This window comes from Fukomys damarensis, unplaced genomic scaffold (genome assembly GCF_012274545.1).
Source record: "Fukomys damarensis isolate Sample0158 unplaced genomic scaffold, DMR_v1.0_HiC HiC_scaffold_14, whole genome shotgun sequence".
Classification (NCBI taxonomy): domain Eukaryota; kingdom Metazoa; phylum Chordata; class Mammalia; order Rodentia; family Bathyergidae; genus Fukomys; species Fukomys damarensis.
Genome location: NW_022900926.1, coordinates 12,850,780 through 12,922,449, shown reverse-complemented (window position 1 = coordinate 12,922,449; position 71,670 = coordinate 12,850,780). Strand labels below are relative to the sequence as shown.

General features: G+C 39.7%; 3 protein-coding genes across 12 annotated transcripts; all 3 read left to right on the top strand.

The window, feature by feature from the left end:
- The first annotated feature begins 10,946 nt into the window (after positions 1-10,946).
- On the top strand, positions 10,947-18,356 carry LOC104863983 (vascular non-inflammatory molecule 3-like). The gene is given in 6 exon segments (XM_033763238.1): positions 10,947-11,161; positions 11,163-11,202; positions 11,315-11,445; positions 14,694-14,803; positions 14,806-14,885; positions 17,759-18,356. Coding segments are annotated over 6 exon segments (783 nt in total). The 5' UTR covers positions 10,947-10,997; the 3' UTR covers positions 18,017-18,356.
- A 6,834-nt stretch (positions 18,357-25,190) lies between these two features.
- On the top strand, positions 25,191-53,353 carry Vnn1 (vanin 1). Of its 2 annotated transcripts, XM_010626653.2 has the most exons (7): positions 25,191-25,455; positions 26,914-27,044; positions 32,718-32,910; positions 33,427-33,718; positions 35,012-35,370; positions 50,808-50,978; positions 52,003-53,353. In XM_010626653.2, the coding sequence occupies exons 1-7, from the start codon at positions 25,210-25,212 to the stop codon at positions 52,180-52,182; spliced, it is 1,572 nt and encodes a 523-aa protein (XP_010624955.1). In that variant the 5' UTR covers positions 25,191-25,209; the 3' UTR covers positions 52,183-53,353. The 2 variants fall into 2 exon arrangements, with proteins under 2 accessions (XP_010624955.1, XP_033619128.1); XM_033763237.1 differs by lacking the exons at positions 25,191-25,455; positions 32,718-32,910; positions 33,427-33,718 and adding an exon at positions 26,697-26,814.
- An 833-nt stretch (positions 53,354-54,186) lies between these two features.
- LOC104863955 (trace amine-associated receptor 1) lies at positions 54,187-65,221 on the top strand. Of its 9 annotated transcripts, XM_019207811.2 has the most exons (6): positions 54,187-56,349; positions 57,521-57,667; positions 58,122-58,288; positions 60,569-60,723; positions 61,301-61,473; positions 63,869-65,221. In XM_019207811.2, the coding sequence occupies exon 6, from the start codon at positions 63,996-63,998 to the stop codon at positions 65,013-65,015; it is 1,020 nt and encodes a 339-aa protein (XP_019063356.1). In that variant the 5' UTR covers positions 54,187-56,349; positions 57,521-57,667; positions 58,122-58,288; positions 60,569-60,723; positions 61,301-61,473; positions 63,869-63,995; the 3' UTR covers positions 65,016-65,221. The 9 variants fall into 9 exon arrangements, with proteins under 9 accessions (XP_019063356.1, XP_010624961.1, XP_010624958.1 ...); XM_010626659.3 differs by lacking the exon at positions 57,521-57,667; XM_010626656.3 differs by having other exon boundaries at positions 57,521-58,288; positions 60,569-60,670.
- The last annotated feature ends 6,449 nt before the right edge of the window (positions 65,222-71,670 follow it).

Genomic DNA, 71,670 nt, shown 5'->3' with positions numbered 1-71,670 from the left:
AGGAAAGAGGGTAAATGTTTGTACCAATTCCCAATATGCCTTTGTTACTTTACATATACATGGCATTATTTACAAAGGGTATGGTCTCACAGTGGAGGGCAAACAGACTGAAAATAAAAAATGATACAGTTATTAAAGGCACTGTGAAAACCTGATAAAGTAGCAATAATGCATTGTTCTAAACACCAAAAAAAATAAATAAATAAATAAATAAAGACACAATAACAAAAGGCAATGCTAAAGCAGACATAAAAGCCAAAAGGGCTGCTAAACAGAAACTTCAGATGGCTGTACTTGCCCGTGCACAAAAGCAAAAGAGATACAAAAGCCCTTAACTGCTATAAAATATTCAGATAAAGAAGATAAAAAACAATTGGCTAAAAAACAGACTTGTTTAGATTCTGCCTGACAACAGAATAATGATACCAGAGATGCTATTTTATTATTAGCTCAAAAGATATCATGTATTAACCCATTCAGGAAAGACGCCTCTTTAAACACTGCTAAAAAATATTTCTACATACCCCAGATTTCTGCTGTGTTTGGACAAATCTCAAAAAGGTGTCAAATTTGTCAAAAAATAAACCTGACTTCAGGGCCCAGAGCATCATCTAAAATACAACGGAAGGGCACAACCCCTTTTGAGGACATACAAATAGACTTTACAAAAGTCTTCCCTTGCAAACCTTATAAATATTTGTTGATATGTTGTTATACTTATTCTAGGTGGTCTGAGGCCTTCTCTACAAAAACAGAGAAGGCTTCAGAGGTATGCAAGAGTTCATTAAAAGAGATAATTCCAAGGTTTGGTCTTCCTCTCTGTAAGTAGTGACAAAGGGCCAACATTTGTGGCAGAGATTGTACAAGATCTAGCTAAATTATTACATATAAAATGGTACGTACATACTGCTTATTGGCCCCAGAGTTCCAGCAAGGTTTAAAAAAAAATCATACTATTAGGAGTATATTAACTAAACATTGTCAGACAGTGCTGAGTTCATGGGTCATTTTACTCCCTTTAGCTCTCCTTAAAATTAAAAATACCCCAAGTTATACTGGATTCTCCCCATATGAGGTCTTATTTGAAAGGCCACCATGTATCTTGAGACTTTACAAAAAATTTATTTCAGTTAGGTTTATCCAGCATAAAATTACAGCTGTTAAAATGAAAAAAAGTGTTCCAAAATATCCAGAGACAAATTAGAGATAAAAAAAAGACCTTCCTGTGCCAACCCCTGCCCATTTGATAAAATTGGGGGACCAACTTTATGCTAAAAAATTTAAAAAGACCCCTTTACAACCTATATAAAAAGGGCCATATGAGGCACTTATGGTTACTCCCACAGCTGTCCAGGTAGCTGAAGTCCAGCCATATATTAACCACTCTAAGAGTAAAGCGAACCTATCCAGAGAACTCCACGGACTGCGACTCCAGGAGGCAGTGCACTCAAAGCCCTGTTCTCACCACACCAGAAGCTGATGATTCCACACATGGTTAAAAAATAAAGACTACAATCAAGGTATTATAGGCTCCTTTATTATGTCAAATGGTTATGAGTTATTTTGTTTTTAAATTAAGAGTTTATAAGCCTAAAGATGATAAGTTTGATAACAATATGACCTTTAAAACTGTTAAATAAAAAACCAGAGGGACATCCCTCATACTTCTTTTTTGATGCATGTCCAAAAAATCATTATAAAAACCCTGGTACCATACTCAACTGTGAGAGATATACACAAAAAAGAGATATTGTGCAGATAAAGTTCAAATATTGTTAAACAGTTCTGCTGTGACCCAAAGTACTGGCAATTGTGATAACTATAAACAGGGACAATGTAACCCTTTAAAAATGTATATAGCTTGGCCTTAAAAAGCAAGCTGGCTACAAAGAATAGTTTTTCATGCTTATACTAGATATCAGTCAACTGCTAGGCATGGGCCTCAGAACTTAAAGATAGATTCTATAGATTAAAATGATCTAAAAGAGCCCACCTCCAAAAATAAAAATAAATGCCTGTTCTACAAAAAAATACAAAAGTATCTTAAAAGGGTATCCAAAATTATACAAAAATTGATATAGATATAATAGCTTTAATTAATAATATGCATTGCTGCTACAGGCAGACCAAAAATTAGACTGATTGCTAGATTTGTGCATCACTCACCATGATGACTTATCAGACAATTGGCATCATGTGTGACCTGCCCTTAGAGCCAGTAAAGCTTACTACAAACCCCTTGCTCAGCTACCCATTAGATATAATTGATAATGAGATTTGCTTTTTTGGTATTTAAAAGTCACACAGTGTCACAAGTGTTGTCTTCAACCATTAAAAATTATTCTGCCACAAGTAGATACCATACTTCAGAAAATAGCTACTGCGCAACATTTTTAGATGTTAATTATGCAAAATAATAAAAATTGGTATAAACATAATGAGGGGTTAATAAAGGGTTACCTCCAAAAAACAAAGGGAGGAATGATAATAAAAAACTTTTATAAACAGCAAAAACCTAAAAAAATGCCACAATGTAAAATGTAAAACTTCTGCTGTCCCTAACAGCAGTTTGCTTTGTTCATTGTTCATTAGTTCAGAATTAACAGACACTGGAGGCATTGACCACTGAGTGAAAAATCTGGTCTCATCCTGAGATAACAGGGCACATGAAGCCCCCCACCCCAGCTCCAAAGTTTTGTAAACCACATGTTTATAAAGATCAAGATTTTAAAAAAGCATTGTTAATTTCGCTTTCCCGACCCAAAATACCCGCTTCCCCTGGACTAAAATAGATAGGTAGATCAATCTTAAAGGTAAATTCCCTTAATGACAAAAAAGTGCTATATCTGGGTTAAAATGTATCTGTCTTGTGACCATGACTTGTATATCAACAATGTAAACTAAAAATAAAATATAACCACCTAAATGAGATCAAGGCTGTAAAACCCTATTAAAAAAGAGTTATAACCCAGTGCATTGTTGATCCTGGCACTGCTTTTAAGTGCAACTGATCCTCATTGACAGAATGAACTTTTCATTATTTTACTTCCATTCAGCTTGTCTCTATGTGCGTGTCACTTACCAATTCCTTCATGACAATATGCATATATATCTTTTCATTAAGAAGGGAAAAATGTATTTGGAACATAGTAATTCTGAGGCTCCTACAAAACAAAATGGACATTGTTCACCACCAAGATCATACTTCTAATATGACCATGTATGAATTCATACTTAAGGGTTTTAGTGGTAAGCAGGGCATCATCAGTGAGTTAGTAGGTATCGTCATTTAGAGATGACGTGCAAGAAATCGCCTGTAATCACTCCGGCTGGGAGACGTCTGATATGAACAGACTCTTGACCATATGAAAATGGATGTACGAAGAGTGTAGTTAGAGAGCAGATGCAAGTCTAACTCTCAAGTCCTAGTTTATATACCATGGTTAGGAACCGGTTCATTTGATAAACGTGTCACTGATTTGAAAGGAATCTATATCAGAAAATATGACAATGTGAGAGTACCAGCACTGAAGTAGACTAACGGACTAAGAAGGAATGAAAAAAGTACAGGTGGGATAGGTGTTAACACAAATTATCTTCAGAACTGCAGGTTTTTCTGCTTTCACTGTGCTGATTTGTCTGGAAAGAGAACAAAATGATCAAGGGAGTCAGGGATTATACGAAAACCATCTACAGCTTCATGTCGTGAATGTCTAAGATTCTCTCTGCCAGGCTTCCCTCGTCCCTTCTTTCTTGTCTTGTGCCAGGTCTCACTATGTTGTCCAGGCTGCCTTAAGCCTGATTTTTCTGCCGCTCATGTGCTGGGGTAACAGGTGTCGCCACCACACCCTACCCTTCTTCCTTCTTTTTTTCAGGGACCAGATCACTGTGTTGGTATTTGTATCATCTCTCTTGGGTTCAGGTGGTCTGGAAGACCTGTCAGACCTGGCCAATCACAGACCAAACCCACTGGGCTCAGAGATTCACACGAAGCTGAGCACGCATGTGAAGCAAGGACAATGAGAATCCGCCCTAGGGTTTTTTATTTAACCGTTGGAGAAGAGGAACAATTGAATCTAGAGACCCCAGAAGCCATCTTCACTGCAAATTGGGAAAAGCCCATGCCCAAGGATGATAACAAAGGGGAGGAGAGAGAGAGAGAGAGAGGACACCAGAACACCAGCTTGGGATACACATTGAGTTTCAAGGTAATCTGAACTACATAGTGAGACCCTGTCTCAAAAAACCCAAAGGCATTTTATGCTTTTATAAGACCTTTTATCACTCGGGTCAGTTTTGGGCACAACAATTTCAGAAACAAACAACAAACAAACACCAGAAGGGCCAGCAAAAGCTCCATGAGGGATGGAGTACCGCCTTTGTCATGTGGAGGAAAAGAGAGCACCTGGGCTACACTGCACTTACAGAAATCAGCCTGGGGCTTAGAATCACCAAAGCCCTGTGCAGCCTCCGTATGAAAAGTTATTTCTTAAACAAACAAAGATAGATTCCAAATTATTTTAACTTTTTTATGAAAATGTTTCTTACTCATAGAAATGTACATATAATTATAATACAATATATAACAATTACCCAATAACCCCGGCCCAGCTTTTGGCCAAAATAAATTGGGAATAGAGGAGAAGCCTTTTGTATCCCTCTCATTCCATTTTCCTCCTGTTCTTCTCCTCTTCCCCTGGAGGAGAACACTGCCTTAACATTTTCATAGATCATTTTGACTTCTTGGTAGTTTCTGCTAATATGTGCACATCTCTAGTACAATTATTGCATGTTTTTTGACATTTGTATATACTGTAAACTACACATATCTTGCGCATTTCATTTTGCATCCAACGCAGTGGACAGAGTCCGTGTGACTAAGTATTACATGATTTCACCCACTGTCCCTGTTCCGTAGTGTACAGTCACGTGGACAAGCTGATGATTAAGCTGCTGTCTCTGGATCCCTAAATTCTGCCAAAAGGGCATGCTAGCGGAAGGCCCAGAGTTAGAGGGGGACTAGATCCTGCTCGCTCTGTTGTCACTGTCTTTCCACGGGTAATTGGTACCGCACTTGACAATGACAGCGCTCTACTTCTGTAGCGTTTTCCCTACCCTCTCAGAACCAGCACAACCTCCCACCCGCCCTTCTCCAAGGCAGCCAGCCCAGGCCGGGGCCCCTGAGCCAGTCTCAGCGAGCAGACCCAGCTCGGCCCAGGACTCCTAGCCCCTCCTTCGCAGGGCAGGACACCCCACCCCCACCCCAAGGTTCTGGCTTCTGACGACCTTCGTCCTGGCAATTTAAGGAAATTGCTGTGTCTGGGTTACTAAGTGTCTCTCATTTGTCCTTCACTCACCAAATACTTGTTTAGCCAAATCTATATATTACATTTTCTTAAAATAACTGGCGTGGATTCTGTTTGCCTGCTTGCATCGTGCCTGATACAAAGAGTAAAATTTTAGAGTTGGGACTCAGAGAACAACATCCTCCCAGTACAGAAATTTGTAGCACACTGAGAGATTTGATCTAAAGGAAATTAAAGGCCTTAAAAGCTTGTACAGAATCATAGACCCCTAAGACTGCATCAATCTTTCCCTTTCAAGTACAGGAGACGCTCTTCCTGGAACTCCTTCATCTGCATTGTCTGGACTGCAAAAGGGAATTCTGTTGCTTTCCACCCTCACCCCGAAATCTCATTTTCTTCATGTCGAAAAAGAAACCTGAAGGATGTCACCATGTCTGGATGGACATCAGCTACAATGTCCCTCCTCCCTTAAACTCATTCGGATCCCAAGAGCTGAGTTCCAGGGAACACCAGTAAGAAGAAGTGAGGAAAGATGATAAACAGAAAAAAATCCCACGGAAATAAATCAAATACAAAAATGCAAAAAGAAAGAAAGAGGAAAACTTGAAGACTGTGGGGGAGAAAAGTGCAGCAAGAACAGGGATAGTGGCAGCTCTGTCAAACGCTACCGAGAAGTCATGTGACCCGGGGCCGAGCACTGATGACCTGTGTCAGTAATGTGGAAATCAATGGTGACCGTGACAAGGCAGTGAAGTCGTGGGCTACAGCCCTGCTGGGAGGAAAGGAATTGAGACAGGGAGTAGATGGTACTCTGTGAAGGACTTTTGTTATAAACTGAGAAATGGGACAGAGATTTTTGTTGTTGCTGTTGTTTTGAGATAGGATCTCACTCTGTGGTGCAGACTGGCCTTGAACTCACTATGTACCCAGGCTAGCCCCAAACTTGCAGCAATCCGTCTGCCTCAGCCTTCTGAGGGCTGGGATTACAGGCATGCGCCACCATGCCTGGCAGTTTTTTACTTTTAAGTTAGGAGGATTAGCAGAATACTTGTAGGAGATACAACAGTATATTTGTAGTTTCTCTGTTGTATCTAATAGAGGAAGAAAAGTGAAAGGTAGGTAACAAGAGTGAACTTTCTTTTTCTTTCTTTCTTTTTTTTTTTTGTACCAGAGATGGAACTCAGGACCTTTCACTTTTGTGGCAGGTGGCAGCACCATTGAGCTAAATCCCCAGCCCAATAAGAGAGAACTTTGAGAACAGTGTCCTTGGGGTGCAGTGTGAAGGAATGGGGACAGAACTACATGGGTACATGAGCAGCCTTTATCTTGTGAAAAGGAGAGGCTGGCAGGTGGGTTGGGAGCTCTTGGAGGGTCTCTCTCCAGTTCAAAGGACAGGCCTACAGTTCAGAACAGAATCTTGAGCAAAAGATAGAGACAGTAGCTACTAATTAGTAGAAGATAGGTGAAGATAGGAAGTAGAGTTGGACTTGCTGATGAGGAAGAGAGTGAAGAATAGGATTTAAGAGACACAACAACAATGTCACTACTGACTGTAGCACATTAAGAGTTGAGAGAAAGGAGTGGCAGCATGGACTGGAGAGCTAGAAAGGCAGGATTTGGTGAAGAATCATTCTAGCATCAGAGCAGTGTTGTTTCTGTTAGCTTTCTGTTACTATAACAAAGTACCTGAGACAATCAGGTTACAGGAAGAAAAGGTTTGTTTTAACTCAGTTTTGGTGGTGTCAGTCCATGGTTGGCCACACTGCTTTTGGGCCAGTAGTGAGGCAGCACATCATGATGGGAATAAGCTGTGTTTCAAGCTTCTCACCTCATGGAAGCTGGGGAGCAGAGGAGAATAGGAGGAGCTGGAACCCCAATATTCCCTACTCAAGAACATGGCCCCAGTGACCTACGACTGGCTACTATTCACTATCTTTTCAAGGTTCCACCACCTCCCAAGGCTGCTACTCTGAGGACCAAGTCTTCAGACTCTAAATTTACTAATCCCACAAGAATTCCCAATTGTCACTTAGATTATATGCAAAGTATTACTTCAAATAACCTGTCTCTGCAATCTGATTCATTAATTTTGTGTGTAGGAAGTGAAAGGGTTACTAACCACACTTGTTCACAAAATATTTGTTTCTAGCTCCTATTGATTTTAATGTAATAAAAAGTGAGTTCATTTCCTGGAACTAAGGACTGGCAGAATGAAGGGAAATTCCCACCTTTTTCCTTTCGATGCTTTTATGAAAGTCAGGTGAACCAAGAAAAGTCAGAATGTCAACCTGAAATAGAAAATAATTTTTTTCTTAGCATAAAGCAATCCATATCCCGTAGAAAGTTTCTTTTTCCCCAGATACTCTTTTCTGGGGTGAATTTATGCCAGACAGTTGCTTTTTCAGAGACAAGGACACAGGAAACACTGTGGAGACCCTGGAAGAAGGTGTATCCTTCCAGGAAAATTCGGGGGAAGTTTATTAGAAACAAGGCATTCGTCAGGGGTGGTGGTGCATGCCTGTCATCCCAGTACTCTGGGAATCCAAAGCAGGACAATTGCAAGTTGGAGTCCAGCCTGAACAACTTAGTGAGAGCCTGTCTCAAAATAGAAAACAAAAGAAGGGCTGGAGTCAGACCTTAGTGTGAAGACCCAGGTTTCTCCTAGTACTGCAGGTGGAAAACAGCAAGCAAATAATCAAGCAAGCAAGCACCACAAAACTCCAAACCTGAAGGTTCCCTAGACCAGAGGTAGATTTAAAAGAATCCCAAGAAAAAGAACCAATACTAATGACAAGAATTAGAGATGTAAACCTTGGAAGAGACTTTACATGTTCCATCAACTCAATCAAACAAGGGGATTCCATCTCAAACTAGGTGAGGAAATTGAGTTTAATAAAGCAGAAAATATAGAGAGCTGTGTATGGTATTAAATTGCATAAGAATAGCACAGGATTGTAATGTAGCCTCTGCCCTTCCTGAACTTATAAAGGTGATATGGCTAAACATAGTTAAAAATAAGGGATAATTAAGAACACTTTGAATTACCTAAAAGTCTGTTTTGTGGAAAATTGACTGAGGAATTTGATTAGATTATATGAAGTAAATTACAGCTGAACACAGAAAGACTGTCCTAAAATTTTGCTACACAGAACAGACCAGTGTGTCAGACTGTGGACTCCTTGGTCCAGCATTCATTCATGTCCCAGGCTCTGGCCATGGCTGGACAAGGCCAGCAGCAAGTGGGACATGTCCACTACCCCTGTGGTCATGGCCTTGCTGCTCCTAAAATTAGCCTCTCTGGATGGTTAATGGACAAGGATGTTTTGTCTTGGCGAGGGATAGAGGTCTAGGTTCACTCTTCTGCATGTGGATGTTTAATCTCCCCAGAACCTTCATTTCTTTATTATTTTATTTGATTTTACCCCATTCCCTCCCTCAAGCCTCTTTTCATTTCTTTGATAATATAATTATGTGTCGGTATAAGATTTAAATTTAAGGCCAGCACAATAGCAAGCAGAGACATTCAATAGCATAGAAGAGAATGTGCTGTAAGAGTTTGCAAATATGACTCAGAGAGAGTTGAGTTTGGGGGTGCTGTGTGAGGAATTGGAGCTTAGGCAGAAGGCCACAAAGAACCTTCAGGAAGAAATGGATCTGCAGTCACCTTAGTAGAGCAGCATAGAAAGTATTTGTTGGACAGGGAATTATTTCAACTGAACAGAGTGTACAAAAGCAAGTTGTAGAAATCAATCCAGAGCACTATGCGCGTAGGTTGTAAAAAAAACTTGAACATAAACTGTAATAGTACATAAGATCCTAATGATATAATGGACAATGTGAAATAGGAAGAAAGGGGCTAAAGGTGTAGGGAAAGTGGGAAGGGTAGGGGAAAGGTAATAAGGGGAAAAATATGAGAAAATGAAAAAATGGAAATGAAGTGTTTGTAAAGGGGGAGGGGAGGAGGGGTGAAGGGAGGGCAGGGGTAAAAGGAAAAAATTGAGAACCAAGACCTGTCATGTAAAGGTACAAGATCCCAATAGTGAATGTAACTGTACTGTATCCCTAAAATGTACCAGTAAACTCAATGAGGACAAAAAATAAACCCTTGAACAAGTATTTCTCACATTTTAATTAATCCTGTCACTATCTCATTATCTCCATGGTATTTGCATTAACTATGCATACTTTATGACTTCCTTGTTATTTTCGTGAAGATCGATGGGTATGTTTTATGTGGCCTCATCCTGAACTCTGCTGTCCATAGTTTTGAGGAGTTGTGTGAATTTTTCTCAGAAAACACCTGAGCTGTAACTTTCACAGCAAGAAGCCTTTCTCTGGATATCTTACAGCAGCAGTTTGCTCGTGGAGCATTAACGGAGTGGAAGGGCTGTTCATGCTGGTTTAAATTCTCATGTTGAAAACCACTCTTCCATAGGAGGGTGGGGCTGCTGGGAGGGGATTTGGTTGTGAGAACAGAGCCTTCATGAATGGGATTAGCACTTTTATAAGAGATCTCAAAGATTTCCCTTATTCCTTCCACCAAGCGAGGACACAGCAGGAAGATGGTCATCTGTGAACCAGGACACAGGCCCTCACCTGCAACTGATTCTGCCAGCACTTTAATACTGGACACCTCAGCCTCCAGAATGGTGAGAAATAAGCTTCTGTGAATGATAACCTTCCCAGCCTCTGACATTTTGTTATAGCAGTCTGAATGGATTAAAACACATATCTGGAGCCCAGCGTGTTGGCGCATGCCTGTAATCCCAGCACTCAGGAGACTGAGGCAAGGGGATCAAGACCAGCCTGGGCAACATAGTGAATTCCAGGTCAGACTCAACTATATAGTGAGACCCTGTCTCAAAAAACAAACAAACAAAAACAAACAAACAACAACAACAAAACACATCCTGGAGACCCCATCCAGGGCACTTGCCACCAATGACCTCGCTATAATGTGTATTTTATGAAGTTTTCAGCCAAACTTTCCAACATTTCAGACCAGTGGACACTCTCTCCCATATAAAACAGGAACCATTGCTTTTGCTGATATCATCTAATGATGCAAAAACTGAGCTGATTCTTAGCACGTGTATGTCCGACCTCTCTGGCCATTTTGTGAACTCGGTTAAAACTAGGTCTTAGCTTACACTCTGTGTTTTGTGCCCATCACAGTTATATAAGTAAATTCTCAACAGGGGGCCAGGGATTTAGCTCAGTGGCACCACGCCTGCCTCAGGAACACAAGGTCCTGAGTTTGATCCCCTGTACCGGGGGAAAAATAAAGCGAAGAATAAATTCTCAACAAATTGCTGTTGTGGTAGCTGTTGGCCCTATTGTGGAAATACTGGTTTACTGGAAAGATATATTGCGTTATATTAAAAGGTCAGAGTTCACCTGCAGTGTGTTTTGAGTTGAGGTGGACTGTCTGGTGGTGTATTAGCTCCACTTTTAGGGATGGGCTGACTCTCAGCAATGTCTACACAGCACTGCACACTTGACTCTGTCTGATTGTTACTTCTGCATGTCAATTTTCTTGCACAACATCCTTTCTCGGTTCTGTATTGCATAATATATTCATGAGAAAATAAAAGCAGCTGGCTACCAGCAGAGATTTAACTTACCTGTTTTTCTATTGTTACTAAGTATGTGAATCTCAGCTTGTTTTGGAAAGATCACTACCTTTTAGTTATGATTACACTATATTTTCCAAAACAAGCAGTGATTTCTGCCCTCTTCATCCTGAACGTCAGGGCACTGGACACTTTTGTTGCTGCAGTATGTGAGCATCCTGTCACAGTGCAAAACAGAACAGAAAGGCCTGCTTCGAATGAAGAAGCTTTGCTCCCGATGAACAGATGTTTTGGAAGAAGCTGTCAAGCTAGCAGCCCAGCAGGTATTGCCTGTTCTCTCCTGGCTGGGACATTGTGAAGGAGATTTGCAACTTGGCAAGAGTGTGGGTATATGAAATTTATAAGAAACTCTTTTGCCCCCCTTGTTTGGAGCAGGGTGCACGTATCACTGTGGCCCCAGAACAAGGAATCTGTGGTCGTTTCTTCACCAGGGAGACCATTTATCCCTATCTGGAAGATATACCAGCCCCGGAAGTGAACTGGATTACCTGTAGAGACCCCAAGAGGTAAATCAAAGTTATTACCCTTTGATTTTGGGGAAAACAAGTTGTGACAGTGGAGAATGCCAACACTAAATTCACTGTTTGTCTAATAATTTTTCTGGCAAATAGCCAGTCCATGACAACACATTTCTACTGTTTCATAGTGTGTACCATCTGGCATGTCTCTTGTTTGGAACTAACTTAAGATAATGATATTTGATTAGTCTTTGGAGTTTTATTTAAATAATTTAAATAACAGTACGAATACATACACAATTTTTGTAATATATGTGTTTAATTGGGTTTCAACAAAGTGAAAATATGGTAATATCTAGGATCTATGTTCTCAAGTACAGTCAAGGGTTCATCCATGAACACCTACTCCATTCATACAAATGGGAAAATGTGAATGAGTCTATGTTTCCAAAGAGTTTTGTTTCACCATGATTTACAGTGTGAATGAAAATAAAACAGGAAGCACTACTGAGAACATCTCTTACTGCCCCCTACCCAAGTGATACGGGGACATAGCAACCTAGATGCTCGGCATTTCGGTTCCTTTATCTGTAAAACAGGGATAATAAAGCTTCTTCTGTACTTTCCTGTGCAGTGGATTAGAGTGTCAGATGAAATGGTAGACATGGAAACAGTGTACTTCACTGCTCTTTTCTATGGTTAGCTGTTACTATCTCTTTTTTTTCTTTTCTTTTCTTTGTTTGTACTGGGGATCAAGCTTGGGTCCTTGCGCTTTCAAAGCAGGGGCCGGAACCACTGAGCTAAATCCCTGGCCCACTATCACTTATTTTTAACAGAAAGAATTCAATCCAACTTCTGTTTGCATTCTTGTCCTTAGATTTTAGTAATTATTAATAGCTGTGCCTTGGCATAACTTTCTTGAAGAAAATATGTACAACAAATTAGTTTACCAAGTAGGTTTCTTTAGGTATATTTCCTTTAAAATAATTTGTATCTAATTCCTTTAAATAGCAAATTTTAACAAGTAGTTAGTTTACTAATTTTATATTTACTTCTACCTGGTCAGAGTTACAGCTATTACACAAGAGAGGAACTTCCTTAATAATTGCGATGTCAAGCAAAGAGCTTGGCAATGTCAAACTCAGAGCTAGAATAGTAAAGTTCTGCTCTGTGAGTCAAGTCTCTCCCTGAGATTTTCACCTTTGGAAAAATATTCTCTCAATGTTACATGGTCAGCGAATCAATGTTGCTATGACTCAATACTTATGAGGCTCTCCCAGGACAGAAAGCAATCATTATTTTCTGTAATTCACAAGGCAAACATTACAATAAGTTACTCTATTTGACTAGACTGGTAAAAGTGACTTTCCTAAGGAAAAGACGGTTCATAAAGTATAATTAGACTAGGATGAATCCCATTAGGTTGAGAAGGTAAATCACAAATAAAATTTCTAACATTATGGAATCCTGTAGACATTTATCCTAAGGGAAAACTTTTAGTTCTGTGTTACAAAAGGAGAGATTCAGTTATTTAATATAATCACAGTTGTTGAAAATGAAATCCAGGGTTTCTTTCCTACTTATGTTTGTCTCTGAAAGGGATCATAGAGAGCCACATGACCATCTCTCTGTATCAAAACACTACTACTTGGAAAGCTGACTTGTCAAACAATTCCTTGAGAGTTTTTGTTTCTCCCACAAGGAACTAATACTTAGCTAAGAGAAAATTACACAAAATACATGACTGACTTGTTACACATCTTCATGAATATTGATAATATCACCTCATTTATTCTGAAGGAAAAGCAATCTAAAGAAATGGGCTACTACTTTTTCCTTTTTATCCAAAGATTAGCTCACCACCAGTTGCAGAGAGATTGGGAAGGGATCTCAAGCAGCTGCCAAAAGCAATGAAGCCATCACTGGTGTAGGTACCCACTTGACACCCTCTACTTAGTTACTGAGCACTTTCTTGGTCCCAGGGACTCTTTCTGTTGTGCACGTTCAGTTTATCATTAGTGATAGCAAATATCACTATTTGCATTTTAACTACGACAAGAAATGGAGGTGTATGTCCTCCTAACTGGTAATTAGATTAGGTGCAGTTAAAACAGCTCTTTGCATTAAGCCTAAATACCTGAGTGGGGTCTGAGTGGATTATATTACACGGACATTTTCAGTAACTAGAGAATCCACTTTCTCACTAAGAGGGACGTGGCTGCTGAGCCTTGCTGTCCTATTTTCTGCCAAAATCTACCTCCTTCTAGCTTCCCTTGGTCTTTGTTCTGCCTTCTGTAGCGCATCTGTAAACACAGCCCGCATCTCCCAAATGGGAGCCCTTCAAATATTGGAAGCCAGCTGCCACCTCGCTACACCCCCTTCTTCTTTCTAGGGTAAATGTCCCCGAATGTGGATGGGCTTTAACGTTATTCTGAAAAGCAGTTCACGGCCTATATTTTCCTCGGGATTTCTCATGGGGGCCCTAACTAAAATAGAGAGAAATGTGCATGTTGCCTGTAAGGGAAGTGAAGAAAGCCAGCAGTGTGAGTGTCCATTTACATTTTCATTGTCCACTGCTGCAGTTGTCCGTACAGGATGAGCTGCACGGGACTCGTGCTGTCTGCTGCCTGGTAATTGTGCTTCCCGCAGCACCACATATCAGCAGAAGTGCAGGACTATGGCTTGGGTGATAAAGTAGGTCTTTCTCATAGAAGAATTGGCTAAATTTCAAGGCCTGCATTGACTTTGCAGGGAACACTTCGTAAGAAAAAATGGTAGCCAGGTGTGCATGCCTATAATCCTAGCACTTCAGGAGGCTGAGGCAGGAGGATTGTGAGTTAGAGCCCAGCCTAGTAAACTTAGCAACTCTGCAAGATCCTATCTCAAAACAGCAGCAGCAACAGCAACCAAACATAAATAAATGAATGAATAAATAAGTAAATAAAACAGAAGGGCCAGGGGTGGAGCTCACTGTGAAGGAAGGCCTATATTCAATCCTCAATACTGCAAAAAAGGAAAAGACAGACGGAAAAAGTGTTGCTCTTTCTCTTTCTCCTCCTCCATCCCTGCTTCCTATTTCCCGTGTATCACTCTCTCACTACAGCCTGAAGTCTGGCACTTTCCGAGAGGTTCACTTTCACGGAAACGAAGACCATGGTGCATGTGACGTGTTAAATCTTTTCTCCTGATTCTTGTGCCTGGGCTCTAGTGTTACGGGAAACCAGCAAATAAAGCGACACTGGCGTTTTGGAAATCACTAAAGTATAGTCAGTTTTCTGGCAATATCCATTGAACAGATTTGGCAACACCCCAGGGCAAGAGCGACTCAGCTGCCTGGCTAAGGACAACCCCATCTACGTCCTGGCAAATATTGGGGACAAGAAGCCACGCGATGCCAGCGACCCTCACCACCCCCTGGTGGCCGTCACCAGTACAACACCAGCATGGAGTCCGATTCTGAGGGTAGGCTGGTGGCCCGCTTCCGTAAGGTGAGAGTATGAGAGTACCTCTGCCTTAGCTCTGCTTGGCTTCTTTTGTCTGTGATGTGTGCGTCTGCTTGTCTGTTGAATGCTGGGGAGGTACCTGCTGCAGATACACCTCATAATTCTTTCTAATTCAAATTGAAAAGGAGATTTAATTTACTTCAATTACTTCAATAAAATAGTATATGGCAGGATATTAAAACAGATATGATAATAGCCTCACAAAGATTTTGATATTCTCTAAGATAGAAAAATCTCCTTCTCTTCCACAATATCAGAGGGTTTTTTTTCCCAACTAACAATATTTTATACTAAGCTACTATTTGTTTCACTAGAGTTTCTTTGATCACAATGAAATATTATCTCAAATAGAAATTGGCCTTTTAATTAAAAAATGAAAATTTTCTTCCATATGCAATTGGAGAATGTATATCAGAAAGGGCAGGTCTGAAAAGAGGGGAATATTCCTCCTTATATACCGGGAAAAGGGTGTCCATAGAAAGGGTAGGTCTTGTTTTGGGTGCACTGTGTCCCTCAGAGTCAAACCATACTTTGCGTTCCTCTAACCCTCTTAGTTCTTGTTGACAGCTTCTTCCCACAGTAAATTTCCTTTCAGCACCACATGTGTGCAGTAACACAGAGTTTACATCTTTATGAAGAAAAAAATGCGGGAAGAGTTTATTTATCTCTCATAGCAATATTGCAAAGGCCAAATCAGGCCCTTCGGAGCTGTTTGCCTCAGGACTCAGGATGCCCTCCCACGCTGCAGGGGAGTGGAGGAGCACAGACCCCTCGGAGAACAGCAGGGGTGGGGAAGACTAATGCTAGATGGTGCCTTATTTGGCACATATTGAGCCATAAAGAGCCTGAGCCAAGCATGTGCCATACTCCTGAGCCCAGGGCCTCATGGGCTTTGGGAGCAGAAGTCAGGTTGAAAAATAAAATTCCTAGTAGCTTATGAGTTAATGAGACTTGGTTATTATTTATTTATTTATTTTGGTACTGGGGCTCGAACTCAGGGCCTCGCACTTGCCAGGCAGGCACTGTGCTGCTGAGCTACATCCCCAGCTCTAAGACTTGGTTATTGCTTTGTGTAAATTAATTTTAAATTTGCATCTTTGATTTATGTAAAGTTAGTTTCTTTTTTTAGCGGTTAGATTTCACCCCAGAAATGCTGTGGATATCTACAGTACAGTGGAAACACTGAAAATTTTAAGATTTAAGATTTTAGCCAGGGATTTAGCTCAGCGGTTCGGTGGCCTGCCTTGTAAGAGCAAGGACCCGAGTTCAATTCCCGGTACAAAAAAAGAGTAAGATTTGCTCCTGTAATGTTTAAGGCAGAAATATTCACATCGTTAATATCGTCAACGGCTGTGGCTTTATTTGCTGGTTGAGGAGAAATAAAGTCTCAGCAGGGTGAGTGCACAGCTCCTCTGTAGTTGTGTGGCAGGCACGGCTGCTGCACATGCATGGAACTTTAGGGATGTCCATCGACACTCGTGCCGGGAAAGACAATGCAGCTCTTGGCCACATCCACTGGTAATCTGTTCTGTTATTAATTTCCTCCTCCTTTGTTGTTAACAGTGCCATCTTGTTGCACCGGAAATTCAGTTTGATTTCCCCAAGGACTCTGAACTTGTGACTTTCAACACTCCCCTTGGGAAATCTGGTGCTTTTACTTGCTTCGATATTTTTTTCTCATGACCTGGCTGTGGTGGTGGTGGATGAGTTTCAAGCAGAGGATGTTCTCTACCCCGAGGCGTGGTAAACACGCTGGCCCTGCTCTTGGCTGCCCCCTTCTATTCGGCATGGGCCAGGGCCACACAAGTCAACCTGCTCCTCACAAACACTCACAACGCCAACATACACGTGGCAGGTAACTCAGTCTTCCGGCACCGAGGGTAGTGACAGTCTTGGAAAGTCTTCATCGATTTTCCAGCCACACTTCTCTTTAATGATTCACTTATTAACTCCAACACCACAAAACGAGTAATAGCGTGGGTTCCTGCTTAAGAAATGGTAAGATTTGGGGGGTAAGTAGTTATGATACATAATAATTACATTCAACTTGGGGAATTGGTACACACATATATCACATAATTAAATTCATCAGGAATTGGCACATAGATACATTGCATCTTAATTTGACTAACTCCATTGGAAAGGAGCTTTATTCTTGTGAGTAAAGCGGGGAAACATGATCTCAGTTTTACATGAAGGGAGATTTACATTAAAGAGAATGCAAGTCATAAAAATTCAAAGCCAGCTCTATAAAGCATCCTAGCCACTATTACTAGTAATATTGAAATAAGTCATCTTGTTGAGAAGACAAAACCATTTGAGACTTAGTTTAGAGTTCATCTTTTATAATATCCATGTTCAAGGTAATTCACACTCCCCTCTGGACCGCTTTGCTCTTCACTGATATAAATAAAGAATTCAAAAGGCAAATAAATTAACTAGGTCAGTAGAGAGCTGAAATCATTCTTCACATTTGGGGAGATTTCCTAGTTTCTTAGTAACTTGGCTAAAAAAAAAAAAAAAAAGCAAAGCCCAGGAAGTAAAAAGGTCACCTCCACATTCAATGACTATTTCAGTAACAGTGGGGCCTTATGGTAGACAGAGTCGAAATAGGATTTAGGCCAAGGTAACTGCTGTCTTCTTAACTGTCTTGAAAATGCTGAAGCTTTAATAACTTTAATGCAATATGCAAATTTTCCATTCATTTGTCATCACAAAGGACGTAAGGGCTGGGATGGGTGTTGCTCAGCTGTAGGGAACCTGAATAGCACAAGCAAGAACCTGGCTCCATCCTCCACACCCAGAGAAGAAGGGGAAAAATTGAAACTGGTATTTGTGCACCTTTCTGTTGAGCACAGGGAGTGGAATCTGTGTTCTCAAAGCAGTCAATGTGCATCACCGTCATGGAGACCAACAGCGGCCAGCTGGTGCTTGCAGAACTGAAGTCCCAGCCTTGCCTGGCACACCCGCTACCCTGCAGTTCCGGCCTGGAGTGCTTACACCAGAAGCATCCAGCTGAACCCACTGGGGAGTCACACTTTCCAGGGATGATTTGCTTTAATGAGTTCACCTTCACTGAACTTAAGGGGGACGCAGGGCCTGAAAGACCACTGTGAGCACAGAACATACAAGATGTCTGAGAAGCGAGTAGATGAGTTCTCCACCCTGGTTGCTGCTGACAGGCTGCACACAGGTGAAGGCTAATATTACCTTCTGGTAGAAGTGTCGGCATGTGTTGGAGTGGTCTTAGTGCTACTGCGCCTTCATAGCCTTTCTTTAAAAATTATGCTGGATCTAGTTAATTGGTCAATGTTCTATTCATCATGGTTATTCCCCCAAAATCTTTACTTTATTTAGTCTAACAAAAACAGAATCAGTTAGTATGGGATTTAGCTCAGTGGTGTCTCCGCCTGCCTAGCAAGTGCAAAGTTCTGAGTTCTATCCCCAGTACAAGACAACAACAACAACAACAACAACAAAAACAGAATCAGTTTTCTTGGTTACAAGGTAAAAACATAAAGCAAATTGGTTAGTTTTCAGGAGGCCAAGTTGAAGTTTAAAAAGCTGCAACTTTGGTGTGTTCTATTTTTCCATTAGGTAGGTGACTCTAGGGCAGTGTTTTCCAAACTATCTGCAACTGGGGTCCAACATTTTAAACTCTGACTCAGTGTAGCCATGTGGATGTGTGACTGGCTTAAAGAAGATACTGAATTCAATCCATTTATGAAATAATCCATACTAGGTTAGTAATAGCTAAAATTAATACATAATACACTCTGATTTTTAAAATCCTGGTCTACTCTATTTGGCTTCATTTAAAAAGAAAAAGAAGAAAACAATGAAAACCTTAACCACTAAATCGGAGTTAGGATTCACTAAGAAGTTGTGACCTGTAGTTTAAAAAACATGGCTTGTGAGGCAGCTTAAATATTCTGCCATTCTTCGAAATTGTGCTCTTTAGCTGAGGAATATGTCTGTGCTTCTGACTGCTTCTCTTTGCTTTCCCTGCACAGATGTGCATCCTCCTGAAATGCCAGACCACTGACCTGAGGGCCTGCAGGGAGCCCGTGGGCTCATCTTTCACCAGGATTGAATAATTCTCCCTCAGTGGCACATTTGGAATGAGTTACATCTCCCCCCAGGTTGTCCTGCGTGGGAGTCAGCTGGCCCCCCAAGAGGCACTAGGAGGTAGGAGGTTTTCAAGATGACAAATTTCTTAGAGCAGATGGTTTAGAAAATCTTCCAAATAATGGGATGCTGTTGAAATGTTATTGCTCAGCCAGGCTTGGGGGCACACATCTGTAATCCCAGCACTTGGAGGCTGAGGCAGGAGGATCGCTGTGAGTTCAAGACCAGCCTGGGCTACATGGTGAGTTCCAGGTCAGTCTTGACTACATAGTGAGACCCTGTCTCAAAAAACCAAAAAAAAAAAATGTTATTGTTCATATTCTACGAAGGGCATTTTAAAGATAAGTGGAAACAGTGATCTGAAACACAATTTGTGGTTTCAGACAGTCCTTAGGCTGTGATGGAGAAGTTGGGAATCCCTTTTCTACATAAATGTGATGTAGAGATCAAGGTAACAATTATTGAAGCCATAGAGAAATTAAAATGAAGATATTGATTGCTGACCATGGCTTCTAGCTGCTGTTCTGTTGTGCTGCATGGTGTAGAAGGTTCGAGTTAAATATGACGCATGAAAAAGTTCATTTTTAACTTGCTTTGTGGATGGGTTATTGTGAGAGTTGTTATAATGAGAATGATCATTAATAATTTGTGTAGTATTCCATTAGTTCAACAAAACAATTTTTATGGTTGTACTAGGGCTCGAACCTATAATCTTCTCAGTGATCTTCATCTCCAGCCCATTTTTTAATGCTTTATTGTGAGACAGGGTCTCATTAATTTGCTCATGCTGGGCTCAATATTAAGGGTGCTCTTGCCTCAGCCTTCCAGAGCGCTTGGATTACAGGCATGTGCCATTGTGCTGAATTTAAAGGGCACCGTTTAATACATTATTGGATTCGACCATCTCTGAAGACTTATTTGCTGCTCTGATACCCAAACCTCTTTTCTGTTAGACCCAAAGCATGAACCCAAGTCTTGGGTGCTTTGTAGTACTCTGGGCTGCTTGAGGAGTGATCTTGCCTGAGAAGGCCTCTGGGCTGGAAAGGAAGCTCTGCTCTGGAGTTAACCCTTTGATTTCTTTAATTAGGTTGCAAGGGAGGGACACGTAAGGAGCCTTCGCCTGTCTTAGTGTTGGTGCTGTATGGAGGAGTGTCTGAGAAGGACCTTCCACACTTCGGGCAGTGGCCTGGGAAATTGCAATGATCCCCAGCACCAGAGCCTTTTGGGGCTAACCTGGCAAAGCATCAGGTGTGGGTGCTGGAAGAGGGAGAGAGAAGGAGGGCCTTTAGTGTCTGCCTGGAAAAGATGCCAGAAACTTGCTGTGACAACAAATACACTTCAGATTTAAAAAGCAAGGAGTGCCCTGTGGTTTGAACATGATTTGTCCTGTCACTTTGCCATGTCCAGCACCACCTTGGGACTGTGCCAGCCATTGTGGGATGTGGTCCATGTGCCTTGGACTAGAACCATGAGCCCCAGTAACGCCCAAATACATCTTCTTTTCTTTATAGTTGACCCAACCGGAGGTATTCCGTCATGAGCAACAGATGGGAAGGGTCTGAGAATAGGGTGAGACCAGAGGGCAGAGAAGGGAAGGAGAAATAAAAACGACCACAGTCCAATATGTCTACACACCAGTTCCTGAAGATGAATGTAATTAGTATGCATTACAGGCATATGATAAGGATGTCTTTCAATTAAAAAAATTAAAAAAGACAGGTTGTGTGTGCATATGTGGTGTAGCTCATGTACGGGTGCTGCGTTCGCCTCCCACACGTGTGTGTAGTGTGTAAGTGTGGATCTGTAGAGTGGAACATACATAGAAGTGGGAGGCGAACCTGGAAAGACCCTCGCAGCAGCGTCTGCTCCTGTGTGTGTGTGTGCGCGCGCGCGAATGTCGCTTCCCCCAAGCGATGGCTGATGTTCCAGCCCGGCCGTGGGTGTCCAGTCAGCTGGGTGAGGGTTCTTTCTGTGAGTGTCTGTGAAGGCTTTAGAACTGGGGGACTGAATGCTGCCCTCCAGATACGGGCGGGCGTCATCCAGTCCCCCGAAGGCTTGAAGAGCGCAAAAATGCGGAGGAAGGTTGTGTGCACTTCCTGCTTGTCTGAGTTGGGACCGGGGTTGTCTGCTGCCTTTGATGCTTGGGCCTTCAGGTGTGGACGGAACTGACACCCGGAGCTCACCTGTCAGCCCCTCACACTGCACCCTGGCCATGTTGGGGCTCCAGCTCGCAGACGCAGTGCAGAGCACAGGACTCCTTAAGTCTCCGCACCTCGGAGACTCTGCACCTGATAGTAAATGTGTTGCATCAGTGCATGTCCTGTCAGTTCTGTTGCTCTGGAGAATCCTGATGAGTGCACATCATTTGTGAATTCACAGGCTGAACTTTGAACATGCAGAGTTTATTTGATCACAGTGAAGTGAAAGACAGACATTTGTGGACAGGGGCATCTTTTCAAGTAACTGTGAATGACTTTGTAGCTAATTAAAATAGTTCCATTATCTTTTCACCATAATCTACTTGATTTGTAGGTTCAATCAGTATGGAAATTGGATACTCTGAATGGAAATAATAAAGAAATAAATAACTTTCTTCAGATCTCATTGTTCCCATCTGAATTAACTCCATCTTAAATGCTGTCCCATTCTGGTTAAGGCCCCCCACGCAGCTTGCAGGCATCGGTTGTAACCTGTGTTGGACTGGGAGCTTCCTTACAAAGAGCCTGGTCACCTTACCCCTAGCACCTCTGGCCCACTTTCCCTGGCTCTTGGAGTGCGTCTGTTGGTCACTGATTAACTCTCGGAAGAGACTTGCTGGAGAGCAGTTGCATTTTCTGGGGAGGCTGAGGATCACCGAGTTCAGAGTTCAGAGTGCACTTGTCCCCACAGAAAGCGATGAATGTGTTCCTAGGCTTTTTCAAGGGGTTTATTCCCTTCCAATATAATTGAATCCAGTATAGCAAAGCCACAGGCCTTCTGGGCAGCAGAAAATGCCTTTGGTCTCCCCACTCCCATCTCGCTTAGATTCTGTTTTCAAGAACTGCAGCCCTCAGATGCTAGGGAGGTAATGGAGCATGGCCTGGGTGTTCTGGCCATGCATGACATGGGTGGCTTCCCTCTTTATGGTCCAACATCTGCCCCTCTGAGGCTTCTTCCTTCTTCTTCCTTCTCTTGGTGTGCACATTGGCCTTGATTTCCTTATCTCCCTTCACTGTACACAATCTTATCTAATCAGACTTCTTCCCTCTTTTCAAAATCAGATCTCATGATCATTCCTCAGCTGTCAGTCTCCAAGATGGAATGTCTGTACTGTCCCCAATGAAGTTTTACCTTGTTTGTTTGTTTGTGTTTTAGAGATAGGGTCTCACTATGTAGTGCAGCCCAGCCCTTCTCTGTCTATAGAAAAACTATTGTAACACTTACTTTGTTCTATATTTCCTTGCCCAATTCTAGAATCAAAAACAAAGCCAATGAAATTAAATTTCAATTTTGTTCTTTGGAAATGGTCATGGGACAATGTTTAGAGGTTACGCTAAAAGTGTAAAAATCCTTTTATTAAATCTTATGGCCAAAATATGTACTTACAACATGAACAACTTTATCAACTAGATTAAGGTCCAGGAGAGTGGTGACACTGAGTCCTGACCACTGAATATGAGTCCTCAGCTCATGTATCTAGAGCTGATACAGAGCTGCCCTCTTATAGTTCATTGCACGCACAGGTGCACACACACACACTACTGGCTCTTCAGAGTCCACCAGGGAAGGGCAGGAGATGACGTGAAAGCACTCAGTCCTGTTTCTTGGCTTCATTTCTCCAGTTTCAGATTCTCCTTGCTTGAATGGGACAAGATTTACTCCTGAGTTTCTTTTTGGAGCTTGCTTCCTGGGCTGGAGTCATCACTGCTCTGGCAGCAGGGACAGACTGTGGGTCAGGCTAGTGTGGGCCTCGTTCCGCCTCTTGGCAGTGAAGATGTCCCTTTTCTGCTCCAGAAGCAGCCCCTCCATCCATGCAGATTTGGCTGGAAGAGCCTGGTGGGCTCATGAAAGATTTTCTCCACATCCAAAGCAGCTTCTTTAGTGGCGCCTACCCTGTGTGAGCAGAGCAGGTGGGCAGCGTGGGGCTGTAAGTCTCATACCCAGAGCATGAGGGGTGAGGACACCAGCTCAGGAGCAGCCACAGAGACTGTCGGGCCCAGCCAAGGACCTTCTACTGCAAGCAGTGCAATGTTTCAGTGCAAGTTGCCCTTGCCTGGTGCACACTAGGGGGTCTGGAAACTCAGCATGGATGTGAGGGTAGTGCACAGGGAGGAGGAAGTGTCCCCTAGTCCTGTGACAAAGTACCAGTGTCCTACTGATCCTGCACAGGTCTAAGACCCACCTTCCGGAGTTCCTCCAGGCAAAGTTTCTTCTGTCTTTAGGGCGGAGACAAGGCAGAGAGAGTTGGAGCTGAGGTTTACCCTCCCCTTTGTCAAAAGTTAGAGGAATTGGCATTGAAGTTTCCCTTGCTCCTGTTGAACAGGCTCAGGTAAAATGCCCTCCCTCAAGGGCAGGCTCTGCTTTGGGCACTGTTCAAGATGAGCTCATTTCCCCTCTGCCTGCAAGAAACATAAGGCAATTTGTGGACTGATTTAAGTCCATTTGCCCCGAGAACTTGGTGGCACACCAGGAGAGAAAACTCAGGAGAGTGTGAGGGTGGCTTTACCTTAGCCACACTTACTTGTCTGAGGTTTCAGTGTCACGATTCTTTACACCGGGCTTCCAGTAATTAACTAAGCACAAGTCAGGTGATCCTTACCAGCGCCCTGGTTTCAGTGTGAGACGGTTCCTGCGAGCTTTTATCCTCTGTATTTGCCTGTCTTCTCTTCTGAGAATGGCAGCTTCTGTGACTTCAAATTGACATAGAGGAAATATAACTCCCAACCTGTTAGATGTCAAATGCGCTGAGGTTGTGGTCGCAAACCATCGAGGAATGAAATCGGGAACCGAAAGAATTTGGGAGAGTTTTACTGAACACAAAAAGAGAAGAATAGCTCCTGGATTTCCAGGAGGGATCGGGAATGGGATGGACCCCAAGGCCCTTTGTCAAGGGAAATTTAAAGCAAAGTCACAACATGGGTACAGCACGGGTCAAGCTACAGCAAACCTATAGGAGATGACTAGCTAATATTGATCCAATAGGGAAACGAGTCACATAGCAAAGTTATATAGAAAAACAAAGACATTACTGGGAAGGGATGGATCTGGATGCTCTGGTCACCCACCCGGTCGACTGATGTCTATCTGGACTTACTAATTACAGAATTTCAGGTTATTGTTTTTCCTTGGGGGAGGCATGGAGGCCTAGCCATGGCATCTTTATCTTGAGGCCTGACTTTCAGCAGATGAGCTTCTGGCCATGATTCTGTCTTTATTTTTTTTTTCTGCTGACTTCCTTGAGAGTCCCTCTCTGAGCATATATTTATTTCTCTCTAATTTAGCTGCCTATACTAAATCACATGTATTATGTTGCCAGTCTCAGACACCTGAGTTACAAAAGTTCATACATTGAAATCCCGTACCTTGGAATGTGGTGTTCATTGCAGTGTTGTTTGAGATTTAATTAGTTAAGATGAGGTTGTGCTGGAGCTGGGTGGGCACTAAATCTAATGACTGTTTTCCTGATAAAAAGCGGGAACTTGGACACAAATACATACAGGGAAAACACCTCCTGAAGAAAAATAAGATAGCCATGTGGGAGTCCTGGAGACAGGCCCAGACCATTTCCTTGCCTCATACCCTAAAGAGGAATCAACCCTGGTGACACTTTCCAACTTTGACATTTCGGAACAATACATTTTTGTTGCTCAGACCACTCGGTTTCTGGAACTTTGCCAAGTGGCTCCACACATTTCCTGAGTTCCACCCCCAGATTATCTTTGCAAGGAAAGAGGGTCTTGTGTTGTTTCACAGTCTGAAGACATGAAGTTTTCTGAAAGCTGGCTTTATTTCGTTTGGTTTGGTTTTCTCACTATGTAGTTCAAACTCACAGTGACCCTCCTACCTCAGCCTCTCAACTGTTGGGATTACAGGGATGTGCCACCACGCCTGGCTGAAGATAAGCTTTTGTAATTTGTCTTTAAGATCCTAAGTTCTGAAAGTCATGTGACTCACTCTGCTGTATTTGTATAAATGGCAAGACATGTCCTGGTTTTTAGAGTCTTTGGATTTCAGCATGATTCCTTCTCAGTTGTTCGTTTCTGCAGCATTTTCAGTTTTCTGTGTCGCAAAAGTCATCTCCCTGGATACTTTTATCGCAGCTGTTTATGAACATGCAGTGATATTGCCTAATGCTATCCCAACACCAGTGTCTCCTGAAGAGGCGTTGGCATTGATGAATAGGAACCTGGATCTTCTGGAAGGAGCAATCACAGCAGCGGCCAAGCAGGTACCATCTCCCTTCTCTTGCCAGTGCCAAGTCTATGGGAAAGGTGGCGAGTCGAGAGGATAGGGTCCTTGTGAGGGTCGGTAACGTTTCTGGGTAGTATTTGTGTCTCAGGACAGCCAAGAGCTTTGGTTCCAATTAGAATCCAACTTTCTACTCACACTGTTAGAGCAAGGACACTGATCTGCTGCCCTAGCAATAAGAACAAGGTTAAGAGAATAACATTCTGGTCAACACTGAGAAGCAGCAGAACTTCAAGGAGCTGGCTGTCAATTCAGCATTGCTGTAATGATGGAGGATCAATGGGGCAGGGACCCGGTGCTGTTCTTGGGGTTTTAGTGCTCTGCTGTACTCTGGGGGGTCTCTAAAGAGTTTGTAGGTTTTCAGGTGGATTTACAGGTTGAGAAGTATTACATCCAAGGTGCAAATTACTTATTAGTGTGTGTTGTATACTTCATATTTGAATCTAATTACAAGGTAAGAGTGTGTATGTTGATTTATGTTAAGCCCTTGAGTTGAGTGATTAAGTTAAAAGCAAGTCATGCGTATAAGTGTGTGGACAGCTATTGTTTAATTAAGAATTGTACATTAGGTATAAAACAGGGATGTGGAAAGTGAGACAAAACTCATAGGTATGTAGGTCTGTGTATATACATGTGTATGTGTATATTTATTTATTTGTGGTACGGAGGCTTGCAGAATTGAAACCAGGAAGCATGGAGCTAGATCCTAGCCTTTTTCAAAAATTTGTTTTGAGACAAAGTCTCATCTAACTTGCAATCCTCATGCCTCAGCTTCCTCAGTAGCTGGAATTACAAGAGTGCACAACCACACACAATGAATATTCAATATATTGTCATACATATTACAATTTAAAAGGTTACCAGGCGATTTGAAGTTCTCTTTCATGTTTTGTCCAACTATTTGCTTAAAGGCTATAGCAGCTTTTCAAGGTGACTCTCAAATCCAAAGGTGTCAGATTAGCTCCAGAAGTACTTCTAGGCTGCTGCAGGTAAGGCAGCCCATGAGTCCCCGCTCCCTGTGAGGAGCAGGAATCCTGTTTTCAGGGCACAGTGGCAGGGAAGCTGGAGTAAAAGAGGAACAGAGCGTTTGAGTTATAAATCGATCCTGACACAGACTGGCACAGTGACTGGTCAAAGTACAAGAGTAGGGACATATCTGGGGAAGAGCTGGGCACGTGGTTAATGATTGCAATAGCAGTGGGTGCCAGAGCCGTGAGTGTCCTGGAAAACTGTTCGTGCCTAAGAAAGAGTGAAAGAGTCATATAGAAACTGCAATGGCAGGATTAGAAGCTCAAAGTGTTTTGGAAAGGACAGGAAGTTATAAAAATTCAGAAAATAGGTGATTAAAGTTACTGGTCTCCCACTTCTTCCTGGAGCACCCACCTCCTTCGGTTTTTGTGTATTTGAGAAAAGTTCTCATGAGCTGTGTTTCTGACAGGGTGCACATATTATTGTGACTCCAGAAGATGGTATTTACGGCGTCAATTTCACCAGGGATTCTATCTACCCCTACTTGGAGGATATTCCAGGCCCTCAAGTGAATTGGATCCCCTGTGATAATCCTAACAGGTAAAGAAACAAAATGTGAAAATTTCTTTTTTTTTCTCATTAAGTTTATTGGTGCATTTTAGGTACACAAAACAGTCACATCCATCATTGGGATCTTGTAGCTTTGCATGATGTATCTTGGTTCTTGTTTTTCGCCACTCTCCTGCCTTCCCTTCACCCCCTCTCCCCTCCCTATTTACAAAGACTTTGTTTCCACGTTTTTCCTTTTCTCACATTTTTTTCTTTTCCCTTCTTTCTTTTCCACTAGCCCACCTATTTCCCCTACTCCTTTAGACATTTTCATCCTACTTCACAATATCAGTTATACATTTTGATCTTTATTTATACTTTTAGTTTTTCACACTAGAGATACTATTTGGTATCGACACAGTGTCCTATTTATTTTAGAGTAGGGCCTCAGTGTGCATCCACTTAGCTATAAATGTCTCTAGTTTCTCATTATTTGTGGCTGAGTAGTACTCCATTTTAGGAAAAAAAACACATTTTCTTTATTGAAAATTTGTATCATAATCATCACTTCGTTTTATCTGGGAAAATGTGTTGCTGGCCATTGGGTAGGTCCCGTGTTAGCTTTCTATCACTGAAATTTGAAGACAAGGAGGGCCTTCCCTGTGTCATTTTACCATTGGCTTTCTGAGGGCCTTGTACCTTTTGGTCTCTCATTCTGTGTGTTACTATCTTCTTTTGTATTGAGTTGATTGTTTTTTTGTAGTGAGACATTTGGATTTCCCTTCTCATTTGCTTTTCTGTATATTCTTTTTTTAATTTTATGAATGCAGTAACCTTGCTTTTTCTGTCCATTAATTAGATTTTTAAATTTTATGTTTTGCAGAATTCTTAACATATTTTAAATTTATCAGTACATTTTAGATATACATAATGATCACATTTATCAGAGGGAATTTGTACCTGTACAGGAAATATCTTGCTTCTTCTTTTTTTTTCATTCTGTTCTCCTCCCCTCAACCCCTTTCACCTTATTTACAAAATATTTGTTTTCAGTTTTTCCTTCTATACTCTCTTTTTGTTGTCCTTTTGTCTTGTTTTTCGTTTTGTTTTGTTTTGTTTTGTTTTTTGGTACCGGGGATTGAACTCTGGAACTTGCACTTGCAAGGCAAGTGGTGGAACCACTGAGCCAAATCCCCAGCCCTGTTGTCCTTTTTCCTATTCCTTTTTTTCCCTCGTCATCCTTCTCCCCGCCCTTTGTACCCCATTTTATTTGACATTTTGCTCACATTTCCCAATATCTTACACATTTTGGACTTCATTTGCACTTTCAGTTTCTTGCACCAGAGAGAAAATGTATTATTAAATACATATGTATGATTTATTTCACTTAAGAGTATGGTCTTAAGGAGCATACATTTAGCTAGAAATGTCCCAAGCTTATTCTTCTTTATGCCAGAATAGTACTTCATTGTATAAAAAAAAAAAAAACCCACATCTTCTTTATCCATTCATCATTGGTTGATGGGCATTTGGGCTGTTTCCAAAATTTAGCTATTACTGACTGTGCCTCTATAAACATGGGTGAGCATATATTGCTGTGGTATAATGCTTTTAATGCTTTAGGCAAGATACTAGAAAGAGAACAGCTGGATCAAATCAAACCTCTAGTTTTAGTTTTTAGAGGACTTTCCACCTTGATTTTCACAGTAGTTGCACTGATTTATACTCTCACCAAGAGTGAAGAAGTGTTCCTTTTCCCCCACAGCCCCTCTAGCATCTGTTATTGGTTGATTTCTTAATAACAGCCATACTTTCTGGAGTAAGATGGAATCTCAGCATTGTTTTAATTTGCATTTCTAGAATGACTAGTGATGTTGAACATTTTTTCCTATGTTATTTCTCATTTCTACTTCTTCATCTGAGAAATGTCTATTCATTTCAGAAGCCCATTTTTGGACTGAGTCTTTAAATTTGGGAGTTCTGATATTTTGAGTTTTATATATTCTAGATATTAGTCCTTTGTCTGAGGAACGGCTGGCAAAAACTTTTTTTTCTACAATGTGGGTCATCTCTTCACTCAGTGTTTTCTTTTGCAGTGAAAAACTTTTTTAATAAGATGAGATATCAGTTGTTGATTTTTTGTGATACTTCCTCTGTAATCAGGGTTTTGTTCATAAGCCTTTGCTGATGCCAATGTCATTAAGAGTTCTGCCTGACCTCTCTTCCAGCCAGCCTAGGGTTTCTATTTTAATATTTAGATCTTTGATTCATTTTGATTTCAGTTTAGTGCATGGTGAAATATATGGGTCTAATTTTAATATTCAGCATGTGGCAAGACTGTTTTTCCAGCACCATTTATTAAAGATGCTGTCTTTCCTCCAGTGAAGGTGGTTGGCTCCTTTGTCAAAGATGAGGTGGTTGAGTATGTCTGGAGTTGTTTCTGCACCCTCTAGTCTGTTCCATTGATCCTTAGGTCTGTTTTGTTTCGTTTTTTGCTGTTTTTATCACAGTAGCTTTGTAGTATTGCAGAAGGAATTGGTGTAAGTGACACACACACAGAGATGCAGAATGGAAGTAAAATAATAAAAGGTTTACTTTGCCAGCAAAAGGCTGACTGCAATAAGAGCAGTGCCAGGGATCAACCCCATACTGGGTTGCAGCTTCTTCTTTGTAGGTTTTACAGCCAGGATCTCATTCAGGTGTTTACATTTCATTTCCTCAGTTCACATTACCCATGTACAAGCAAGAAAGTTCACTTTAACCCATAAGTAAGGATTCCTTGTAGTTGGAGAGTTTACCTCAAGATTATTCTAGTGCACAGGAAGTGGGTGTGCAAGGTCGGGATGAGGCCAGATGTCCCATTTCATGGTCGATGCCTCTGGTGTCTGTTAATTTTGAACTGAACAAAGCATATTGTTGTTAGAGACAGCAAAAGTCATTTTACATTTCCTAGCATTTTGTGGGTTTTTAGATAATTTACAAAAGTTCTCTCTATCAGTAGTATAATTTAAAGTCAGGGATTATGATGTCCCACACCTTGCCTTTGTTGCCAGAATTGTCTTTGTTATTCTAGGTCTCTTCTGATTCCAAATGAATTTTAGGATTGTTTTTTCTAATTCTGTGATATATGCTGTTGGTATTTTGAATGGCATTGCATTAGATCTATATGACAATTTTGGCGGTATGGCCATTTTCGCTGCACTGGTTTTTCCTACCCAAGAACAAATGATCTTTCCATTTTCAGAGATCTTCTTAGATGTCCTTTTTCAGAATACTATATCTTTCAATGTAGAGATCTTTTACTTCCTTCATTAGACTGATTCCTAAGTATTTCATTCTTTTGGATGGTATTGTAAGAGGTGTTGTTTACCTAATTTCTCTCTCAGTGAGTTTGTTATTTATATACAATAATGCTATTGAATTTTGAGTGCTGACTTTGTATCCAGATTTGCTGCTGTATTTGGTTATTAAAACTAGCAGACTTTTGGTGGAGTTTTTTTGGGTCTTCTATGTAGAGTATCATGTCATCTGCAAATAATGATAATTTAACTTCTTTTCTTATCTTTATTCCTTTGTATTTCTTTCCTTATCTTGTCTAATTGCTCTGTCTAATGTTTGCATAACTACACTGAATAAGAGTGGTGACAGTGGATATCCTTGTCTTGTTTCTGATTTTAGAGTGAAAGCCTTCAGTTTTTGTCCATTTAGTATGACGTTGGCTGTTGGTTGTCATAGGTGGTTTTTATCAAATTGAGATAAAGACCACCTCTTCTAGAAGCTTGAGCTTCAATATTTGGTTGTTTATTTGAGCTTGCTCTGTTTTTCCAATATGGTAATTCACTGCTATGAATTTCCCTTGTAAGGCTGCTTTTTTTTTTCTTTTTAAGGCTGCTTTTATTTTATCCCCTAAATTCCAGAAGGTCATATTGACATTATCATTTAATTGTCAAACCTGTCTTTAATTTCATTTGTGATTCATGTCATGTTTATTCCATAGCTATTTCCACCATAGTTCCTGTGACAATTAAAGTGGACTAAAGGATTAGTAAGACAGTTCTGGGTGAGTGTAGGTAGATCATTGAAGTGTTCTTACAGAACAGATTTAGTGGTGACAAATTCCCTCAGTTTATATTTATCTGGAAATGTGTTAATGCTTACCTTGCTTTTAAAAGACAGTTGTTCTGAGCTGGGCTTGGTGGCTCATGCCTGTGATCCCAGCACTCGGGAGGCTGAGTGACTGAGCCTGAGGAGGATTGCGTGAGTAGTCTGGGCTACACAGTGAGTTCCAGGTCAGTTTCAACTACAAAGTGAGACCCTATCTCAAGGCAAAAAAAGGAGACAGTTTTTCTGGATATAGAATTCTTAGTTGAACCTTAATTTTTTCCTTCAGTACATTATGTATAACTTTATTAAAAAAAATTGCGTGTTCTCCAAAAGTTTCCAAAGTTTCTGATGAGAAATCTCCAGTAATGGTATTGGGGATCATGAGCATGTTAGGAGTATATATATATTTTTTTTGCTGTTTTTTATATCCTCATTGTGTCTTTGGCTTTAAGTTGAGTGTGATATATTTCAGTGCGGGTCCTTTGAGCTCATCCTGCTTGGAGTGTCTTCAGCTTCTTAGATTATTCATGTCCTCTTCAACTTTGGGAATTTTTTGGCCATTATCTTTTCAAACAATTACTTTCATTTCTAGCACTCCTACAATGGATAGTTTGGGTCCATTTGGTGTTGCACAGGTCCCTAAGGCTCTATTTCCTGTTCCTCAATTTTTGTTGTTTCTCAATTATTTTACTTATTCTGTCTTCATGATAATTGATTCTTCTGTCTGACAAATCTTTGCATTCCTCATTTTTTACTTCAGTGGTAGTGATTTTCAGCTCCAAAATTTCCTTTTGGTTTAGGCTTTACTTTATAGATAGTTCTTTTTATTCATGCATCATTTTCTTGACTTTGTCGACATATTCCTTGAGCATTTTTAGGATTGTTATTTTAATGTCATTCTTGTAGACCTACATCTGGTCTTTATTAGGAATAATTTCTGCTTTTTCTGTGTTCATCCTTCATTCTCCTTTTCCTCCCCTTTCCCTCCCCTTCCTCATTTTTCTTCTTCCTCTCCTCCTCTTCATCATTCTCTTCCTCCTCCTCCTCTTCCTCTTCCTCCACCTAGGAATTGAACCCAGGGTCTTCACAATGAACTACATTCCCAGCTCTGTTTTAAAATTTTTAATTTTGAGACAGAATCTCTACATTACTAAGTTGCCCTGGCTGGGCTGAAACTTGTGATCTGCCTGCCTCAGCCTCCCACAACAGTTGCTTTATAAACCTGTGCCACTCTGCCCAGATTCCTTCTTGTCTTAATCCTTCTCTTCTACCTATTGTTTTTTTTTTGGTTTTTTTTTTGCAGGGGGAGGTACTGGGGATTGAACTCAGGACCTTGTGCTTCCCAGTCAGGCGCCGAAACCACTAAGCTATATCCCCGGCCCTACCTCTTGTTATTTAGAAAATTTTTTTGTAGTTTTTTTTTTCTTTTTTGGTACCAGGAATAGAATTCAGAGCCCTGCACTTGCCAGGCAGTTGCTGCACCCTGAACTACATTCACTGGCCTATTATTTAGAATTTATTTTTTTGTATAGGAAAAAATTGGTTCAGGCAGCTATCATTCTGAATTAAGTTAAACGCTAAGCTTTCATTAAAATGTTTTCTTCTGATAAAATATCCCAGATTTGGCCACACCCCTGTACAAGAAAGACTCAGCTGCCTGGCCAAGGACAATGCTATCTACGTGGTGGCAAATATAGGGGACAAGAAGCCATGCAACTCCAGTGACCCTCAGTGTCCTCCTCATGGCCGTTACCAATATAACACCAATGTGGTGTTCGATTCTCAGGGGAAGCTGGTGGCCCGCTACCATAAGGTAAATGTGTAATTAACAGGTGTTTGAATGCTTAATAAATTAGTGGGCAGGAGGGGAAAATTGTTATAACTGATAATAAGGATGCTTTAGAAACAGAGCAGAAACAAAACACAAAAAGTAATGAGTAGGTATGGTAAGAGACTCTTAGAGTGGGTGCCTAGGAACTCACTTATCAGACAGGCTTGTCCTTGAGAGAGGAGCACACGTAAAGTTCTCTGCTCACAAGAAGTAAAGTTCTCTGCTCACAAGAAATGGTGCAGTATCCTTGGCAAACAGAGGTTATGCATTGAACTCCTTTATCTTGTAAGGTCATCTTTAGAGATAAGGGTGCCCAATGACAGTGTGAAGACTGAGCTACAGGCTCCACCCGACTGGAGGGGTCTCTGACTGCCTGTGTCCCTGTGAGGACCGCAATCATAGATGAAACTGGCGCTGCCCACTAGATGAGTGTCCGCTTTTCCAGGCACAGTGACATCTTAACAGGGGTTCTTTCCTTTAATCTTCTATTTATCACAGCAAAACCTTTTCATGGGTGAAGAGCAATTCGATACACCCAAGGAGGTTGAGATAGTGACTTTCGACACCGCTTTTGGAAAGTTTGGCATTTTCACGTGCTTTGACATCCTCTTCCATGATCCTGCTGTCACGCTGGTGAAAGATTTCCATGTGAACACCATACTTTTCCCCGCGGCTTGGATGAATGTTCTGCCACATTTGTCAGCCATTGAGTTCCATTCAGCTTGGGCTATGGGAATGGGTGTCAATTTTCTTGCTTCCAATTTACATAACCCCTTGAAGAGAATGACAGGTAAGTTGTGGTCTTTGAGACTCAGTTTTAAAAAATCACCTTTTGGTAACTCACATGTACTCTCAATGCAGTCACTTCTGACTGTTCTTTTTATTTGTACTAGGGATTAAACAGCCCCCTTGCACTGAGCTACATCCACAGCTTTTGAGTCTTTTTTAATTGGAATATATATAATGATCACATTCATCAAAGGGAATTTGTACCTGTACAGAATATATCTTTTTTTTCCCCTCATTAAGTTTATTGGTACATTTAAAGTAAACAATAGTTACATTTATCATTGGGACTTTGTACCTTTACACGATATACCTTGGATCTTATTTTTTCCCCATTTCTCTAGAATATATCTTAATTCCCCCTTTTTCCCATCCCCTCCCCTCCCTTCAACCTTTCTTTCCCTTCCCATTACAAAAGTTTTGCTCCCTTTTTTCCTTCCATTCACTTTTTTTTTTTTTTTTTTTTTTTTTTTTTTTTATTGAGATTGACCTGGAACTACGTAGCCCAGGCTGGTCTCGAACTCACAGCGATCCCCCTGCCTCAGCCTCCCGAGTGCCGGGATTACAGGCATGCGCCACCAGGCCCAGCCCTTCCATTCACTTTTTGAAATCATTTTTCCTTCTTTCTCTTTCCCCCTCCCTTGCAAAAATGTGATTTTTGTGTACAATGGAGCACTACTGACATAAAGATAGATGAGCATGAGACATTTTAAAATAAATGGATGCATCTCAAGACCATAATTTTAAGTGCAAAATATTGGATACACAAGTTTAAATATCTCATTGTTTCTCTTGTGTGAGAAACCCAAGGGATAAATAAGGGGCAAAATGGAAGAAAGCTTTTGGGAAGTGGAGGGAACATCCACAGCCCTTTATAAATTTTATTTTGAGTCAGGGACTTGCTGAACTGCCCAAGCCAGGCTTAAACTTAGGATTCTCCTACCTCAGCTCCTTGAGAGTTGAGATGATGGGCATGTGGCTTTCTAGACAACTCTTGATCTTTAAACACCTAGCAGGTGATATGCTGCATAATTAATCTCAATCTAAATTACCATGTAGATTTAGTTTTATTCAACTTGAGTCTGTACTCCTTTTCTGTTTTTACACAAAACTGTTCCTTCCTGGAGTCATATTTTCTTGGATTCTGTCTCATCTCTCTGGCTCCTTATCAGCGTATTTTACCAATAATTAATAAAATATATGGCTTAGAGGAAATGAAATGATGATTTGAGTTTACAGCAACGGTAACAGCTCTGAAATCCCTTTTCACTCGGTACCTCCAATGGTTGATTTCCAGGAAGTGGCATCTATGCGCCAGATTTTCCAAGAAGATTTCACTATGATATGAAGACCAAGGAGGGAAAACTCCTGCTGTCCCAACTGGATTCCCGTCCATATCGCCCCACAGTGAATTGGACTTCTTATGCCAGCGGTATAGAAGCCCTCCCAACAGGAAGCCAGGGATTTAAAGGAACGGTCTTTTTTGATGAATACATCTTTGTGGAGCTCAAAGGAATCACAGGGAATTACACAGTTTGCCAGAAAGATCTCTGTTGTCATCTAAGCTACCAGATGTCTGAGAAGAGGTCGGATGAAGTTTATGCCTTAGGAGCGTTCGATGGGTTGCATACGGCTGAAGGATGTTATTATCTGCAGGTAATGTTTGGGGTCAGAAGAGTCACGACATAAAATTTAGATGCTTAGGTAAATTTGAATGTTGGATAAATAACGAATGCTTGTAGTGCACTCTAAGTATGTCCCACATTAGGGAACATATCTGTACTACTTTTTTTTCTTTCTTTGAAACCTAAATTTAGCCAGGCAGCTTGTATTTTTATTTGCTATATATTGCAATTCTATTTTTTTATTGAGTTTATCGGTACATTCTAGGTAGACAGTACAGTTACATTCATCATTGGGATCTTGTACCTTTACACGACAGGTCTTGGTTCTCATTTTTCCCCTTGTCCCTGCCCTCCCTTCACCCCCTCCTTCCCTCCCCGTTTAGACACTTTATTTCCATTTTTTCATTTTCTCATATTTTTTTCTTTTCCCTAATTACAATTCTAGATGTCAGTCCAATTTGAAACTGGTTGGAAAAAAAGGTATTAACATTCATTTGCAGTATCAATATTAAAAGTTACTAAATTACAGATGATTTCGATGGATAATTAAATACTCCTTGTCTAATATCTAGATATTTTCTCTCTAAGTTCACTAATGCTTATATTGCTGCATCAAGAGCTTGATACTAAATATGTCCTGGAGACAGCTGGAGTTGCATCTGGGATTGTTCAGTAGAACAGTTTGTTGCTGCAGATCCTGATGTCTCAGCCTTGACATAAAGAGCTAGCTACCATAGCATGGTAAGATGGGTCTTCTCTGTTCACCCTTGCTCTGTCGCCTTTCTATCCCACTCAGATAACTGCAATACCCACCTAACAGAGTTCCTTAGGTCAGCTCAGCTCCAGCCACCCCATTCCCTACACTATTATTGCAAAAATCATGAAAGGCTACTTCTGATTGTATCACTTTCTTACCAGTCTTCTCCAGCCGACTGACAAGTCAAATTCTCAAACATAAAAGATTCACGAAGGCTTGATGTGTGGTTCCCTCTTCCTCTGTAGCCCCTTCTTTTCCCTCCATTCACATGTGTCCTGGCTTCTGCCACATCGATGCATTTGTCTACCTCCAGCTTGCCAGCATCTGCAGAATTCATAGATGTCCGTGTGGTTTGTTTCTTCTGTGATGCTCAGTTATTTTCTTCACCATGGCACTTCTGCAGTGACACTGCCCCTCTCCACCTTGGTTCAGTACTTTGCCTGTGTGTTCCCAGAATATCGTATGCTTAGTTTCATTGAACTCGCTTTATGTCACATTGTTCACAGACTTGTTTGAGACTGAATGCCTTGGAATTCTGGAATGATACCTACCGCATAACCTTGTGTTTGCTTTATGATAAGCACTCTATCATGCTTGTCTGTTTTCACAAACATTCACTCAGTACCAACTATATGCCAGGTAGACATTCAGGGCTAATGACAGGAAGATGAATAAAAATAAACCCTCCCCTTGAGAAATTCCATGCCTAGGATAGCAGAAAAACCTTCCAATGGAGAATCTCAGTAAAGGCTGACAGGTGATAGAACATAGTAGGCATATTTTGCTGCAAGAGGAATAAGGACTGAACGAAGTCTAATATCAGGATTCAGGGCAGTTTCTGGCACTGATGCTGTTATCTGGGTGAAAGAGTGGAGGGAATTCCAGGTGGCCCGGGAAGATGAACAGGGGTATAGGTGTGTAGAAGACCAGGGCTTGTGTGAAGAACAAGTTGTTCAGTGTTGCTTGGGCATAAAGTGAAAGGCAAGGGCTGGCGGAGGATTAGCCTGGCCCCAGCTTCATATCCCGTGTGCTCCTACCTGGTAGAGTTAAGATCTGTACTTCATTCCACTGTTAGTGGCCAGCTGTTGAAAGGTGCTTGGCAAGGAAATGGTATAGTCAGATCTGCTTTTGAATAGACCATGTTGACATACTGCATACTTTGACACTAAGGTTAAAAAAACTAGATAGAGTAATAAAATGGTCCTATTAGGGTGTGGACCAAGATTATGTTAGTAGGAATAAATGCAGGACACAACGTAAAGAAATATTTAGGAAACTGAACTCAGTGGCTAATTTGATACGGGACTAGAAAGTAGAATGAAGGGCCTAGATTATGCTGGGTTCCTGGCAAGAGTGGCCAGGTGGATGAGACGCCTCTGAGAGAACTGGCTACCAGGGAGAAATCAGGTGGTAATGGGAGATGCTGAGTTTACTTTGGGACTTGCTAATTTTGAAGTACTTGTGGGACATCCACTTGGAGCCACCCAATAGGCTATTTTTTCCAGCACCGAGAATTTAATTTATGCTATCGAATATGTAAGTTTAATCCTTGAGGGAGATTGAACTTAGAAATATTGTTTTGAGAATCAGCAAGATAATTAAATCTTCAAAAATGAATGGCTTTGCAGAGGAGGCTACTCTGTTTCCCCCAAAATAAGTCCTAGCCAGAAAATAATCAGCTTTGAAAACTAGAGATCAAAAAATGCAGCCCAGTCACTTTGCCTCACCTGCCATTACAGAGTAGCCGGGGATCAAAGCAAGAGTGAGGTATAATCTTCTGCATGATGCTGGCCCTCACCATTGTAACGACCAGCCCCTATTTTCTAGTTAGGTCGTATTTTGGGGAAATCATGAGGATATGGACATTGAAAAACAATAGTAGAAGTGGAACCTTTAGGAATTCCAGTGTTTGGGGCAGGAGAAAGAAGAACAGGAATGTGCAAATATGTTTGTGAAATAACAGAGTTTACAAAGAGAACTTTTGTGGACTCCAGAAATTGTAGAGATTGTCACATGAAGGATGTTGTACAGCATGTTTATGAAATATGCTCAGCATTATTGGGGTTAAAGGGTACATGGTAGTGTTTTATTGTTTGTTTGTTTTTTGGTACTGGGGATCAAACTTGCGTCCTTGTGCTTGCAAGGAAGGCACCGGAACCACTGAGCTAAATCCCCAGCCCTCCATGGTAGTGTTTGAGAAGTGAAGATATTGAGAAAGTGAGTGATTTTTTTTTTCCCCAAAAAACTTTGAGACAAGAAAAAGGGTAACAAGAAGAAAATGCACAGAGACTTGTAGAGGTTTTGTTCCTTTCCAGTAGATGACAGAGCCTTGTCTATCTTTCTAGGCTTAAGGGAAATAGCAGCAGAAGAAAAAAAGGACACAACTATAAGAGAAATCATACTCTGAGGCAAAAGAGGAAAAATAGTATCACAAACCAAGTACAAAACACCCAACAAGTGAAAATTTGTTAAACTTGTGTTATCAAAGGGTATTTTTAGCTATATAAATATCACCATGTTTTATAATGGAATGTTATACTTTACATTAGATCTGTGTATATGTGGTCTTGGATTATTACCATCTAAATTTTTTAAAGTAAAAACTTGTGGGGCCAGGGATGTAGCTCAGTGGCACAGCACCAGCCTGGTAAGCATGAGGTAATGAGTTTGATCCCTGGTACAAAAAAAAAAAAAAAAAAAGATATTTTTTTGGGGGTGATTATATTTTAAGTAAAAATAAAAGCTATCAAGTGAGATAGTAGTTTTTTGACTCTTCCTCCTTCCTTTCCCTCAATACTGCCCTATGTGCCTGCCCCCAGTCCTCCAGTCGTGGCTGCTATAGAGGAAAGCTTGGAAGTCCCTTTTTGGTGCTGGGAAAGGGGGCATCCTGTTGCATAAAAGCAAGCCTTTTGAGGTTATTGGTGAGCAGTGACTCCACTGGCACCACACATGTTGTAGAATTGGGAATTTTCCAGCTTTAGAAGAATTTTGACATTAATATTACCAGCAGAATCTGGGGCAACATCCAGAATAAAACACATAAGCCTGTCTATTGGAAAACATGGAAATATTCACCCCAAATAGTGTAAATAAATACATTACAGCCTTGTGTTTATTCCACTTTGATTTTAATGTCAAATGGTTTAGAAAAATCCTTTGTTTTCAGGGAAGTTTAGATTTTGGTATTGAGGATAAGGGATTTTGTTACTGAATAATATTGATACTCTTTCAAAGTCTAATTATGATCCTATGTTAAGAAAGAAAACATTATTATCATAAAAGCCACTTCTTACTGAAAGGAGAGAAGAGAAAGAAAAAGAAGTAAAGATGAAATAAACCTCTGCCTTGTGTCACAGATTTTTTAAGTGTCACATGTGTACATGATTTTTTTAATTAAAGATTGCAAACATACATGACAAAAAGAAATGAGGATACTAAATAAAAATTTCAAATATACATATATATGACAGCAAAAAAGGATATGAAATAAACAAAAATTTATGCAACACAGACTGATAATCCAAATACATTATTAGTTTGTTATGATCTTCAAACATTATATGTTCCTTCTCATTTTCTTTTCATATAATATTTTTGAAATATTGTATTCAAAAATAAAACAAAGTTACATATTATAGTTGAGAAACTGTCCTCAAAATTTTATGATTTATAAACTACTTGATTTTATTAATTTGATAAATATCATATGCTTATTGACTGTATCACTTACATTTTCTAACAAAACTTCCCACAGAAAAGAAATATACTTATATTTGAAAACCAAAAACAACTAAAAGAGTTCACATTTTTAAGATCTGATTTTTCAGTTTGTTATTATATCTCATACATATTTTTATCATTTTTATAAGCATGATAGAATTAAACACCAATACATATGTAATATTCTTCCCAAACAAATGACTATGAATTAAATTAAGCATCTCATTTAGAGAAATCATAAGGTTGCCTGAGAAACCATCGATATGCCAAATGTGCAAAATTCTACCACATTCATGACCATGTTTCTCATTTAATAGTGCATGCATATGTGTAAAAACATACCCCCCACACATATACACAATGCATATTTTCTACAATACAATATATACTTTGGTATAGTAAAACAGTGCAGTGATGTGTGGAATGTAATATGTACCAGATACTGAATGATATTAATGATTTATTAACCATTTATTTAAGAAGAGTTATGATAAAATTTACTTAAAATTAATATTCTTTATCAGTAGGAAATAGGTACAAAGATATATTGATAACATAACAAAATTTGTCTTAACAAATTTCCAACCAAACAAGCTGTAGTGTGACAGAAAAGGAAGTTTGTAGAAGGCAGAGATGAGAGAGGAGAATGACAGATGGACCTTAATACTTTTCATACTACTCATATATACAGATTTCATAAATTCTCAAAAAAGCAAAGAAAATTAGAACCAAAATATAAATTTGGTAGACCAACATATAAAGACAAAGATCAATGTGTTGATAAATTTTAAAAATATGAAATATAAAGCCTGAGATTTAGCTCAGTGGTGCTGCACCCTCCCTAGCCAGAGCAGTGTGCTGAGTTTAATCCCCAGCACCAGGGAAAGAAAAAGAAAAAAGAAAAGGAGCATATGTGCTTTATAACATATTCAATAGATTGAAAATGAATTATTTGTAATCTCTTCCTCTTGAATTGTTCCCTTCTCTAGGATGTAGTGGCCTTCTTTGTCTCTTTTAATCAGTTTAGGTTTGAAATCTGCTTTGTCTGTGAATAAGATTGCTACCCCTGCTTTTTTCTGGGCTCCTGTTGCATAAAGTTTTCCATCCTTTCACTTTCAGTCTATGGACTACTTTTTGCACTAGGTGTGTTTTGTATACAACATATTATTGGATTTTGCTTTTTAATCCATTCTGCCAGTCTATTTCTCTTGATCGGTGAGTTGAGGCCATTGATATTGATGATTATAACTGATAGGTACTAACTTATTATTGTCATTTTTTTTTTCACCTTCTCCTTTTAGTTTCTTAGCTTGCCTATTTGATTTGCTCTGTTGGGCCTCATTGTGTTGTTACCTTCATTGTCTTTTTCTAGGATATTGTTTAGAATTCATTGTAGTGCTGGTTTGGTATTCATGAAGTTTCTCAGGTGTTCTTTGTCGTGGAAGTGTCTTATTTCCCCATCCATTTTGAAAAAGAGTTTTGCAGGACACATCAGTCTAGGTTGGAGGTTGTTTTTTTTTTTTTATTACTTGAAATGTCTCATTCTAGGCTCTCCTTAACCTGAGGGTTTGAAAAGTCTGCTGTGATTCTGATGGGCTTTCCTTTGCATGTGATTTTTTTCTTTTCTCTTACTGCTTGTAATATTTTGTTCTTCTGTTGGTTTTCTGGGATCTTGATTATTATATGTCTAGGTGTAGATTTTTTTGATTGTGGCTAGTTGGAGTCCTATATGCCTTATCTGTATGTCAAATTCTTCCTCTCTGTTTGGGAAGTTTTCTATAATTAATTTTGTGAATAGCTTTATTAAGTCATTTGGATTTTCTCTGCTACTTCTTGAATTCCTATCAGTCTTATGTTATTCTTCTTTGCATCATCTAAGAGTTGTTGGATCAATTTCTCATGATCCCCTACTGTTTTTAAGAGACCTCTCTTTTCACGGTCACTGACTGCAATTTTTTCTTCTATATCTGAGATTCTATCTTCGGACTCTTTTATTCTGTTGCGAACACTTCCAATGGAGTTTTTAATCTCCTGGATATCTGCTCAACTCTGCCCTATGGATTCCACTTCTTTCTTATATTGGGTATTTATTGTTTCCAGTTCTTTCTTATGCTGGGCATTCATGGCTTCTATCGTGGTCCTGAGCTCATCTATTTTTTTGTCAGTTTCTATTCTAGAGTTTCGAATTATAACTTTCATTTTGCTCGTCATCTCTATGATTATCTGGGAAATTATTTCTGTTTTGAATTTCTCTAAAGCCTGATTGATCAGTTTTGTTACTTCCTGTGCTTTGAGTTCAGGGTGTTCTGATGGGTCACTGCCAGACTTTTCATTCTCATTTGCCCTACTGTTTGCCAATGGTGAACTGGAAGTCTGTCCCTGTATCTTGCTTAAGCGTTTTCTCATTTTTACTATTGTTGTTGGGTTGTCCTTAGTTTAACATTTAGGTTATTACTTAAATCTTTCTGATATAGTTGGGCTTCAGCCCATGGGTCTCTAATGACTTCTGATGGGTCACTGCCAGACTTTTCATTCTCATTTGCCCTACTGTTTGCCAATGGTGAACTGGAAGTCTGTCCCTGTATCTTGCTTAAGCGTTTTCTCATTTTTACTATTGTTGTTGGGTTGTCCTTAGTTTAACATTTAGGTTATTACTTAAATCTTTCTGATATAGTTGGGCTTCAGCCCATGGGTCTCTAATGACTCATAGACATTCTCATTTTCATAATACTGAAGAAAATAGCTCATTGAATCAATCACAATCCTTTATCCTAATTGATACAATCAGCACCACAATATGATCAAGCACAACTTGCAAATTGAACACTTGTGGTAGCCATCGGTCTATCACCTTCAAATCATGTGAATTAAATTAAAATCAAGAAGCAATCCAAAATATGTTTGCAGTGAATAAACTTTTCAATAAGGATATTTACCATTTAGGATGGAGGCTTAAGATGGAGTTAGGATGAGATGAGTAGATAAGTAAAAGAATTAGAGAAGGTTTCACATGAAGCCAGAAGATGTAGAATGACCATACAATCATCAGGAAACTGTTAAATTCAAAAGGGATAAACAAAATAGAAATATAATAACCCTTGAGTGAGGTAGAATGACATAAGAAAAGAACATAAAGAAAAGAGAAAAAATAATAAAAGAAGAAATCTGAGTTAGGACAGGAGCAGAAGCAAAAAGGGAGACGACGGATAACATGGTGGAGCAAGAGACTGAGTTGGAGAAAGAGGACAGAAAAAAAAAATAATTTGCAGAGTGGAATGAAAAAAGAAAGAAAAAAATGAGTTTGAAGGGCCCCTTTCAGACTGTATCACTGCTGTCATAATATACAACATGTGCTGCCATGTGCAGAGCCAAGTCCCCTGATCTCAGCTAGCTGGTGGCAGAACCCCATGACACAGACTGCCCTCAGGCTGCAAAGCCCAGACTGAGTTCCCAAACCTCCTGAAGGGTTGAACTCCACTCAGTTCTACTACAGGTTTCCTCCACCCCTTCTTTAAAGATGTTCAAAGTTGGGGGTGCTGGGAAATATCCTTTATGACCACCTCTGCCTCTACAGAGTAGGTCTAAAGACTGGCACAGTCAGGAGGTCTGAAAGCGATATGGCTACCTTCCTGGCCCTGAAGATGGCAGAGGCACTGGCAGGGGAGGATGCAGCTGAGCAGGCCCTCCTGGTGCTGGAGATGGTGGTAGGGGCCATGTATATGTGATTTTGTAAGAGTGTGGAGAAAGAAGGGAGTGGTGGCATTTTCTGTAGAGTAGGGAGTGGCAAAAGTTTGGGTTAATCAGCCCAAAGAGCTTGAAGGAAGTGAAGATTTAGAGCAATTTCTATAGCAGTGTGGTACATGGAACAGCCTGAACATTTTAAGGAATTATTGGAGTAAATCAAAGCAAGTAAATAATAGAAAAAAGAAGTCAATTCTTTGTACCAAATACAATTAGGGGTCTTCTTCCATAGATGACTACTCTTTGGCCTCTCCATCTTCTTTCCCCAAGGTCAAAGACTTCTAAATCATCAGCCTCTGGAGTTTTGGAATGTAAAATTTATTCCACAATAATATAAGAAATTAGCAATAAAACATCTGCTAAAAAACACAATTCAAATTCAGGCATTTGAGTAATGTGTTAAGCAGATGGATTCTGCTCTCAGAAAATCCTGGGCAAGTCTTTGCTTCCCCCTGTAGTAGCAACCTGGCCTTGGTCCAATTTCTGACCTCCTTGAATTCCTACTTATCCTTAACTATACCATGTGGATCAATTCTCAATTACCAGATATTTATGTAATGCTTGTCATGTCCGGCACTTGATACAGGCTGGAGATGGTAAGATGAGTAGGAGAGATATAATCATTGCCTTACAGAGCTTGTATCTAAAGGGAGTATTGGTAATTATTGAACAGGAAATTAAGAAGATTGCTACTTAATTTTGGTTGTGACAAATGCTTCAAAGGAAAAGTACCATGTGAAATTAGAGCCTATCACTGGAAGACCTAACTAGTCCTGGAGAAGGGGTAATAATAATAACACTCTCTGGATTTGCCCCTCTTTCTTGTCTCTCATTACCTTGTGCCTTGGATCCTCATACACTGGATTTCTCTGAATCAATTCTTTTTAGGGTTTTGAGGAACTATGACTTAATAAGTAAATTTAGTGTGAAGCACTGTGATTGGCATGAGGGGTCCTCAACAAAATGCTAACTTTTCTTATTATATAGTTAATAAAAAATAAACACAATCTTTTCTTTTAATCACCATCTCTACATCACCAGGTTTCACTCAAGTCAGCACTGGCTGTATTCCAAAGAGGCGCTTATTGAATTTTTTTCTTGCTTTAGTCCTTCTTACACGTCCACTCTCTCTTCTCCCTTCTTACTATCTGCATTCGTTCTATCCCTTTCAAACTTATTCATTTCAAATCAGAGTAATCACAGACATAATTAGAAGAGAAATAGCATTAGAGACTTATGAAACACTAATCTGTCCCATTCTCCTTTTTGGAGGCAAGGAAAGTATTTTGAATCATGTGTGTATGTGTGTGCATGCGTGTGTGTGTGTGTGTGTCTCTGTGTGTGTGTGTGTGTTATACTGGGGATCACACCCGGGATTCTTTACCACTGAGGTACAGCCTCAACTCTTTGTAGTTCTTATTTTGAGACGAGGTCTCCCTAAGTTGCTCAGGCTAGCTTCAAACTTGTAATCTTCCTGCATTAGCCTCTAAGCAGCTGGGTTTCTAGGAATGCACCACTATGCCCAGCTACAATTTTGAATCTTATAGAGGTAGATTTTTTTTAGAGTTTACTCTATATTTCTAAACAATACTGCCATGTTTTATTCATAAATTTTAGTCCTACTTAAATTCCTTTTTTCTTTCAATTCTCTATATCCAAGACTTTCAGTTTTTTATTGCCTGAATTTGTTCTAAATAATTCATACACATAGTTAATAAGATAAGTCCTTCTAGTTCTCCTTTCTAGGAGCACTTCTGACTCTTATAGATTTCAATTACAATTCATATTACCTAATAATAATTTTTTAAATGCACAGTTTTTGGTCATTATCTTTTATTTTTTGCCTGCATAGATGAACATTTAACTCTGCTATATCATCCTATTTGCATCTCCTCTGCCATTCTTTCAAAATAACTTTTATGCATTCAATAGGTACTATTTACATTTTGTTTTGTTTTGTTTTGTTTTGTTTTTTTGTTTTTTGAGACAGGGTCTCGCTGTGTAGTTGAAACTGACCTGGAACTCACTATGTAGTCCAGACTGGTCTCGAACTCACAGCGATCCTCCTGCCTCAGCCTCCCGAGTGCTGGGATTACAGGTGTGCTAAGTATCATTTCAAGTAGCATGTGGATGTTGCATATTCTTTTTCTCTTTGTTTTTCCTAAAGTTATCAAATGCCTTATCTTTAAAATTTATTTAATTTTCTTTGATTTTTTAAATTTAAACTCCCTGTACTTTCCAATAGCATTTTAGAACAATTTTCCCCCCTTTCCTGGTAACCCTAAATTAACAATAAATTTTGTCTGCTTTTCTTCTACTCTTTCTCTAAGTTATCTTGTGAGTTTTTTTTACTATCTTCCTAGGAATCATCTCTTTCTTTTCTTTTTCTTTTTTTCTTTCTTTCTTTCTTTTTTTTTTTTTTTTTTTTTTTCTGATTTCAGAGTCCCTGTTTCTTCCTCCCAGCCTTACCTGCTCCTTTCTCCAGTCCTCCAACACAACTGCCTCTTGAGTCTACTGCTCCAGTCTGAACTGGCTGCCCTCTGTGCCTTATCCTGAACTCTCCCTTTTCTTGGGGAAGATTTTCTTTACCACTCTCCTGTGTGGGTTTCCTGCTCCCTGCTTTTCTTGGTTTTCTTGCTTTCTCTGTTTCACTAAATTGCCTCAAAAAGCAAGTTTGGGAGGTAAGTTTTTTGAGACTTAAATGACTGAAAATATGTTTCTCTCATGTTCAGTTAAGTGTTTGCCTGGCTATGGACTAAGAAGAAAGTTATACTTTCTTTCTGCTTTGTTGTATTTCTACTGAGAATTCTGAAGTCATCCTGCTTTCTGATTCATTATATGTATATATCCTTTTCATATACATGCTCCAGAATGCTTGCAGAATTTATTTCTTTTTTCCATCTTTCTGAAATTCCCTCTTTTTGGAAACCTAAATGCTGTCTTAGATTTGCCCTCCAATTTTCTGATCATTCCTTTTTTTCTTAAAAAAAATTTTTTTTGTTCCTTCGTGGATACAGTGTTTTCTCTTTTATCTCTGAGGCTATTGAGAAGAAATTTTCCTGATAGCCAGGTGTGGTAGTGCACATCTATAATCCCAGCATTCTGGGAGGCTGTGGCTGGAGGATTTTAAATTACAGTCCATTTTGAGCTATTTAAAGACTTAGAGAGATCCGGTCTCAAAATTAAATATAGAAAAAGGGTGGAGGATGTAATGTGAAGGTTCTGGGTTCAAACCACAGTACCACAAAAATGAAAAAAAATTCTTGACTTTTTAAAAAATGTCTGGACATAGAGGAGGGCTTTTTATTAGGTAAAAGCAATGGATTTAAAAATGTAACAAAAGTACTATTTAATCCAAAAATTCCATTTTATACTAATATACAGAAAATAATTACATCATTGAATGCATCTACACCATTAGTAACTACTGTAGTTCATTATACTTGCAGTCAATACTGGCAAAATTTAAGCCACTTTTGTTTGTTTGCTTGTTGTTTTTTGAGACAGGGTCTCACTATGTAGTTGAGACTGACCTGGAACTCACTATGTAGCCCAGGCTGGTCTCAAATCGCAGCGATCCTCCTGCCTCAGCCTCCCGAGGGCTGGGATTACAGGTGTGTGCCACTACGCCTGGCTAAGCCATTTTTCTTTCGCAAATTTTATTCAATAAAAAATTTCATCAATCAAAAATTCTATATTTATCTGATATCTTTATTTGTAATACTCTATCTTTTGTTTCCCATTTTTTTAGAAGCTTGCAATTCTAAATTCTTCTTCATGTTCCCAAAAGATATTATTTAGTATTCTCTAGACTCTGTTAAACTTATTTATCTTAAAGCAGTTTCATCTGTATTTGAACTCTATGAACCTCTCTCCTTCTTTCCTCCATATACATTATTCCACTGTAATGAACTCTTTCTGTGATTTCCAGCTAGTCTAATTATTAAAATGAATAGTCAAGTTATTGTCCAACCTTACAGCTAGGGCTTTTAAGTGACTGAAATTCTGCTTATACTAATAAGTATACTTTATGCTAGATCTCCTTTGTGAAATGCCTTAGTAAAGCATTTACAGAAATAAGCATAAAAATAAAATATTTCTAAAAATATAGAACATTTTGATATTGCACAAAAAACAAAATAATAGGGAATTTGGTACATAGTTAACCAATGTAAAAGTACAAGTTTATTCACAATGAGGAATTAATGTGACCGTAAGTCACATCCTTAAGAAATATGGGCACTAGGGGCTGGGGATTTATCTCAGTGGTTTGGTGGCCTGCCTTGCAAGCGCAAGGACCCAAGTTCAATCCCTGGTACCAAGAAAAAAAAAAAGGAAAAAGATATATAGGCATGTGTGCATGTAGCAAAGCATTTGTAACTAGGTTAAGACTCACAAAATATTCAACTCCTCCATAAGAGGGTTTAAAACATGCTAACCATCAAAATTTCAATACTTATTTAATTTTATGCAGAAATTTGAAGCTGAGATTATGGCTTTATATGTTATTGAGAATAAATGTTTAACAAAAATTAATGCTGCCTTATTAGGCTATATTGCTAGGTTCAGAAGAAAATTCTATCTGTGATTTGTGAAACCCTAACACTAATGAAATAACACTTCTCCTGGGAGTGTTGGCACATGCCTGTAATCCCAGCACTTGGGAGGCTGAGGCAGGAGGATTGCTGTGAGTTCGAGACCAGCCTGGGCTACACAGTGAGTTCCAGGTCAGTCTCAACTACATAGTGAGACCCTGTCTCAAAAACAAAACAAAACAAAACAAAAACAAACAAACAAAAAAAGAAATAACACTTCTAGGCTTTCCCTTCAAGTTAACAGTTTTAAAAAGGAGCTTCATTAATAGGAAGTCAAGTTTGTGAGTGCATATTATTCACAGAAAGGAAGGAGGCAAAGTATTATATCACAGAGCAGAATAACAGATAATCTTGGTAAAATATTGGTCTTAATTTTTTTCTCTGTACCATTCTTTTTAGTTAGACTCTAATTGCCATTTTTGGATGTAACTTCTTAAATTGCTTAATTTCATAATATGTCATATACATTTCATGATATATAATCTGTAATTCTGGTTAAGTTTAGAATTATATGTTTAAAAAGACATGATTATCTCTCTATATTTACAGTACCCTAGCAAGCCCTTTGATTTTAGAAAGGAATCTTGAAGATAATTAGCATAGTAAGTTTCATTTAGTATAGCTGATTTCATATGAGTTTTACAGTTACGTTTCTTTAGTAAGTTTTCCAGAAATGCTAGAAGTCACCATGAATCAATTTTGCTATGACAAGGTGATTCCAAACTGATTTGGGGGTTGAAGAAGTTTCTCAGGAAGACAGAGAAGATGGTGTCACTTCAGACCTGATCTTCTGGCTTTGCACCTAAAGATTATCTGTTGAAGAGTGATTCTTCTCCATGTCCTCCCTCTCCAAATGCAGATCTGTCACTTCTCCAAAGGTGTAGAAGGCCATTTTTGACCACTCAAAGGCTGGGAAGATTAATTACAATGATGTATTTAAAGCACTTGAGTGTAGAGCGTAAATAAATGCATGCTGGGATTGCTAAGTAAGAGCCCTAACACAGACAGATCTTGGGTTTCCAAATCTTGGATGTAGGCTGGGATTTAGCTCAGTGGTGCCGCAGCCTGCTGGTAAATTCAAGGTCTGGAGTTTGATCTCCTGTACCAAGCCAAATAAAACAAAAACATGCACACCCAAATCTTGGATGTAGCTTCAAATTCTTAAATAATACATTCCTGGAATCCATTCTCTCACTCCCGATTTACTGCACCTTAGGTATTAAGGACACAGGGAGGATTCTACAAGGACAGTTTCCCTTAAGTTTTTCGGTACCTTGTAATCTGACAAATTCTCAATGCTGGCATTTTATCTCTGGGAAGCCTTTTATTTTTGTACCAGGGATCGAACACAGGACCTTGTGGTTGCGAGGCAGGTGTGGTGCCACTCTTGACATTTCTTCCCTCTACATAATCTTTATTTCTTTCCTCCCTCCCTACTTCTCTCCATTTCTTTTCTTTTCTTTTTTGCTAAAAAAATGTATATTTAGAATTAGCCAGCTAAACTAGTTTAGATGATTGCAATTCTCTTGGCAATCTCCAAAGCATCATAATCAGGAGTCAGTGGAACATGGCTTTTCTCCACTATGGCTGGTCGGAGTATTGACCTTGGCCACATCAGTGTGGTACAGCTTCTTCACAGCTTGTGTGATGTGCTGCTTGATGGCTTTGACATCCACAGTGAATGCAAGAGCAGTTTTGTCCTCCATCTTCTTCGTCAATGACCCTGTGGCCAGGGGAACTTGATGATGGCGTAGTGATCAGGCTTCTTTCTTTGGGATGCATTTTTCTGAGGGTATTTGGGCTACTTTCTCTACTGATGAAAGATAAATCTACTGCATTTAGCATTTATAGAGTCAGCCTAGAGAAATGGCCTTTCGGGGTGCTTGTAGTGGATAATGAAGGGAAATATTTTAATGTTCAATATGATTTTATTCTGTAATTCCCATCAACTATATCATGCATACCTTCATCTAAAGACCACCTGTGTTACCTCCCTGGAATAAATTTCCCAGTCTTATATCAGAGTATTTTTCTTTCACCTCAACACCCTTGCCCTGAAGTGCCTGCCTGCCATCTGCACACTTGCAGGGAGGAGATAAGCAAGAGGTGAAGATGAATTGGAAGATGCTATTCAGATCTAGTTGAATGAATGCGGGTCTTGCTCCTGGGAACTTTCCATCTGTGTGTTGAGATGGTTTCCTTACTTAGATTTTATATAGAAATTCTTAAATAGTGTAGTGAAAGAAGAACTTAACTGACTGTTGTGGTCTTTGCTCAAATGCAAAGGCTGTGACTTTCTTAGATACATTGTATTTCCCTTATTGTCTTTTTTGTCTTTTTTTTTTTTTTGATACCAGGGATCGAACTTGGGACCTTCTGCTTGCCAGGCAGGCAGTGGAACCACTGAGCTAACCCCGGCCCTAGATACAGCATATTTCAATTGATTTTCTTATGACCTTTTTTGAAAAGAAGAGCATCTAGCATTAAATTAATTAATTAATTTTTAAAAACTCCCTACAGCTTTATTGAGATGAGATTAACAGGAATTGTATGGTGCATGTGATATTTTGATAATATATACATTGTGAAATGATTAGATCAAGTTAATTACATGCACACGACTTTCTCTGACACTTTGATGGTTTACTTCTCTAGATTTGCACCCTGCTGAAGTGTAAAACCACTGATTTAAAGAGCTGTGGTGGCTCAGTTGACACGGCTGCTACCAGGTTCGAGGCATTCTCCCTCAGTGGCACTTTTGGGACCCAGTATGTCTTCCCTGAGGTTTTGCTGAGTGAAGTTCAGCTCGCACCCGGAGAATTTCAGGTAGCGGTCTTTGCTTGTTATGGTCAATTAATCTCATAAAAGAAGAAGCGTTCTTGACATCAAAAACTCACCCAAGTGCATCCAAATATTGGGGAAATCTCCATTTGAAGAGGATCAGATTATCTTTGTGGATCAGGGAGGACACTGAGCAGGCTGAACTTCTTGCCTCCAAGTCACTAATGTGATAGTATGTGCTTGGATATGAAGAAGTGAATCTCACTCGGGCTGTAGGGAGGAGGTTGGGCTGCTTATGGTCTGTCCAGTAGGGAGAAGATTCCACAAGAATAGCTCAGAATCAGTCTCAGCAGAGAATCCCATTAGGACCATGGAAGATGAAGGGATCCCTCTCCTCATGTGGGTGGAGGACCAGTGTGACCACAGGCGAAAAGGAGAGAAGGGAGACCTGAAGGAGAGAATTCGGCAGTAGCTGTTGCTGACAGGAAAACACAAATGGTAAAGCCCAGAAGTAACTGCTTGCCTCACATGGGCTCCTCCCAGCCACATCCTCACACTGAGCTCTGCAGATTCTGCTCCCACTCCTCTTCCCGGTCAGAAACCACTTCGGGGTGTGTGTGTGTCGGGGTGAGGGGGCAGGAGGCCTGGGAGGCGGGCAGTGAGCAACAGGAGGAGGCCACAGAGACTCAGTTCGAACCTCACCTCCGTCATTCACTTCTGCTCATTCGGAGGAGACCTTAAAAAAAAAATTTACCTGAAAGAACTACATTTCTGGAATCAATCAATCAGTGCCAGTCCCATAGCTTCAATTTTCCCAGTTGTGCTAGGAACATTTCAAGTATTTCTAAAGTGGCTGTGTGTGTGTGTGTGTGTGTGTGTGCACGTGTGTGTTGCTGACCACAGAACCTGGGCTTTGTGCTTACTTGTCAAGCACTGAGCTACATCTCCAGCCCTTCAAATATTTCTAACAGGTCAGAATTTGGCCAGCATTTGTTATTGGTTCTTCTTCATCTTAAAATGACTGTCGTAGGACTGTATCTTAAAGGTCTACTTCTCTTGTTGCACTTAGGTGACGAGTGATGGGCGCTTGCTGAGCCTGCGGCCGACCTCGAGACCTGTCTTGACAGTCACTTTGTTTGGGAGGCTGTACGACAAGGATGAGACAAACGGCTCACCCAGGCTCACAGCCGCCATGCCACGAGTACTGTTAATGGTGATAACATCGGTTGTATATTCATTGTGTTGGTAGGATAGTTACATATATCTTTTATTTGGGATAATTTAAACATGAGAGCTGAGTAAAGGACTAGTCTGGGCTTTTGCTAATAGTAAACAACTCTGATATCAATGAATGATTAAAACACATTCACTTAGATAAACACACATGGCAGAAATGTAAGCTGAGTATAATATATATTAAGGTAAATTAAAAAAAAACTGTGGTAGATAATTTGTCTTTCTTAGAACTGAGGAACTTGTACCGACTGAGCGTCACACACATGCAGAGGAAATAAAAATTTCAGTTGAAAAGCACATCAAAATATACCACAGTATACTTTTCCATTATCACTTTAATTTTATCTCTTACTCAGTTCTGCTTAAGATTTCCAGTGATTGTTTCCTCTGCTAATTGTTTACCTGATTTACCAATATATTTCATTTCTCTTATGGGCCGAATAGTGTCCCCCAGATTAGATAGTTGAAGGCCTTAGCTCCCAGTACCTCCAAATGTGACTGATTTGCAGAATATTTGAAGGGATAAAATGAGTTCACGAGGGTGATCGTGAGTCAGTGTACTAATGTCCTCATGAGAAGAGGGAATTCGGACGCCAGGTACAGAATGGAGCTGCATAATCCTCCAGAGGAGGTTGCCAGCCTCAAGCCAAGGAGAGATGTCTCAGGAGAATTCAAACCTGCCACCCTGTGGATCTTGAACTTCTAGCCCCCAGAATCATGAGACAATACATTTCTGTTATCCAAGTGATTCGATCTGTGGCACTTTGTTAAGGCAGCCGTGGCAAACTAATATGAAGTTCTGTCTGCCTTCCTTGCTTGTCCTTCACCGTCTTCCTCCATAACCAAATTCTTGCCTAGTAGGAACATCCGGCTCACCTGAGTGTCCACAACTGCAGCACAGCCTTCCGGGGAAGAGCTGCTGAAGCCTTGATAGTGAAACCAGCAGAGCGCGGGAGGTCCGTAGGAGTCAGAAACCAGAAAGTCACAATGTTGATAAACAGTATTTAATGGAGTGAGAGCGAGGCACGTCCTTTTTCAGTAATAGCAGAATCTTGCAACATTGTACATCTTAGTGAAACAAAAATCATCCTTGGCGGTTTATATCTCTCAACTGATACTGCCCCCAGGACACTGATGTCTGTCACAGCCTCTGTGCCAGAAGCCCTTCTCCAAGAGCAATAGGGTACTTCAGCATGATCCACACCACCAGCGCACTGTTTGGCAAGACATGCCTTCCATGGCAGATGCGGTTCTTGAAAATGCTATCTCCTCAAAACATGTTTAAGGAAAAGCCATCTTGTGCTTTTGTGTGGCATTAACTAATATTCTAAGAAAATAGGAAAGGCTGTTATGTGTATAGAAAACGAGTTAATCAGGGCCAGGGATTTAGCCAGGGTGCACCTGCCTTTCAAGCAGGTTCCTTGAACAGGGGAAAAAAAGAAAAAGTAAAAGAAACAAAAGTGAAACAGGGTAAGCCTTAGTACTGTCATTTATTATTAATTTAAAGCAGAAAATGCTGACTGTCAATGACAGGCTTAAAATATTAAGAGCTTCGAATAATCAAATGCTTTTTTGTGGCCCAATATTAGCTATATATATTATATTATATTATACCCACTGTGGTATAACAAATTATTTTCACATTGTTATCTTAAAACAACAACAGCTGGGTGTGGTGGTGCACCCCTGTAACCTCAGCACTCAGGAGGCTGAGGCAGGAGGATGGCTGCAAGTTTGTGGGAGAAGTTCAAGCCTGGCTGGGCCAGGTGCACTGCACTCCTGTCTCCTGAGCTAATCGGGGACCTTGCTAAGGCTCAGCTAACTCGCCTAAGTGCATAGATGTTGGGTCCAACAGGCTACATCTCTTCCCCTAGTCTGTGACTCCTTCACTTCGCCCAAGAAAAATCATTCCACCGTGCCTCCAATAAGATATCGCCAAATGTTAAATGCTCCTCCCATGCTCCTCCCCCATGGTTGTCCCTATATAAGCCTGTGCATTTCCTAAATAAAGCGGAAGCGTTCCAGAAACCTCCCCGGAGTCTGCTTGGTGAGTCTGCTCCTTACCCTCCCAGTCTGAGCTCCCGAACCTTGTTCTGCGTGTGGGCACGCTGATGACAACACAAGTTCAAGGCCAGCCTGGGCTATATAGTGAGACCTTGTCTCAAAAAGCCAAAAGAAAAAAAATCACCCAAGAAATAAAACAGCAACAAAAAATCAGTTTATTGCCATACACAGGTTCTGAGGGTCAGGATCTGGCAGGGCTCATCGGAGTTCTTCTGGCTCAGGGTGCCTCTGGAAGCCACAGCTGAGCTGCGACCAGGGCTGCAGCCAGCTCAAGGCTCTGCTGGGGCTGGGGAATCTGCGGTAACCTCGCTCATGTGGCGACGATGGCCCCAGGTCCTTGCTGCAAGTTGGCTGCAGGCCACTCTTCCTTTCCCTATGGGCCTCTCTGTAAGACTCTGGAAAGTTTTCACACAATGGTAGCTGACTTCTCCCAGAGTGGAGAGAGAGAGAGAAAGAGAGCAACTCAGTGGAAGTCACAGTGTTTTATGACCCAATCACAGATGTGATGTCACTTCTGACATTTGCAGTCGTCATGCAGGACACAGTGTGGGAGAGAATGACACGGGCGAACCTCCCTCTAATACATTAAGAAGTGGTTGACCTGCCTCTCAAGTACAAGGTCCTCAGTTCGATCCCCATACCAAAAAAAAAAAAAGAAAAAAAAAAAAAGGATCAATGAACAGAAGACCAAGTTCTTCTAATTTTCTGTTTTATAATCCTTCCCAGTGGTGATTCAGCCACAGAAATACAGCAAAAGCTTCTTATCAGTGTGAACAGCTGTATAGCTATCAACAGTTTCTAGACACTTTGGCATCATGTCAAAGAAAATAGGACCTGCCTGTCACTCTGGTGGTAAATTACCTGATAAATAGTTATGTTCAGGCAACATGCATGGTAGAGATGTTAATTGGAAAAACTTTGAATTGGGTTATAGAAACATTAGTATCACAAAATGCTATTTTGACAGTTTATGATGTTGACTTATGGCAATTAATTGTGGAGCAGGTGACTTTTTTCTTCCTGCGTATGGTAATATTTCATCTTGCTCTATCAAACACAATGAAGGTTTGTTTGCTGTCACAATATGAGTAAAATCCAATTGAAAAGCCCGCTGTCAGGTGTAACGAGAGGTAGGAAATTAGTTGCTACAGAGATTGCTCATAAAAGCACTGTAGCAAGAAAATAAAATCTGATAGCCTGAAAATAGCTAAGTACACATGACAATAGTAACAGGTGAAAATTATCTTCAGAGTCTACTGATAATATAAAATACTTTTAGTGAATAAGATTATTACAAATATTATTTTGAAAATTACAGTCACCACATTATTTCAATCTGCCTAGCATGTCATAAATGAGATTCGTCTTTTCTATCGGATGGGTGTTATGTAAAGTTCTCATTAATGCAGTAACCTCAGTTTTCCCTGCCTGACATTTGGAGAATCTACGGGAGAAATCAACTGCAGATAAGTGAGTTCCTTTGTTTGATTTTTTCCAAATGTTTGGTGTTGGTTAAGAGCTAGAATCTTGAAGTCAGATAAATATGGAATATAACTGCAATGCCATCCCTAGTTTATTTAATTTTCAGTTCCTTCCTCTTTAAAACAATAGTGGAAACAAAGCACCTATTATTTAGGATTCTTGTGGGAACAAGCTTGGGATTTCATGCAAGGCGTTTAGCCCTGAGCGGTACAGGGTCAGTAACAATTCTCTATGGCCTGTTTTCTCCCTCCTTTTTTCCTTTTTCTCTTCCTCCTTCTAGGTTTCCTCTTACTCCTTCCCCTCTCCTCTATTCCTTCCGTTTTCTTATCTTCCTGCTCCTGCTCTTCTTGCCTTCTATTTCTCTCTATTGTTATTGGCAGTAGTCATACTCAGGCTTTGTGTCTGGTTCTGCCTTCAAGAGCTCCCAATGACAAAGAGAAAAACCTGAAGGACACGCTGTGGGAAATCTGATAGTACCAATTTTGGCCTTGGCTTATGTCAACCTTTTCTGTCCCACAGGGTGGTGGTGGGCAGTGTGAGAGGGATAAATCCCTGGGCTTTTGCAGCAGAAGGGGTGACTCCAGTATAAAAACTCGCATCTGATGAAAAATTTGTAGAAGGCTGCCATCTACAGGTCTGTGTGACTATAATATCTGGGTTGGAGATTTAAATTCAGAAAAAAATCCAAGGGCCAGGGATTTAGTTCAGTGGTTCTCCTGCCTGCCTTGCTAGTGCAAGGACCCGAGTTCTATCCCTGATACCAAATAAAATATAAGAAAAAGAAAAAGAAATTATGTTCAAGTAGTGGTTCTTTAGGGATGGCTCAGAAAGCTAAAATACACTTCCTGAAGTGCATAAACAGAGCATCTTATGAACATGCCAACTCTCTATTTGTAATGGCTGAAGAATTGATACACAGACAATTCTCTAAAGTTCTCTACCCTGGATTGCTCATGGAAAGGTTCAGAGTTGGCATCATAAGGATAATTCTAATCACTGAGGCTGTTTTCTGAAAGGAGTTTAAGGAGAATTACGAGAATGGCTGATATTTGGTCTGTTATCAGGCTCTGAACTGAATAACCTCCTTGATGTTCTATCACCGGTGAAACAAGGCAAGTGTGTGGATGTTAAAAGGGTGAAAAATTGAACTAATAATCAATCTGTCCTACAATCCTGTGATTTCCTAATGCAGAAAAACAGATACAAATAGATAAGAAAGTGCTCTTCCAGCTGTTCTTTGTGCTACATTGAAGACACTCACTCCAAGTATAAAATGGTCAAGTATAAAGGGTCATTTTGGGGAGTTGTGCACATAGGAATTTAAAAACGAATGGGATAAATATGTATGATCATCAGACCTCTATGGCAAGATTTTTCTAATAGGTGTTAGCAACATTATAGATTTATAAATCCCACTAGAGAAGATATAAGCTACAATAAATGAAAACAGCAGTGACAGCTGTAGGGATATTTTTTAATAAGCATCTTTACTATTATTGTATATGCACACCCATATATGCATTGAGTTAGGATATAACAAGTTTTTGTCCCTAGAAGCTATGGTTTAAAAAGGTTGAAATCTGTTGCTTTCAACTATATTCTTTAAAAACATTTTCTGTCTTTGCAAATACTGGAAATTAAACCTAGACCCTCAAGTGTACCAGGCAATTGCTCTACTAAAACAAAAAAAATTTTTTTTTACTGGCACACAGTAATTTTACATATTTGTAGTCAAATTTTATCTAATTTATAAAATGTCACTAGGTTTAGGTGCATTCTGATTTTTAAAAATGTTCATTTTGCAGGGTGAGGTGGTGCATGCCTATAATCCCAGCACCTACCCTGGGCAGGAGGATTACAGCGAGTTCGAGACTGGCCTGGATGGCGTAGTGAGCTCCAAGGCCAGCCTGAACTGCATAGACCTTGTCTCAAAAAACAAAAATGCTCAATTGGTGGGTACATGCCATCTTCTTTGAAAGTGAATTGCTTTTTAAGTACTACTTATTTCCTTTTTATGGATGTATAATAGAGGAGGATTGTCTTTCAAATCAATCAATGATAAAATCAACTTTTTTTTCTTTTTTTTTTTTTTGGTACCGGGGATTGAACTCAGGTCCTTGCCCTTGCAAGGCAGGCCACCAAACCGCTGAGCTAAATCCCCAGCCGATAAAAATCAAGTTTAATGGACAGGTGTTTTCATTTACACACTAGTAACACTCGTGGCTGTAATGATGGGCGACCCGTGCTTGGATTTATTTTGACGGTGATATTTACCTTCTCTATTTAGCTTTCTCATAGCTAGTTTCCCGATGATGGTTTAGAATAAAAGCACTTCCTGGTTATATTTCTTGATAACATACTGTTAGGTTGCTTCAGAAACATTTATTATCAGCTTATCTTTTTCAGGTTTTAATGTTTGTGTTGCTCTGTTAACATTAACCGTGGCTTGTCAGAGCTGCAGTGGGCCCTCGCCAGCAGCAGATGTACTGGACACAGATGAGGACGACCTGGGCCAAAGGCAGTCTTGGCTGTGGCTCTCCCGCCCTGGCCGTACCTGCTGTCTCACCAGGAAGGTAAGTCTGAGCTCGTCACCACCAAGCAGCTGACAGATGAACCCAAAGGCCTGGGTGGTTTCTCGTTATAGGGAGGATGCTGATGCCTGTGAAACGCAGTGGTTTGCTGCTCACCTGTGAAGTAGAATTGAGGATCAGTGCTTCTGTAATTTCCCTGCTTTAGTAAGAGAATCTTTGAAAAAATAAAATTTTAAATAACTTGCTTCATGTGTAATTTCAAAAGGGGAAAGATTTATGCAATCTACAGAGAAACCAGAATATGATATAAATAATCTCTTAAAGTGTTTCTCTTATTAAAAATCCATCTGTGAAAAAACCAGGATATTTTAAAATTTGAAGTCTATTTTTCCTTTTCTCCTTTTTTGGTAAATAAAGAAGAAAATTCCATGTTGCATCTATTGCCTAGTTTTAACTTCAGGAAGCTTCATGCATATTTGTAGAGGTTTTGAAATTAAAATATGTTTCATTGTTACTGTATACTAATCTATAGAACGTAAGTCTTATTTGTATCAATATTATCTGGTGAGAAAAGTGCTGGTGTATTTCCAAAAGACATCATGTTTGAGTCTGTGTGTGTATGTACGTGTGTGATATATATAGCATCAATTAATTTAATACGCTTTTAATTGCCTAAATGATTAATTACAGCTGATTCATATTACCTCATACATTTAAAAATAGTAGAAGCATTTTCATGGATAGTCTATTTACTGTAATTTACTAGAGATTATTTTTCTCTTTTAACTGTAGGCCTGTGCTGAGTGTAAGCAAACACATAGATTTTTCCACAGATCCTGTTTATTTGGAATAAGAATGTTTTGTTTCTAATAATGTTTTACCTCAAGAAAAATGATTAAATCATTTGGAAAGCCTGTTCTCCTGTCTTTTGTCCCTTTCCCTTCTTAAAAATAAGTACTAAAATGAGAACCAAGACCTGTCATGTAAAGGTACAAGACCCCAATAATGAATGTAACTGTACTGTATACCTAAAATGGACCAATAAACTCAATGAGGAAAAAAAATTCAATATTTCCTCAAATATTAAAGTAAAAAAAAATAAAAATAAGTACTAGATAAGTTACAGAGCAGCAAAAAATATTTCTGGGATAAAATTATTCTTAAGTCTGCTTCCATGTTACGTCTATTGCCTCGTTTTAACTTAGGAAGCATCATGCATATTTGTAGAGGTTTTCAATTTCCAAGTCTGTTTCCAAGTTTGTGTAGTAGACTAAAACCAGGAAATGGGTGCAGTTCATAAATTTAGCAAACTGTGGATTTACTATGAGAGTAAAATCAGTAATTAAGTCATGCAAAGAATTATATAAGCAAAATAAACACAAATAAAATAAATTTATTAGTAATTAGTCAGTAGTTTTGTAAGAAATGGAACTTTATTCATAGAAAATACACTTAACTTATTAAATAATTATTTCTCTGTCTTTGAGAAACATGAAATAAGTAGAAAAGAATAAAGTAAAATTGACCTAGTATTATACTACCCGTGAAAAACTGTTGTTAAAATTTAGTTTAGCTTTTTTTTCTTAGTCATTCTCTAAATATATTTGCTTCAATTTCATCATCTCTGGGAAAATATCAAGAATTTAGAGCACATCACAGATCACTGCTACTCTTGCATGTAGGGTTGGTGAATGGCCATCATATGTCCTACTGAATTTCTGAACTCGGTCTCTGGCCTCTGGTTTCCAGTACGACCGATGAGTAGTTCTATGGATTTTCTTTTTCTCTGTTGAGGTGCTAAAGATCAAATTTGGGGCCTTGTGCAATCTGGGCAGACCGTCCACAGAGACACCCCCAAAGCACACTTCTTTTTAACCAGCTTTTTTCTTTTAGTACTATTAATCAAATCTAGGGACCCAAGCTTGCCAGGTAGGCGCTGTGCTGCTGAGCTACATCCCCAGCCTTTTTAGTCAGTTTTTTAGTCAGTCTGTCTGTCTGTCTAACTAACTGGCTAGCTGATAGCTTATAAGACTTTGCCCTTTATCTTTGGAATTCAGAACCAGGCCAGCTGTATGTGCATTCACTTTTATCGGCCCCTGGGTACACAGCCAAGAATAAACTCCTCAGTTCAGCCCCTGCTTGCCTTAGTGATAAAGGAAATCAGAATGGAGACAGTGGTGACAGTGGGGAAGGAAAGCTGAAGAGAGCACAGCTCTGATGGACACACCCAGGCTGCTGGCCGGATAACAAGGAAAGTGGCCAGTTTTATGGTGTCGGGCTGGCTTGGTCATGATCTCAGTGCTGGTCTTATGTCTCTGTTAGGGGAAGTCCTTGTAGCTTGAGGGACAATCCAATTTCTGCGAAATGATCGCTCTTGCTGAGAAGGGGAATCTCAGTTTCCAGGAGGCTCTGCTGGAATCCAAGGTGACTGCAGGACTGGGACAGCTGCTGGAGACTGCTAGGTGTCCATGACTTGGGTGAGAGTGGAACACTGAATGTCCTGCAAATCTCTTATCTGATATCCTCGGTCTTGAAGCGGAGTGAGATAAGTTAGGTGAATTTACTACTGAAAAACCTCGTATTACCAGTTTTTAGACAGACGTTCCCTAAACAATTAATCAGCATCCCTCTGGAGCTGAGCAGGAAGCTGATCCAAAGTTTTAAGGTAATAAGCAAGACGGATGCAAAATGAAGGCAGAGATCCCAGGCTTTGTCCTGTTTTTTTGTTTGTTTGTTTTTGTATTTTGGGTACCGGGTATTAAACTCGGGTCCTTGCACTTTCAAGGCAGATGGTGGAACCACTGAATTAAATCCCTGGCTCTGTCCTGGTTTTATTAGCTGCTGGGTATCTGTAGGTCTGAGTAAATAGTGGCTACTATTGCAGTAAAAACGGTTTGTTAATCCCTGCATGTTTGAGATGAAAACATAAATCATGAACTTAAGTGCTTGGGAGTTTGTTTGTTGTCTTTTTTGTGTTGCTTCCAACAATTTTATTTTCTCATTTAGTTTACTCTTTGGATTCTATAATTTAATAATTTTTTTTTTTTGAAACAGGGTCTCACTATATTGTTTGTGCTGTCTTGAAGTCGCTGTGTATCCTAGCCTGGCCTTGAATTCATGGCAACCCTCCTGCCCCAGCTTTCCAAGTGCTGGGATTATAGGTGTGCACCACCACAACTGGCTATTAATGTACCTCATTTTTGCGGTCACTAAAGTCACTGAGGATGGTAGGAAAGAAAAATTCTCTACTTTTTAAAAATAGCAGGTCCTGAGTTAAGAGCCCAGGAGTGTGCCTGCCTCTTCTCCACATGGTGGTCTCCATGCTAGACTAATTTGTTCATCCCTTTAATCTTTCACCATGTCTCCTGCTCAGTGCATGTTCTGGATATTTTTCCGATTCTTTGTTCCTCCTTCCACTCCCCTCCCCTCATCTCCTCTCTCCTTTTCTCCAGTTTCCTCTCTCCTCTCCCCTTCACAGAGTTTGTTTTCCTCCTCCTTCCCTCCTTGCCCCTTATATTTGTACAAAAATGGACCCAGAATGACAGCACCATACAGAAACAAAAGAGACATTTTCAAATTAATGGCATCTAATGGAACATCGGGCTTCTTTAATGAGGCGTGAGAAAAGGAGGCTTAGTAGAAGGTGACATCTCTATTTTTAGTAAACTTTCCTCTCCTCTGTTTTATAAATTGGGATTTGATAAGAAAGAAGTTGATCCTAAATAAACAGGCAGTCAGGCAGACAGACAGACAGAATCAAAAGAGATCTTGTGCCCTGCCTACCTCTCACGTCAAATTTCAACTTCTCTGGTTCTCCTCCCTGTGTTCTGTCTCTTCTTACCATGGATTTTAATCTGCTTATTAAAAATCCCGAGATGGGTGGAACTCCACCATTATACTTACTAAAGGTGTCAGTATTTAAGATGTTATAAATATGTTTTTGTTTTCCATTTTTGGGAGACAGTCTCACTACGTAACCCATGCTGGCCTTGAATTCACTCTTGCCGTCCTCCTGCCTCAGCCTCCTGAGTGCTGGGATTATAGTGTTATGGAAGGAATTGGCAAGTGACACACAGAGAGGCAGCAGAACAGAAGTAAAATGAAAAAGTTTACTTCATCAATGGGGATTGATGACACCTAATGGCAGTGCCCTGATCAACTCCCCCATTGGGTTACAACTCCTTCTTTTATAGGGTTTTACAGCCTTGATCTTATTCAGTTGGTTACGTTGCATTTTCACAGCTCACTTTGCTGATACCCAAAACATGATAGCAAGGCAGTTGAATTTCATCCCTGATGCAGTTCTTTGTCAGGGAAGTTACCTTTAAGATTTATTCAGTTACCTATTCTAGCCAGGGCAAGGGAGCTTGTTTGGTCAACAAAGCTAACAATGGTTCTTTTCACTTACTAAACTTTTGGTGGAGACTAAGTGCCTCCGGTACCTGTTAATTCTGAACTAAGCAGAATGAGGGGCAGAAGTTATCTTATATTGTGACATTTCCTAAATTTTCACTATTAAAGTTTTCCCTATCAATAGATGCTCATCCCCAGGTCTAGCTAAGATATATTTTAAGTCTCACATGGAAGTTCAAAGCTTAGTGTTCCTTAGTGTATCTTGAATTGATTCTTTCTGCAGTGTAAAGAATAACTAGACTGATTAAAAAATTGAACTTGTAATTTCAGTCTCAGATCATGTTCCAGCTTTAATGGCTCAGTGAACCAAAGCCTTCAGTTTCTTTCCTAGAAAATGAGGCTAACAAAATACACATGTCTTCCTTACAAGGAATGATGTTGATATTAAACAATGCATGGAAGATTTGTAGAAGTGCTTTGCACTAGAAATAAATGTTCATAAGCTTCTTTCACTAAATCAGTTATAAGAGTTATCTTAGTCAGATGTGGTGGCTTGTCCGTAACTCCAGTTACTCAGGAGGCTGAGACAGGAGCATGGTAAATTGGAGACCAGCTTGAGGAACTTAGCAAGATACTGTCTAAGCATAAAAATTTTTAAAACGTTGTGGGGCTGGGGATTTAGCTCAGCAGTTCGGTCGCCTGCCTTGCAAGCGCAAGGACCCAAGTTCAATCCCCGGTACCAAAACAAAAAAAACGTTGGGAATATTACTCAGTAGAACATTTGCCTTGCTTTTGTGAGGCCCTGAATTCAATCCCTAGTACTGTTATAAAAAAATTAAGCACACATGCCGCTAGTGAGCTAGAGAGTATTAATTTTGTATAAGGGTCAAATTTAAGCTGTTTCTTTTTTTCACTGTTATATTTTAGTTTTAAAGTTTCTTTTACTTTTGCTCTTTAGAATGTAAACCTCACTGCTAGATTCTGGCTTCTTGTGGACGAAGACTGTTTCCATAGCTTAAAACTTATGACACTTGATCTCTGACCTATGAATGTGGCAGTATTGTATGTAGTTCATCTAATAATTAGGCTTTATATTTTTGCACTATATCCAGCTCCAGCCAGGTGTTTAAAATTTATTGAAATGAACTACAAAACTGACCTTGGAGTTAAAGCTCCTTCCAAAATAATTCTTCGAGAAGCATTTGGTATGTTCAGAAGTGTGTTGAAAAATTGCCCATGGTTTATTCTTTTTTCTCTTTTTCCTCCCAGGTTTCTGGGATAGGTATGTGCAAAGAAAAAAAAAAAAAGGAGAAGGAACTCAAACCTGACTATGGGTTTGGGAGAGCAATTACTCAACCCACAAGGGCAACAATAAGCTCGTGGAGAGTTCTCAGGGATGACGCCTGTGTGCCACTGTGTTACGAACATTTCCTGTGTGGAAAGCAGCCAGTCCCGTGAAGTCCGTGTAACCCTGTACAGTTTCATGGTGCTCATTATCCTGAGCACTCTGGTGGGCAACCTGATAGTTATCATTTCCATATCACACTTTAAGCAGCTTCACACCCCTACTAACTGGCTCATTCATTCCCTGGCCATTGTGGACTTCCTGCTGGGGTGCCTGGTCATGCCTTACAGCATGGTGCGATCTGTGGAGCACTGTTGGTATTTTGGAGAAGTCTTCTGCAAAATTCACACCAGCACTGATATTATGCTGAGCTCAGCATCCATTTTCCACTTGTCCTTCATTTCCATTGACCGCTACTATGCTGTGTGTGACCCACTGCGATACAAAGCCAGGATGAGCATCTTGGTTACTTTTGCGATGATCTTCATTAGCTGGAGTGTCCCCGCTCTTCTTGCATTTGGAATGATCTTTATGGAGCTGAACATCAAAGGAGCTGAAGAAGTGTATTACGAACACATTCACTGCACAGGGGGCTGTGCTGTCTTCTTTAGCAAAATAACGGGAGTACTGGCCTTTATGATTTCTTTTTATATACCTGGATCTATTATGTTCTGTGTCTATTGTAGAATATATCTTGTGGCTAAAGGGCAGGCAAGATCAATTAAAGGTACAAATCAGAAACTTCAAAGTGGACTGGAAGAGAAAAATGGAATTTCACAAAGCAAAGAAAGGAAAGCTGCAACAACGTTAGGGATTGTGCTAGGAGTTTTCTTTATATGTTGGTGCCCTTTCTTTGTCTGCACCATCGTGGACCCTTTCCTGAACTACACTATTCCACTGGCTTTGAATGAAGCATTCATTTGGTTTGGCTACTTGAACTCTACTTTTAATCCAATGGTTTATGCATTTTTCTATCCCTGGTTCAGAAGAGCACTGAAGATCATTTTATTTGGTAAAGTTTTCCAAAAAGATTCATCCAGATGTAAAGTATTTTTAGACTCAAATCCATAGAATTATTATATTTTACTGGCTTGCAAAACATTTGATGATCATATTTATGAACACAATGTAACCAACCACATGGTCTTATATCAGCTATTGAGTCAAAGCACACTGGAGGGGAAGCTAAATGATGATGTTTGTTTCTCATCTCCTATTTGGGACAAGGTAGATGTGATCTTTGCCATTCTTCATGTACACACTCAGCTTTGTAAATTCAACATTTAAGGTCCTACATGTTAAAGGACATTTTCTGTCTTTGGATGACGTGCTGTCAGCTGAGAGTGGTACCTGTCTCAGCTGTATTTGGGGATGTAAATTAGAATGATTTTGTTGCATATGTATTTATGATTATCACCTTTGTATAGTTGTTCCTCTATATCTATAGGTTCTACTTCTGTGGATTAAAAAAAAATCTCAGATAAATTGCGAATAAAAATTCGCATCTGTACAGAACTTGTGCAGTAAAGATGTTTTTCCCTTGTCACCGTTCTCTAAACAATTACACATCATATTGGGTATTACATGTGATCTAGAGATGACGTGAAGTACATTAGAGGATGAGGACAGGTTCTATGCAGATACTGTGCCATGTTACACAAGGGACTTCAGCATGGATGGACCTGGGCTTCTGGTGAGGATCCTGGACCAAGCCCCCAAAGATCCTGAAGGGCAACTATACATTCACCTTTTCACAAAGTCAACTAAAAGTACACATTATTATTACTAATTATGTATACATTTGTTATTTATATTCTTATTAATATTTACCCAATCCTTAAACATCTTGCTCTTTATCTCTATAAAACAATTTTTTTCCTGGTTCTCATGCTTGTAAATAATTTTGAAAATAGAACATATCACCAAAATAAGGAATATAACAAAACCTAAATAAAATAGCACTCCACTCACTTCTTGGAAAGAAGTAAATCTTTTAAAATTGTTTAAAATATTATTTTTGGTGGCTGTAAATGATTACTTTGTATGAATAAACAAAAACTTCCTAACCATTCTCTATCATCTACCATTTGTTTTTGCTCATTTCTTTTAAAAGAGTAACAGAAGTGAAATTTCTGTCTGTTTTCTGTTCCAGAAGCCACATTTCAAGGTTAGACATTGCGTGATGAAATTAAAATGCAGACTATTTGGAATGAAAAACATTTGCTGGACTCTGTGGTTTGCAAGCAGAGGCAGTGGCCCATCAAAGAAGGCCAGTGTGAGTGTCAGTAGGTGACATTTCCAGAATGGACACCCTGTGACTTTTAAGATGGCAGGTACAGAATGAAAAAGAGGAGCAAATAGTAGTTTCCCTAATAGGAAGTGGGCAAGCATTCTTCTGCTATTGAGATTTTCATGTAGACTTCCTATAGTTTGTTTCAGGTTAAAAATCTATAGGGATGTGAATTTATTCAATAATACTAGTGATTTCTGTTCATGAGTGAATTAGGGTAAGGCAGTCAATTTTGAATGAAACTAAAATGCACACCCTTGCTTGTCAATGTTTGTTGGCAAGTGTTAGGGACCCCTGTAGTCAGGTTCCAGTACACACCTGCCCAGTGAGTGATGCAGGCCTGAGAAAAAGAATATACTAGGAAACAGAGCTAAAGGAGAGAAAGCGGGGTGCCAGGGCTCCCAGTATCAGTGCAACCAGCAAAGGCACTGGACAGCCCCAGGCACTGACCTATTGGCAATCAATTGGGGAAAAGGCAGCTACGGTTTCTATGGAAATGAATGTAAACAAGGCTCAGAACAGACAAGAAAAAGCATTCTCAAATTAAGAACAGAAAAGACAAAATATATGATTGCAATTAAAACATTGTCCTTCTAGTCTGAAGGTTTTGGTGGTGGGAATGGAATTTGGATGCGAGTTATCTGACTTCAGCAAGTGGCTTCGGCCAGACTCACTTCTATAAACAAGCCAGTTGTGGGGTTAACACTTCACAATCTGTTTTGGGCATAATCAATATTACAGTCCTCTGCACACAAGTGTGATGATTTCCTGATGATATATTAAATCCTTCCTCTTTTGCAGTCTGTTTCAGGACTATTTTGTCTGATTCTTGTGGCTAGATTTTTGTTTTAGTACATGAAAAAATACTATTGCTGACATTTTAATTTTGAATATAATGAAACAAGATGCCCTTAATCTCTTAGTTTAAGATGATACCTTGAATATTTTTCACCTGCAAGTCCTGTTTGTTAAATTTCAAAAAGAAAATGAAAGCACAAAACATTTAATTCTTCTATACTTTACAATTTCATAGCAAACTTCAATGGTTTTCTTTTTTCTTTTTTGCAATACTGGTGATTAAATCCAGAGCCTTTGTACTGAGCTACACCCCAACCCTTTTTATATGCTTATTTTTGAGTCAGGCTCTCAATAAATTGCCCAGGATAGGCTTGAACATGAGATCCTCCCACCCCACTCTCAGATTGCTGGGATTGCAGCATGTACAGCCTCTCCTGGCTGTGGATTTCCTAATTTGCTCACATCTATTCCTCTAAAATTATTTCTAGATGTTGAGTACATTTTAACCCACTTCATTGTAATGTACTTAATATTGTCGATATATCATAAAGTTTACATTAGCTTTTCAGTTGACTTTTTTGGATTTCATTATAGATAATAATGCTATTCTTAATATTCTTTTATCTTCTTTCCAACAATGATGATTATTATATACATACCTTAATGTACCTCATGAGTTAGAATTTCTAGGGCAAGATTGATAATAATGACAACAGTCATTATTGTCTTACATCTATTTTAAATTTTTCAAGAGCTTTAACAAAGATTTCACATTTTTCTTGGAATAGGCTCATGACTCAGATAATTCTGTTTTTTACTAAATATTCTACCTTTATAGGCTCTGACATTTTATTTATTTATTTTTGGTTTTTTGAGACAGGGTCTCACTATGTAGTTGAGACTGACCTGGAACTCACTATGTAGCCCAGGTTGGTCTCGAATGCACAGTGATCCTCCTGCCTCAGCCTCCTGAGTGCTGGGATTATAGGAGTGAGCCACACACTCTGCTTTTAATATTCATAACAAAAGTCAAACCTTTCAGCAAAACAGGAGGAGGGGCTTGCTTGGTCTATCCTCAATGCCTGCTTCACTGTAATTTCCATTTCTCATGCAAAACTATTTTGGTCTTTTGTTTGTCCAGAGTTTGTTTCTCAAATGGAATCCAACTTGCTTTTGAGGGATTTCCCTACTCATTCCTACTCAACAGTCTCTTGGAACTGTAATAAAGACCCTGGTTTCTGCCTTTTCTCTTTAACTAAACTAAATGGATAGCTCATGCTAAAATTTTTAGTGGGCCTTGCTCGAGAATTTGAATCTTTTTTTTTTTTTTCTTTTTTGGTACCTGGGATCGAACTTGGGACCTTGAGCTTGTGAAGCAGGTGACAGAACCACTGAGCTCCATCCAAGAATTTGAATCTTTAGAAGGGAAAAAAGACAGAGATCTTTTGCAAGATCATTAGATGAAAATATAAAGATTTCCTTCCATCGCAGTGATAAGATCGTGGCCACAGTATTCCTGGTCTTGTTAGAATTTTTGCTTCTCAACTTTATAGCTCTGTCTGTCCATTTCCAAAGTGAGTTATCCAACCTCATCTGGATTTCACTAGTTTCAGACATTTTTCTATGAATAGTTTATGGAAAGGACCTTAACTTAATATACAGGAATATAATAAATCCCAAGAAAGCATTTGCAATGACTTGACATTCTCCAAGTCATGGAAAGTTCCAATCAAATCAGCCTCATTTCTCACTGTCTTCTCAAAGGGAAATATTTGTGTAAATTTTTGCTGTAGATCTGATAAAATATATCAGCAAAAAAGTCTGTTGAAAATTATTTATTATTAATAATTATAATCTTAAGAGATCAGTGATGTGGAAGTTTCCTTATAATTTTAAACTTGACCATTGAAGTCCATAATCCAGTCTTGGGAGAGTTATAAACACTTGTCAAAAAAAGTAGGACAAACCGGGCAAATGCTAACCCATGGTGGATTCTCTGGTAAGCCACAGCTTCTGTTTACCTTTACACTGTCACCAAGAGCTTGCATATTAAATATGTAAGATACTTGAAGAATGATTCATGTTTTTAAATGTAGCAAACTATAAAGTTTAGCAACAAAACATTTCTTCAGTAGTTAAGATAGTCTAGAACCTGTAAGTGTTAAGTGGTTTCTCTTTTTTGTCTTTTGCTTTTATATTTTTATTTTTTAAACTTTATTAATTTATTGTTTTGATGCTGGGGATCGAACCCAGGACTCTGCACATGCTGGGCAAGTGCTGTAACCCTGAGCTACAATGCCAGCCCTGCTTTTCCCTGATTTTGAAAAAATAAAGTACATACGCATTTCCTAAAGCTCTCCAACATAACTCCTTGGTCAATGTTTCTACAATGTGATATGGTAAAACATGTTTTCAACTCTGGATATTCCTGGGGAGCTTCCAGTAATAGGGATATTCAGGCCTCATATTAGTAGCATGATCTATGGGGAAGAGAACAAACTCAGGCAGCAGATGCCATGGGTTTACATTTAGCTTCAGTACATATCCGTTATCATTCAGAGTTACTTAAGAATGCTAAATCTTAGTTTACTTAAGTATAAAGTCAGGACAATAATATCCCTTACTTCAATAAAATGTTGATTATGGGTGGAGGATATTGCCTAGCATGGGGCATTGAACATAAAAACATTCAACAGGCACACATAATTAGCATTGCTTCCTGTCATTTTAGTGGTATGTGCTATCGTGGTGCTCAGGCACTTCACACAAAGAGATCCACGTGGACAGATATTACATATCTTTTTTTAAAAAAAAAGCCAATGCAAAATGGTATCCTCCTTTTCCATAATAAATGTTACAATTACAATTATGCAGAAGGATAGCAGAAGATTCATTACAAAGTCTACCTGGAAAGAAGTGAACAGGCGACACATTTATGCACTATTAGTGCATGATGTTATCATGTGAGACTTTGGGAGTTTTTCTCTATAAAAAATAATTTAGAACTAGGCAGAAGGAGCAAGCCTATAGTCCCAGCACTGAGAAAGGCTGAAGCAGGAGGACTGCAAATTCAAATCTCACTTGAGCAGCTTAGCAAGACCCTGTCTCATGTAGAAAATGAGAAGGGGATTTAGCTCAGTGGTTCTGGTGAGTGCCTTGCAAGTGCAAGGGCCTGAGTTCCATCCCAGGTACCAAAAAAAAAAAAAAGAAAAAGAAAAGAAAACAAAAAGGGATGAGGATGCTGCTCAGTGTTAAGTCCCTGGCTTCAATCCCAAAAGAGTAAAAAAAATATATATATATATTACACAGCCTCTTTAATAAATGATGTTGGAAAAACTGGATGTCAACCTGCCAAACATTAAAACTAGACCCTTATCTTTCACCATGCACTAAATTTAAATCCAAGTGGATTAAAGATCTAAATATTAAAACAGAAACACTAAACTTGCTGGAAGATGTTAGGCAGAACTCTTGAAGACACTGGCATAGGAAAAGACTTTATGAACAAATACTCAGTAGCATGGGAACTAGCAGAAAGAATCAATAACTGGGATCTCATCTCATTAAAAAGCTTCTGCACTGCAAAAGAAACCATCAACAGAACTAAGAGATAACTTACTACATGGGAAAAAAATTTTACCAGCTGTTCCTCAGACAAAGGACCATTATCTAGAATATATAAAGAACTCAAGGGCAGGGGATTTAGCTGAGCAGTTTGGTGGCCTGCCTTGCAAGCGCAAGGATCCGAGTTCAATCCCTGGTACCAAAAAAAACAACAACAAAAAAAACTCAAAACAATCAGCCCCCCCCAAATATAAAGACCCAATTCAAAATGGGCATCTGAAATGAACAGACATTTCTCAAAGAAGTAAATATATGAAAAAATGTTCCACATCACTGGTCATTTGGGAGGTGCTGATGAAAACAACACTGAGATTCCACCTCACCCCATAAAGAATGGCTGCTATCAAGAAATCACACCATAACAAATGTTGGTGGGGTTGTGGGGAGAAAGGAACCCTTCTCCATTGTTGGTGGGAGTGCAGACTGGTGCAACCACTATGGAAATCAATATGGAGATAGCTCAAAGAGCTGGGACTAGAGGTTCCATTTGACCCAGCCATCTCTCTGCTGGATATCTTTCCAAAAGAATTGAAAGAATCATACCATAATGATATATGCACACCAATGTTTATAGCAGCACAGTTTGTAATTGCTAAAACTTGGAAACAGCCCATTTGCCCATCAGTTGGAAACTGGATAAAGATGTGTTTTTTCTATAAAATGGAATACTACTCAGCCATAAAGAATGAGAAATTAGATTCATTCATAGGAAAATGGATACATATTGAGGATATACTCCTACGTGAAATAAGTCACACATGTGTAAATACCAAATAGTTTCTCTGGTGTGAAAAATTATAATAGTACATAAGATCCTAATGAGACAATTGACCATGTGAAATAGGAAGAAAGGGGCTAAAGGTGTAGGGAAAGTGGGAAAGGTAGGGGAAAGGTGATAAGGGAAAAGAAAAAACATGACAAAATGAAAAAATGTAAACAAAGTGTTTGTAAATGGGGAGGGAGGACCGGGTGAAGGGAGGGCAGGGACAAGTGGAAAAAATGAGAACCAAGACC

Bases quoted from the DNA above. Each gene is read 5' to 3' on its own strand.
- LOC104863955 (XM_010626659.3), top strand. From the start codon at position 63,996: ATGACGCCTGTGTGCCACTGTGTTACGAACATTTCCTGTGTGGAAAGC.
- Vnn1 (XM_010626653.2), top strand. From the start codon at position 25,210: ATGTCCTGGTTTTTAGAGTCTTTGGATTTCAGCATGATTCCTTCTCAG. The intron at 32,911-33,426 runs GTAAATGTGTAA...TATTTATCACAG, and splicing joins TGGTGGCCCGCTACCATAAG to CAAAACCTTTTCATGGGTGA. The intron at 35,371-50,807 runs GTAATGTTTGGG...TTACTTCTCTAG, and splicing joins AAGGATGTTATTATCTGCAG to ATTTGCACCCTGCTGAAGTG.